We start from the raw sequence: 72,089 nt of genomic DNA on the forward strand, positions 1-72,089 counted from the left end.
ACACATCCCTATCACCGTCTGCAGTGTAAGAGTCGGTGTCCGTGTCATCCTGCATAATTGCAAGCGCACACTTATTAGAAAGTACCGCAGGGGACCCCGAGGAGGCAGGATCAGACCATACCACCATAGAGGACTGGGGGACCTGAGTGGCGTGCTCAGTCCTAGCCACCCTATCAGAAATCTGAGAAATAGTCCCCCTCAGAGAGGCTAACCATTCTGGCTCTCTAGCTGGGATCTGGGCTAAAACAGTGCAATCCTGATTACATGGAATGGAGTCCTCCTGGGAAGACAAATCCTCCGCAGCATATGAAACAGTGTCCCTAGACATGTTGACATACACACTCAACCACCCCACAAACACACAGGGTATTATGCAGACAGAGTTTCCCCCCCCAAGAATGGCAGAGAGACACAGAGATTGGAACCAACCCACACACAGCGCTTTTCAGGCAAAGGGAGTCCCTTCCCAGCGCTGACTGTGTCCCTTAATAGGTGACACAGCCTTTAAGCAACCCCCCCCCCCCCCCCCCCCCCCTTCTACAGCCCCCTGGTACCGTACAGACTGCTGGAAAAAGCTCTGGGGGGACCTGGATCCAGTGAACCGTGGCTGCAGGCAGGAAAAATGCAGCTGAACACTGCTGGGTCCGCTCTGAGAAGCTCCGCCCCCTTCAATGGCGCTGTCTTCCCGCTCACAAGACGATTATACTGGCCGGAGGAATATGCTGACCTGGGTCTGCAGACCCCGACACGCTGAAGAAAACCAGTGCAGGGTCCGGAGCTGGCCCAGGGCGCTCCCAAGCGCCACACCAAGTTACCACTGAGCTTTCCAGGAGCGCGGGAACAACCGCGCTCCTGACCCGTAGCCGCCTTCTTCACACTGTCCCCCCGCTTGCAAGGGGGGACAGTGACTGACTCGCCACACTTCAGCTTCTGAGGGGGTGGCGGCCTGCGGCGGGGCGCAATCAGACCCCTCTGGAGCCACCGTCCAGTCAGCGGGAGCAGTGGCTCAAGACCCCGCGGGGTGGACACTGCTCCCCCCCCCCCCACGCTGCAGGGAGGCTGTCACCAACAGCGTCCCTGTAAAATAAAAAAACCTGAAAGAAAAAATTACTCTTTACCAGAAGAACTCTGTAGAGCTCCCCTAGCTGTGACCAGCTCCTCCGGGCACATTTTCTAAACTGAGTGTGGTAGGAGGGGCATAGAGGGAGGAGCCAGCCCACACTATTAAACTCTTAAAGCGCCAATGGCTCCTGGTGGACCTGTCTATACCCCATGGTACTAATTTGGCCCCGAGCATCCTCTAGGACGTAAGAGAAATTGGGACGCATTGTAGCCCTAAACTTGTGTCACGTGACTCGGTGTGGCCGTGTCATGTGACCCAGCGAATAATACACAGCTGAAGATGCAATAACTGTAGTATGTTACTGCCAATGGGATCATACATAAAAAGGACTTAAAGATAAAAGAAAACTTGAAAGATTTCGTCGTTTTCCTCATGTATTATATAAGAAATTTGGTCACAGCCTGTATAGGTTGTAATATTACAATTTAATTATAAAATGTAATTATTTATTTATAGCACTAGTAAAGGGATCCAGCCCCACCGACACCTCAGTCTGCCCCCGGCTCTCTCCCCCTTTCCGCTGCTCTGTCCTGCGCCGCCAAATTGGGAATTCTGTAAAATGAGCCCCATCTGGATTTTTTTTTTTTTTTTTTTTATGTTAACCCTTTGGGCATGGCGCCCCCTCCTTTGGGACTAAGCGGCACACAGTAGTTCTAGCAAAGCATGGAGACATTTCTGTCATAGCTGTGTGTGATGCCTGGAATGTTCTGTAATTGCAGCATGTGCTTCTAATCTTAATGCTTAATCTGCGAAGCCTAGGATGAGTTCTACACAGCAGTTTATTGCCGTGTCCCCCCTCCAGCTGGAAGGATGGACCCCAGATATCTACAGGATACTGACCTTATTCACACATTTCCAGAGAAGCTTTACTGAACACTTAGCCTGTGATACTTCTGATGAAACGCAGTTCTGGAACTTTAGTGGGGGCACATAGCATAAGGGGCATTGCATAATCATTTGTAGGGACGTAGATACAAAACTTCAATGATGAGCTCCCGTAGCAAATCCCCAACCCTTCCTCGTGAGGATAAGCGATGGCTCCTGCTCCAACGACATGCCAGTCAGACGGAATATCTCTGTACACCTGCATCGCCATTTCCCAGAACCCCCAACACATTTCGGTCCTGCAACTCTGGCCCTAATTCAGAGCCTGTTGCAGGTCAGGACCCATATATTGCGCATGTACAGTACAGGTCCTACGTCATTGGTAGCAAAGTGGCTGCAGACAGTAGTTTGACAATCTGCAGCCGTTTGGGGGCAGTTGATCAAAATGGACGCGTTTCGCCTCCGTTCTGTAAGAGTGCAGAAGCCAGGATTCTCAGTCTTCCATCAGAGATTTCCTTTGCTCTCTTGAAAGTTGTTGCGGCAGCCGGCTAGCATGACGCCATGGGTCTACTTACACCAGATGTCTCCTGCTGCATTACCATATCTCATACCCCATATAGTGGGGTCCCTGCACGGCCACACTGTCCACACCAGCGGCGCGTCCCGTCTCCGGAGACCGCGTCCCGGATCGCGATTTCAGTGAGTCCCGCCTGGGGGACCCTCTAACCTCCCCCCTATGTTGCGGCCACGCGATCCTGGAGAGCGGCAGCGATGTGTGTGCCTGATGAGAAAATCCGGAGCCCTCCGCTGTATACAGCGCCGCTGGGGGAGGTGAGGGAGCTGCAGCACGATATGTCAGTGTGACATATAGCACTTCTAAGTGCCTATGCCACAGCCCTTGCAGTCTTCTTTCTTCTCAGAAAAGCTCTTTTCAGGGCTGCCTAGCGCAGCCCCACCTGTTAGCTGCCTGCACCAACTTACAAACTGAGCTCCAGTGCCTGGAGGCGGGGATGTAGAGGAGGCGGTGCAGTGCATCTTGGGAACAGTCAAAGCTTTAGCCTGTTGGTGCCTCGGATCAAGATCCAACTCTACACCCCGATGTTATTCCCTGTGGAATACCAGTGTACCCTACTGCAGAAATGGGATTTCCTATGGAGCCACTGCTCCAGGTGCGCTCTCAGACGTGACCTATCAGAAGTGTATGGAGAGATCACATGATCTGCTGGTGGCTCCTCTGCGTGTAGGGAGAGGTCACATGGTCGGCTGGTGGCTCCTCTGCATGGAGGGAGAGATCACTGATCTGCTGGTGGCTTCCGACACACCCGGCTACGCGCAGTGCATGCGACATAACCGGCTACGCGCAGTGCATGCGACATAACCGGCTACGCGCAGTGCATGCGACATAACCGGCTACGCGCAGTGCATGCGACATAACCGGCTACGCGCAGTGCATGCGACATAACCGGCTACGCGCAGTGCATGCGACATAACCGGCTACGCGCAGTGCATGCGACATAACCGGCTACACACATTGCATGCGACATAACCGGCTACACACATTGCATGCGACATAACCGGCTACACACATTGCATGCGACATAACCGGCTACACACATTGTATGCGACATAACCGGCTACACACATTGTATGTGACATAACTGGCTACACACATTGTATGTGACATAACCGGCTACACACATTGTATGTGACATAACCGGCTACACACACTGTATGTGACATAACTGGCTACACGCATTATATGTGACATAACTGGCTACACGCATTATATGTGACATAACTGGCTACACACACTGTATGTGACATAACTGGCTACACGCATTATATGTGACATAACCGGCTACACACACTGTATGTGACATAACTGGCTACACGCATTATATGTGACATAACTGGCTACACGCATTATATGTGACATAACTGGCTACACACACTGTATGTGACATAACTGGCTACACACACTGTATGTGACATAACTGGCTACACACACTGTATGTGACATAACTGGCTACACGCATTATATGCGACATAACCGGCTACACACACTGTATGTGACATAACCGTCTACACACACTGTATGTGACATAACTGGCTACACGCATTATATGTGACATAACCGGCTACACACACTGTATGTGACATAACTGGCTACACGCATTATATGTGACATAACTGGCTACACGCATTATATGTGACATAACTGGCTACACACACTGTATGTGACATAACTGGCTACACGCATTATATGTGACATAACCGGCTACACACACTGTATGTGACATAACTGGCTACACACATTGTATGTGACATAACTGGCTACACACACTGTATGTGACATAACTGGCTACACGCATTATATGTGACATAACCGGCTACACACACTGTATGTGACATAACTGGCTACACGCATTATATGTGACATAACTGGCTACACGCATTATATGTGACATAACTGGCTACACACACTGTATGTGACATAACTGGCTACACGCATTATATGTGACATAACCGGCTACACACACTGTATGTGACATAACCGTCTACACACACTGTATGTGACATAACCGGCTACACACACTGTATGTGACATAACTGGCTACACACATTATATGTGACATAACTGGCTACACACACTGTATGTGACATAACTGGCTACACGCATTATATGTGACATAACCGGCTACACACACTGTATGTGACATAACTGGCTACACACATTGTATGTGACATAACTGGCTACACGCATTATATGTGACATAACTGGCTACACACATTGTATGTGAAACCACAAATATTTATTTTTTTGTAATGAAAATATTACTGAGAGAGTTGTCAGTGTCCAGTTATTTTAGTACAAAGAGGTGCATTCTGGGAAATAAACTCAGAAAAATGTAGAAAATAAACGTGGTTCTCGGACCAAAAGAAACAAGTAGAAAAAAGTTAGTAACTGAAATAAGAAATATGAGAGGTAATATTTATCTAGAATTAGGTCACACTAGTCTGAAGCTGTCTTGGTTGGCTGTTATCTCTGGGTAAGTACAACACGCTCCTGCATAGCGCTCTATTATAATGCAGACTTGAGTGAGGTCCAACACTTCCTTACACAATCTCCAAGCCTCGTGGCGGCCTCTTCACGCAAGCACCAAAGATCACCCAAGGAGAACGTTGATGAGATTAGGCACTTGCACATCCGTACAACAGGTTATACATATCGATGTACTCTATTGCTGTAATGTACAGGGGTAAGGGAGGAGGGGTTAGAGGAGGAGGGATAAGGTCATCATCAGTGGTGCTCTCTAGGAACTAAACATCCAAACATGCCCAAGAACCAAAGCCTCCATTCCTCAGACAATCTGCATTTCCACACCAGCTACACGTCCAGTTTGATCCAGTGGTTTTCTAATGCCCCTCTACAGTTCGTCTACACCTAGTTTATCTTCTTCGTCCAGCTGGCCTTCCTTGTACAAGAAAGTCAGTAGAAAGAGGGCCACGTCCATGGATGACCAGTAGGCCGTGTGGGAAGTCATGGCTGACCAGTATCTGCTCTCCACCAGCCCCTCTCGAAGTTCAAAGTCAATCCGGTGCTCCAAATCCACTGAAAGATTTAGGAGGGAAAAAAAAAAAAGGATATATATTTAGGCAGATTTATGTAGAATAAAGGACGCATTAATAGAGACACTTTCCTATATAGACATAAAATAAATTATTGGCAGCTCCCAAGATTCACATTGACATCAGCGAAACCTGTTTGTGCCCCATGCAGAGAGTCCAAATGCAAAATTATTTTCATTTGTTTTTGCATGTTGGCCCTGCCAACATAATATACAACCATCGATGCCCCAACACCTGCCTGTGCCTACTATACCTTCATCAGTAACCCAATATAGCAGCCCTGCCAACACAATATACAACCATCGATGCCCTATACCAGCCTGTGCCTACTACACCTTCATCAGTAACCCAATATAGCAGCCCTGCCAACACAATATACAACCATCGATGCCCCTATACCAGCCTGCGCCTACTATACCTTCATCAGGAATTCTTTACCTCTCCCCTTCAGACTCTCCACCTCTCTACAGAACTTCAAACGTGCTCTTAAAACCCACTACTTTACCAAACCTAGCCAAATCTCATCCTAACCACCTGTCCCATGCTCGGTCTACCCCATCTGTGTCACCCCTGTCTGTCTGCCCCTCCCCTTTAGAATGTAAGCTCTCATGAGCAGGACCCTCAACCCTCATGTGATTATCCTTTTCTTACTTTAATAATCTTCAACTGCCCAAATCCCGCAGTTTTTTGGCCACCTTGAAACTTATCTCAGTGTCGTCTACTGGTGTAGTTATGCTTAGTTACCCTGTACTTGTCCTATATCGTCTTCAACTGTAAGTCACTGTTTTCCTGTTTTGATTATGTGCATATGTACTCTGTAATTAGACGCTGCGGAACCCTTGTGGCGCCATATAAATAAAGGATAATAATAATAATAATAATAATCAGTAACCCAATATGAAAGGCCTACCAACACAATATACAATCATCGATGCCCCTATGCCATACGGTTTTTCATAGATGTCTTAACTAACCCTAACCGCGGAATAACACTAAAATCGGACAAATGCGCTGTTGACATTCACAATGTGTAATTGTCGATATGTAGATGCTGACATTCTATTCATGTTGACATTCTGGTGTCAACATGATGAACGTACACCGTTTATACAAACTATAAGACGGACTTCGGGGGATGGTTTCAGAAGGCCCCCCAAAGCCCCCTGACACGATTATCAGTTTGTGTTATTTAGCGGCCGCAGCTACCGGTATTTGTCCAGCACTATTGCACCCTGTTCCCTGGCACCACCCCCTTAAATCTGATCCTTGTAACAATATCCACGTTGGTAAATAAAATGTAGCTCTTTAGTTTATACACTGCCCAACGCCGGCCTTGTGCGCACAGCCTTGACCAGAGGGGCCAGACCTGTAACGTCCGCCGGCTGTCGCTGTACAGTAACGGACGCCCCTCAGTAACTAGGAGGCTTTAATTCTCCAGCAGTTCCTAAACGCTCTGCTTTCTCAGAGAACACGGCTGGGAACGAGTGACTTGCATCTCTGATGAGTGTCTTAATGCAGAGACAATGCTGGTGGGCGTCCAGCGGCTGAGATCATTTCCTTCACTAGAGGAACAGGCCGGGAATAACAATAGGGGGTGATGCTGGGTGTATGTATGTAGCGGTTATCAGACAATCTGCCGGGATGGATCAGCCGATCCCTCTAATTCCTGGTGTGTGTCAGGCAGGCTTCCACCAGAATTTTTTTTTAAATAAATCAGTTTTGGGTGGAATTAGGTCAGAAATAGTAGCAAGTACAGCGTCACTTATAGAGGCACCACAGGGCTGCTTATTAGAAGGTCGGCTCCGAGTGGGGGAGATTGTCTGCCCCGTTGTGGAAGGATCGGAAACGCGCAGGTGATATTTTATCATTAATTTATCTCATCTAACCACACCCATTTAAAAAAAATTTTTTTTTAAATCAACGATCAGGAAATTTACACGACAGACACCGAACGATATAAAGAGTACAGCGCGCACAGTTTCCAAGGGGTGTGATACAGTACGTTATGCGTCCTCATACATCTAGTCTGAATACCTCATGCAGCGCGAGATACTTGGCGTGAGTATGCCACCAGGACCCCTGCAACATTGTGCATCTTTTTTTTTTTAACCAAAAATGCGTTTTAGTCACCGCTAGGACGCACGCGGAGATTGTGCTGAGCATTGCGATATATGGACTCATGCAAACAAATAAACGATAAAAAACTAGCGCTGCTGATGTTTTATAAATTATTAAAACATTAAAACAGTAGTCTCGAGTGCACTGAAAGGTTGTCTCTTCTTGACAAATGGGAGAGAATCCTTGAAACTGGTTGAAGTTTTTATGCTGTGACGACCATCCATCAGCTGGGGGACGTGTGTTGCAGTATTCGTGTGTTTTTATGCTTCATTAATAAATTTGTGTACATTTTTAAGCACTACCGTCTGCCTGTCTGCAGTGAGTGGAGAAATAAAAAGAAACCTTTCAGTGCACTCGAGACTGAACTTCAATGTAAGTGTCATTCTTATGGTTCACTGTGATTGAAAAGAGCGCCAGCTATTTCCTATAGCCACAAAGATACCTTTATAGGAACGCGAGGCTGAACATTGATGTGAGTGTCTTTCTAAATACGTGGAGCCATTTGAGGGCAGATTGTGGATGAAGCATTTCGTTTCTAAAACTCCCCCATCAGATATTTCATTGTGAAAGTTCTACTGTTTTAATGTTTTAATAATTTATAAAACATCAGCAGCGCTAGTTTTTTATCGTTTATTTGTTTGCACGAGTCCATATTTGGGAATTTTTGAAGGGTAAATTCCATTGATTTTAAACCAGCAGCTTTTCATTGCAGCGCAGGGCTACATCTAGTATATTTATTGCGATATAGGACACTTACATATTGTGCGAGACCGAGTCTATACGGAGCAAAACAGAACTTGTGTTGGAAAAACTTTGCGGCGGCTGCAATGCAGCACGTCATATACAGACTCAGAGACTCAGTCACATACAGATATACAGATGGCGCTACGCTAATCGTGGCTCCGCTTGTGCCCAGGCGCGCCTATAGCAGTGTCAGGAGCGCGCGCTCGTCCGTGACGCGCCCCATTCACTAGAAAGGGATCGTCTCTGTGTGCTCCCGGCGTGACTAGGCGGATGGATCACCTAGTCACGCCGGGAGAGCTCGTATGCGATGGAGCCGCACTAGATGTGCGCAGCTCCACCTGTGACTGTTGCGTATCACATTAATCAGCACAGTTTATGGATACCGACATGTTGCATGCTGAAATAACATGTGTAGATCGTAAGATCGTGTCGACAGTCTACCTGGATGCTGTTCCAAGGGCACAACATATAAGCAATAAAAAAAAAAAAAAAAAAACAGAGGAAAGAAACGTCAGCTCCTAAGCCATCTTAGTGGGGGTGACGGACATGAGCCCAGGGTGGACGTCTGGGAAGTGGGCAAGTGAAGAACAGCTGGGGGTTTGGTGGGAGCGCTGGAGGGACGGGGCTAATACTGCCCAATGATTGGGCGTTGCACTCAGTGTACCAAGAAGCGCACATGTTCTCGGCCTACATTCTAAGCATGAATAGAATAATTAGACTTTAATTGCAACGACATATAACTAAACCACATGAGAGGAAGACCTGACCAGGATGATCCAAGTTTATGAAGTTACTCAAACATGTCATTGCATATGTCTACCTTTGAATACCTATATATGAAGAACGCGCTTACACATACAGAAGTTCTAGGGTATCAGTACCTGCTGCAATCTCACCTGTGGCTTCCAGCAAGCCCGAAACGCTATGCGGAAGGGTCTGGGCCGCCGTACTCTGACTCTGCACTGGCTTTTTCTCTTCCCCGTCGGCTGCGTCTTTTACTTCATAACCTTGTGAAGCGGTTGCACTAGAACGTGCAAATCTTGAGAACAGCATTCCCCCCAGGCCTTTCCCGATGCTTGCGGCACCTACACGAAACAGGAACTGTGATGTAACAGAGCACGGCAAAATCCCCAAAACTAGGCTGCCATCTAGTGGCTGGAAACAGAGATTGCACTTTTAGGATTTTGGGGGAAGGACTGGATTACACACCCCAATCTTAAACATTAAAGGTGCTACCATGCTGAGACTTGTAGAAAAATGAAAAAAAGATGCACACTCTAAGGACTAAGAATATTGATAACCAAGGTAAAACCTGGATACACCTACATAATGTGTCAGTATTATTTATTTTCTAACAGTTTCTTATATAGCGCAGCATATGCCGTTGCGCTTTACAATTAGAACAACAGTAATAGAACAAAACTGGGTAAAAACAGACAGACAGAGGTAGGAAGGCCCTGCTCACAAGTATACAATCTATAGGGAAATAGGCATAGATACACAAGGATAGATGCTACCTATTGCATAATGGTCCACCAGATTGCTAGGTTCTTAATGGGTTGTATGATGATACCCCACAAAGTTATCCAAGTGTCAGGAGGGTGTGAGACTAAAGAAAGACAAGATATGTGATGTTATATGTACTGTACAGAGAGGATGTGATTAGATAGGGAAGCACTGAAGGTTATGTGGGTGGGCCTGGAATTTGATAGGCTTGTCTGAAGAGGTGAGTTTTCAGGGAACATTTAAAGGTTTGGAGACTAGAGGCGAGTATTAGGGATGTTCGAGACCCACCTGACGAGGTTCAACTTGACACGGCAGGTGGGCATGCATTTTCGGCTGAACACGTACCAAGAACCTTATGTATACTGTCCTATATACACACACAGGTCTGTAATCTACACAACAAGTGTTTTATACACACACACACACACACACACACACACACACACACACATCTGTAATTTACACAACAGGTATCCTATATACACACACAGGTCTGTAATCTACACAACAGGTGTCCTATACACACACACACACACACACACACACAGGTCTGTAATCTACACAAGTGTTTTATACACACACACACACACACACACGTCTGTAATTTACACAACAGGTATCCTATATACACACACAGGTCTGTAATCTACACAACAGGTGTCCTATACACACACACACAGGTCTGTAATCTACACAACAAGTGTTTTATACACACACACACACACGTCTGTAATTTACACAACAGGTATCCTATATACACACACAGGTCTGTAATCTACACAACAGGTGTCCTACACACACACACACACACACACGTCTGTAATCTACACAACAGGTGTCCTATATACACACACAGGTCTGTAATCTACACAACAGGTGTCCTATATACACACACAGGTCTGTAATCTACACAACAGGTGTCCTATATACACACACACAACAGGTGTCCTATACACACACACAGGTCTGTAATCTACACAACAGGTGTCCTATATACACACACAGGTCTGTAATCTACACAACAGGTCTCCTATATACACACACACACACACACACACACACACACACAGGTCTGTAAACTACATAACAGGTCTGGATGAGTACTATGGCAAAGAGAAGGAAAACAGGGGTAACTTTACTGAATGGTGATTTATGCAAGCAAATGTACTAGCGTGATCATAAGAGCAGCCTAGAACAGGTATTAATATTATAAGAAACACAGTGGCAGTCCCTTTTAATGTGTTCCTTGCAGGAATAGATCAGACTTTACCTAATATACTTGCTTTGCCTATATTCGTTATGGACTCGCCATAGTGTCTCCGAGGCAGAACCGGTGAAGTGCTTGGGCTGGGGATGCTTTCTGTATCGGACATTGAGGTAGTATCTTTGGATGGGTTGATGAGACACGGTTTCACTTGCTTGTAGGGAACGGAGTTGGTGGTGTGAGATGAGTTGATCTGGACGGGGGAGATATTACTGTAGTGCTTCAGTATTAATGGCTCCAGTCTGTAGGCCTGTAGACAAAGAGGACGAGAGGAAATCAGCCAGCCAATGAGATACAGAGGCATCAAAGTAATGGGCTAGAAAATAAAATCATTGTTATTTATTTTTATAATAAAGGCTACAAAGAGAAGATAATTGCCTCTACTGGCAACGTCTAACATAACCCCCCTCGGCCAGGATCCTGGGGTCGGTATGCTGACCACTGGGAGACCGGCGCCGGAATGCTGACCGCCGGGATCCCCGTGTAAACAGCGGGCAGTGAGCCTCTTATAGAAGAGCAATAAGTACACGGAAGTAGGATTTATTCCTATTAGGCCACAAACTGAAGATGCACTCACTGTCACTAAGGGAAAAGAGGTTTTTCCTACAGATGGAGCATGCGTTATCTTTGCTGGCTGAGGCGTTAGTCGCGATCAGGCATATGCAGCGTGCCTGGGCACAAGAAGGCGCAACCTTTGAGTGTAATACCTGCGATCATCCACCAGATGTCGCTCTTTAAAATCACCACTGCGCATGCGTGTGGCCTCCATTAAAATACAATACTGAACTACAGCATAAGAACTACATTACTGGTGCGTCTCATTACGCTACAATATGCTACAGTATGTCATACAGTATATTACAGTACAGACGCAAATAGTACAGTATATACAGATACAAACGAACGTGATAAAGCCGCAGTATAGTCCATTGACGTTAGAAATATCTGAGTGCCAAAACCCGTAGTATTAAGTATAATGGGGAGAGATAAAAGCTTCTCCCTAAGTTCCTGGATACCAAATCACTGTGCTTAGCATCTCTGTACAGTATTTTCTATTTGAGTAGTAAATAGCAAGAACAGCTTGTAACGTACTCTGCTCTAAAGGCTACAGCGGCAAGTGTTATCTTCCTAAGTATAACGGGGAGAGATAAAAGTTCCTCCCTAAGTTCCTGGATGCCAAATCACTGTGCTTAGCGTCTCTGTACAGTATTTTCTACCTAGCCAGAAACCCCGCACCCAGTGTAAACTGGGCGGACAACTGGAGGGGACACGACACACGGTTGCTTGCAGTTTCCCATTGCGATGTCACATAAACTAGTGGTTGGTCTGCCCCAAAAGCCAAGGAGTCTCCTCTTTTGTATGGCACCGGTCTCTGGGACACCCAGAACCGGAGATATCAGGACGCAAAGTGGACCCATTTTCCCATAGACTATAATGGGCCCATTAATTCAGTCCCACCATGGGTTCCGAAGCTTGCAGTTAGCCTTTTGGGGGTCACAGAAACTTGGGGTCAGTATCCTCTGGTAGCTAATGGTCTCCCCTTCCATACCAACACAGTTCTGAGCTGATTTGACCCCCAGAGCCAGAGATATTAAGCTTAAGCCCATTTTAATTGAATTTCATAGCTCACATAAACCGAATGTCAATGGACCATTGCTTTAACACGTTTGCTTGCATCTGTATACACTTTTTTTGATTTATTGATTAGTCTACAGGACTTGGATGCTCACATAACCCTAATGTCAATGGACCATTGCTTTAACACGTTTGCTTGCGTCTGTATACACTAATTTTATTGATTGATTTATTGGTTTCTTTTTTTAAATTCACTCTTTCCATCTGACTATTGGTCTGTGTGTACAGTATACAGTAACATTACAGTCATCACTGACCATTTGCCAGTGCTTTTAGAGCAATCCGCCACTATTCGCTCTATAGCACTGGATTAGTGGAGTATTAGCCACCCAGTGGTGAAGATGTGTATTGCATGCTGCGTATGAAGTCATGCCTCAACACGCCTGTCCATGCAACAACTGAACAACCCGAGCGATCGCTTAGGCGTGCCTAATCCTCAGTTTAGGCGGAGAAACAGCAACGATGAGGGAGGCTCCCTCTGTATGTGTTACAGCAGCTCCTTGTAATAACGAGACACTTACCACTGGATCCGCGGGGTGGAATATATTAAATAAACGATTACAAATAGCTCGAGGCAAAAAATGATCATGAGTTCCGCGATTCCCAGGTCGGATGCCACGCAACGCCAGAAAGACAGCTAGGGGCGACCCCATGCAGAAGAAATTCTCAACCTATAAAAGGGATCAACAGGCGTCATGCGGGTAAATGTTAAGGCAAATAAATACACTACAGAGATTACCGACAGAGCACTTTCCCAGCACATAAACTCCCTGTGCATTAAAATGACACCCTATAGGGACCACCACCAGCCACTTGCAGAGTTACCACTCCCACACAGGTCAATTATACAACATATATCATGTGATCAGAGCATGGGAAATGTCACATGACTATCCAGCAAGACTTTGTTGTCCGTCCTGTCCCCCCTGTACTCAATTTAATGCAACAATTGCTTTCAGATCCATCAAAGTGAATGCACTAAGGAATTACCACAATTTGAGATGCACAGAGAGAGAAATGCTGCTTATTATTATTTCACATCACGCAAATCAGGAATGGCCACTTGGCATTAATGGCTATTATTATAGCTCGTTACAGAGATTTTCCAGATGACTCTTAATAGCTTGTGAATGCCAGTACGCAGCTCTTGTATTGCTTGATATTGTCTGGTTTCCTTCCGTGCTCTTCAGTTAGGTCTTTACAAACAGGAAGTGATGATGTAAATTCATGACTGCAGAGCACAGTCTGGAGACAAAAAGCAGCAACAGATACAATTCCACTGACAACTAGCACTGCCACCCTGCAATCTATTTCCAGAACTGTTCCTGAAACGGACTTACCATAATATCATACATGGAGGAAGAGAGGATGGTGGTTGTGCTATTGGTAACTATAACCTGAGCCTTTGGAAGCCCGAACGTTGCTGGTGCTAAAATAGCATCAAGAACATTTCACCCCACGTTAATGGCTTTTTGTTACCGTAGTAAGTCTTTTAGTCATCTATACATATACTGTATATAGTAGCTTGTGTCTACTAGAGAGACCCCATTCCCTATAAACAGAACCCAACGAGCTAGACCTAACACTGTATCTATAGCTATGCTAGAACACTGGAAGACTGAAACGACTTCACCAATTACCATAACCCTGACATTTACTCACCTTAAATTTTAAGGCAGGGGCATTAGACATTGAATTCTTAAGTCCATGTAACCGATCTTCCAGTTCTTTTAACCTAAAAACAGACGGGCAATGTAACAAATGTAGATTTAATTCCACTTTTTGGCAACTAATTTATACTGTACAGAAAATACGGGATAGGTGGTGGCCAGGGCCGGTTCCGGGGCTTCTGGCGCCCCGGGCGGCATTAGGGGGCGTGGCTTCATACAGGGGGCGTGGTCATTTACGCCCCCTGTACAGACTGAAATGATGCCGTAATCGCGCACCACACATCAAAGGTCCTCTCCACGAAGGGAAACTAGACGCGTACGCGTCTAGTTTCCCTTCCCAGCGGCAGCAGGGGGACAGCGGGGGGCACACAGCAGCAGCGGATCTTGCCCTGAAGCGGCGCCCTCCAGATGGCGCCCTGCGCCCTCCGGAAAGGCGGCGCCCCGGGCAAAAGTCCTGCTTGCCCGTGGCAAGATCCGCTACTGGTGGTGGCACTTGGGCAGCATGGACGGTGTAGTGGTTAGCATTACTGCCTCACAGCACTGAGGTCATGGGTTCGATTCCCACCATGGCCCTAACTGTGTGTAGTTTGTACTTGCGTGTGTTTCCTCCGGGGACTCCGGTTTCCCCCCACAATCCAAAAATATACTCGTAGGTTAATTGGTTCCCAACAAAATTAACCCTAGAGTGAATGAGTCTGTGTGTACATGTGATAGGGAATATAGAGTGTAAGCTCCACTGGGGCAGGGACTGATGTGAATGGCCAAATATCTATAAAGCGCTGCGGAATATGTGTGCGCTATATAAATATCTGGTAATAAATAAATAACTTCTACTAGGCAGGCTCCAACAGCCGACGCGCAGAACAGACGGTGCCAATATCACTGTAATATCACCTTCTTATGTTTGCGGGGAGACAAGGATACATACCACAATACTAACACTATCTTCTAATATAAAATCCTTCAATTATATAATAACAGGGGTCTATTTACAGACCAAGGGGTCTATTTACTAAGCCTTAGATGGAGATAAAGTACCAGCCAATCAGCTCCTAACTGTTATTTTCAAACACAGTCTGTAACATGGCAGTTAGAAGCTGATTGGCTGCTATTTTATCTCCATCCAATGCTTAGTAAATAGACCCATATCCTCAGCCCACACTAGAACATGAACAACTACAACATATACAATATGTGGACGCTGCGACGCTTAGTACTGAGAATAAGCTGCGTTACGTGACGTCAGGAAAGAGAGCAAGTACAGAACCAACGTCCACGACGGGATGTGTGACTATAACAAATAATAATAATAATAATAATAATAACGCTTTCTCCGACACAGAAGTTATCCCCTTAACTTATCGTGACTAAGACGCAGGGAGCGAACACTGCGCCTATTGTGTGTGATTATGACGCCTCTCCCCCACTCACACAGAGTTCGTCTGTTCATTATTCCACAGGGAAAGGTCAGCTCGGGAAATGAGGCCCCAATGCTCAGTTTAGGGAAGATGTTGCGTTGCCGTCTCCAGATGACCCCCAGGCAGACGTCACACCCATCCCGCTGTCCCGGTTTCATGCATACGTGTATGGGCAAACCTGACAGAGACCAGGACTACAGTGCCTGTACTATACCCCAAACCCCTCTATTCCCTCATATTTATAATCTGCCACATCCTCATGTCTCCTCCTCTCACGGAGTACATACTGCGCCCGCTGTACGCTTGGGTTTTTCCCTGAATATAAATAACGCATACAACTATAAAGCTTGCTGACTCGCCCACTGTCGTATGTCTGCACCCCTCCCCCACTCAATATACCTCCAAGGGCCTAATTCAGGGTTGATTGCAAAAGCAAAATCTTTCTCTTATGGGCAAAACCGTGTGCACTGCAGGTGGGGCAGATGTAACATGTGCAGAGAGAGTTAGATGTGGGTGGGTTATTTTGTTTCTGTGCAGGGTAAATACTGGCGGCTTTATTTTTACACTGCAATTTAGATTTCAGTTTGAACACCCCCCACCCAAATCTAACTCTCTCTGCACATGTTACATCTGCCCCACCTGCAATACAGCATGGTTTTGCCCATTAGAGAAAGATTTTGCTTCTGCGATTAACCCTGAATGGCGTCAAATGCGGTTATTGGCATCTACGTAACACAATGAGGCACCCACGTTTCTAATACGCCCCTGAGGAACTCCCGACAGAAACAGTGTTCCGCCTTCACCCCAAACCGACATTATACTGTAGGAAGTGTGATGTTATAAACAGGGCAGCAAATAATGACATGAGTACACTAAGTGCAGAATGAGAGTATTTTTATACTCCTTTTATAAATCAATGACTCTAAGTCAATTTGGCGGGGGAGGGGGGGGGGAGGAGGAGGGGGGCTCGGGAGGCACTGCAGATTGTGGGTTTAGAGGGGGAGCTAAGTTGCAGGAACTAAATAGTTAAACCGTTGAAGCTGACCCCCCCCCCCCCCCCCCCCCCACCACCACCATCATCCAGGTTTCAGACAGTCTCCGGGACCCTAATTCACCCCCCAAACGCCCAGTGCTCCACAGTGTAGGCTGTAGCGAGGGCAAGCACTACATATGCTATAGCTTCCGGGTAAGTTACAATCTGCGCCTTTGTACGGTCAGGGAACACATTTGGACCCAGCGCACCAGCAGGTGCCTTAGGTCCTGTCCTGATGCCTGCATGGAGCAGGCTAGTGCCAATGACAGATGCCAACTAACTGCTCCAACGTGCCAGAGTCCCATAAAGGGGGCTAAGCCATGATCCCGTAGCACTGGGAGCTAGACATAAGAGAAAAGCTCTCCTACATAAATTAGGGATGACTCTCCAGGGTCAGCCACGGATAGGCTTTGGATTTGCCATCAATAGTGAAGATAGGAAGGTTCTCCGCCATCATTCGGGGGCATGGAGCTTGGTCCCCATCCCTGACGCAATACACGTAGCCCTGCCGTAAATATTAAGTGACAACTCCTCAGTCTCCCCGCTAAACCCGCAGTGTCCCCCAGCTAGGGTGAAAGAGGACGATAATTACAGTGGTGGTGGGGATCATATAGATGGAGCCCTGATGGACTTCTCCCAATCACGATCTCATTACCGTTGTTTTGTTAAGAAAAGTTCTCGAATGAGATGCTGCTCCTCATAACTAATCCAGTGTTCCTCGCCCTCCTCCTCCTCGTGCTGTTCCAGCTGCTCGTAGAGGTGAACCGGATTCCAGCCCGTCATGATGTCGTATGTGATCACGCATCCCAAGGAATGGGATACGATAGACACTTTGCCCCCTTTGTCTTCAAAGTCCGGGTTCCGAGAGCAGAACAAAGTGTAGAGGCGGTTCAGCTCCAGCTGGAGACCTTTCACTAGCTGGCAAACGAGACAGAAACTCTGTAAGGAATAGATCAGCGCTTATAAAGGGTATAACAGTACAGAGACACAAATCAGTTCCCATCACTTTATTACAAGTTCTGCCCTGTTACTGATCACTACCACCAGGCACCGAGCCCCCACACCCTTTTACTTCACTTACCGGGCCCCGAGGCCAAACGTCTGTCACCAAGTCCTACTCTCTGTCTCCAGGCCCAGGGCATGCACCATCTGCCACCAGGCCCCAAGCCCTAGCTCTCTGCCACCAAGCCCCACTCTCAGTCACCAGGCCATGAGCCCAGATCTCTGCCACCAGGCCACACCCTCCGCCACCTGACCCTGAGCTCTAACTCTCCGCCAACAGACTCCTAGCTCACCCCTCTGCCACCGGGGCTCACAAACTGTCACCAGGCCTTCGAGCCCAGCCACCAGGCCCCACCTCCGCCACCTGGCTCCGAGCTCAAGCCCCTAGCCCACTCCTCCGCCACTAGGCCTCACAAACTGTCACCAGGCCTTCGAGCCCAGCCACCAGGCCCCACCTCCGCCACCTGGCTCCGAGCTCAAGCCCCTAGCCCACTCCTCCGCCACCAGGCCTCACAAACTGTCACCAGGCCTTCGAGCCAAGCCACCAGGCCCCACCCCCCGGCACATGGCTCTGAGCTTAAGCCCCTAGCCCAGCCCTCCGCCACCAGGCCCCCCGATCCCAGCAACCAGGCCCCACCTCTGCCACCTGGCTCCGAGCTTTTAACTCTCGGCCACCAGGCCCCTCCCTCCGTCACCATGACCCTAGCCCTCGCTATCTATCCCTGGGCCCTATCCTCTAATGTACTAACTCAGCTCTCCAATCAAGCACAGAGCAAACTGAACTGGATGCTCCTCTAATGTGTCCCATTAACAAATCTTGGGCACGTTACAAATTAGTCACCTACAATAAAAATCTTAGCCTATATAATAAGAGGATCTCAAATGCTCAGATATAAAGCCATAGCTTATCTATTGTATAATGTACCCAGTCACCAAGGACTGGAGGCATCTCAGTGCCTCACGTCTCAGTAACATTTCCGGTTCTTAGTGAATTGATAGACTTTACTGCTACCATTGGGCGTAGGCGACACATTTACATGCGTACAAGGTTTCCGTGACTCCGTGAGGTCTTTCCAAGTACTTCTGGCATGAGAAGGCCGAGCGCTCAATAATTGATGTGCTACAAGGCTCGGCTGGTGACAGCGATACTCTTTAATAAGATATCGCATTGTTTCTGTCTAACTGGCAGAACGTGAACAAACATCCCTGCCACAGGCTCTCAGCGCCAGGCATTATCCCGCGCCTTGTAACCGCTGTCAGCAGTGTTGTAATAGCTGTGCAAATACAACACAAAGGGTAGAAAAAACACAGAGGCGGCCCTCCCACTTCAAGTCGCTCGTACGAGGTCTCACAGCGACGTTATTGCGAGGGCCGGATGTCCCAGCTGTAACAATAGCGGATGGAAAACAAAAAATAAAAATAGAGCGTTTAAATGTTTTTGATTCCAAACGGTAATTTTTTTTTTTTTTTTATAATTCTGGAGTTAAACCATTAAATAGGAGACTAGCGGCAGGTGGCCGCGTCTGTGCAAGTATTAACTACTTCAGCATACGGAGGTGACTTCATACGTTTAGCCTCAATAACGGCAGTAAGGACCCCCCCTTTCCTCCCCCAAACACTACCTGTTGCTGGTGCCTGCTCAGTTCTGCCAGCTGCGGTGTTCGCTATAACGTACAGGGGCCAAATGTAATAGAGCGAGAGTTTCACACAGTGAGAGATTTGGTAAGGTTTTGCAGGGTTTTATTTTTTTTAAAGTGGCAATCATTTATACAGCAAGATCAACCTGGTTTTGCAATGTAAATGATTGCCACTTTAAAAAAAACACACACTGAAAAACCCTTACCAAATCTCTCACTTTCTGAAACGCTCACTCCACGAAACGTAACTCTACGAAACAGCCAAATGATCTGCCCAATAAACCAGCACAGGTGTTCCATATAATCCGTGTCGGAGCATTTACACCCTTCTCCATAACGACAGGCAACACAGAGCCCGTATCCAGAACATTCCTTCCACTCTGACCCTGGCAGGATGGCCAGACACTTACCTCATCCCTATACAGGGGGCTGGTGTAGTACATTATGTCCATGGCACTGCTGTTCAGCATGTCCCGAATTCCACGCACCTTATCAGGAGTAATGGAATCCACAGTATCTGTCGGAGGAAACAATATTCAGGTGCAAAACGGACCCCATGTTACTGTATAGACCCCCAGTAATATACTATAAGGCAATATATATAAAGAAACACCCATGCCGCAGGTAAGTCTCGGGGGGCATTTCATACCCACAACAGGGCTGTTAGGCTTCTTATAAAAGAAAAACAACCCACAATAAAATTATTTTGAAAGCCACAGAGTGGTCGGCTTATCCGGGCGGCCCCGCCACCGGTGTCACTTACATACAGAGACAGATGGATATGAGATGATAACGGGACTTGCAGAATCCTATCCTCAGTAGTCTATTGGAGGGTTACTGGTACAGGGGTGCATGTAGGAGCTAGGGGAACTTTAAGAAACCAATAACATTCTAATATATATATATATATATATATATATATATATATATATATATATATATATATAGAGAGAGATGGGGATGGGGGCACCAGCGACCGACGGTGTCAGAGATATATATTTAAAGATATTTAAAAAGAAGTGGCTGGATACAGTTTTAAGATTAAAAATTAAAATTACATTTATTTATAATAAGAATTGGGATATCAGACAATAAAAATGTAGGGTAAAAATGACATAAAAAGAGAACTGAGAAGGATAAAATAAGAAAAAAAATGCATAAAACATAACACATAAAAATAAAATATAAAATACCGAGTATCAAGGTCTAATATAATAAAAGAATGGTGCTTATCTTTTAAAAAAATGGAGGGTCAGTTAGAGGTACTGACCCTCCATTTTTTTTAAAAGATAAGCACCATTCTTATTCTCTTTTTATGTCATTTTTACCCTACATTTTTATTGTCTGATATCCCAATTCTTATTATAAATAAATGTAATTTTAATTTTTAATCTTAAAACTGTATCCAGCCACTTCTTTTTAAATATCTTTAAATATATATCTCTGACACCGTCGGTCGCTGGTGCCCCCATCCCCATCTCTCTATCCATAAATCTGAGGCAGCTTATCACTGCCTTAATTTACTTGGGGGATAGCAGACACTTTAAATACTTTAAGGAGTGTCCACAAATTGTATACATAGCCTTACTCATTTTTCCATTCACATACACCTGTGGCGCCATACTACCACCATCCCATATATATATATATATATATATATATTATATATATATATATATATATATATATATATATATATATATATATATATATATATATATATATATATATATATATATATATATATATATATATATATATATATATAATTTTTTTTTTATTTTTTTTTTAAAAAGACACCATAAACATGGACTATGAGAAAAGGACACAATGGAAGTATAAAAATCCTGTTTTCTCCAATACCAATGGGGGGAGGGGTAACAAAGAATTCCTTGTGGGTGGGGGGAATTGTGAAATAGCTAATGGCATCCCTAGACACAAAATGGCTGAACCTATAAAACTTCCTGAGAGGGCGGGCGGATGGATAAGGCAGCTGCCGCACCACCCAGGAGACGCTCACTGACTCAGTGGGGTGCGTCGGCACATTGTCTAGAAACTGAAGGCCAACACTGAAATAAGGAAGCCGAATTACTGAGGTAACCCACTTGGCCAACGTTCTGCTCGACTGCCGGCCAACACCCTCCTCTGAGCATCATAGAGGACAAACCATGACCTCAATCTTCAGTTCTATTACGAGATAAATCACGAGCGCCCCAATGATGATAATTTTGGACAAAAAAAAAATTCCTGGTTCAAATGTAATTGTACGTGACGAGGCGGCTTCATCCTCAGAGCTGCGCCGTCAATTTGGAAAATATGGAAGAGCCTATAGGAATGAGTTCCCAATACGGAAATCCCTGTCGTAGAGGGTGTATGGTGGGGGTGGTGGAAGGGCCGGGGTGCCTGACCACTGGCTGCAACAGGGGGGGAAAAAATAGGATTTTGGTACTTACCAGGTAAATCCTTTTCTTTGAATCCATAGGGGGCACTGGAGTACTCTTGGGATATGGACGGGCTTCCGTAGGAACAGCACTGAATATTTAAATTTAGAACACCCAACCCCTCCATATCCCCGAGTACCTCAGTGTTTTTTACTGAGCCGAACAGGAACTATAGAGAGGTTTGGAGTATTACATATAACATAACGGACAATAACGAAGTTACTGACAACTAAACAGTTGACACCCTAACCAGCACTTGTAATTTGAACCAGTCGGTGAAAGTGTGTTACCATAAGATCCTCAGAACTCACCACAACTAGGTAAAACTGCTCTGGGTGGGCGTCCAGTGCCCCCTATGGATTCAAAGAAAAGGATTTACCTGGTAAGTACCAAAATCCTATTTTCTTTATCATCCACTAGGGGTCACTGGAGTACTCTTGGGACGTACCAAAGCTTCCCCCGTGGGCGGGAGAGCTGTTTGGCACTTGTAACACTAGGCGGCCAAAGCTAGATGCTGATGCCGCAAACGTATCAAACTTGTAAAAGCGCACAAACGTGTGCACTGAAGACCATGTAGCCGCACGGCAAAGCTGCGTCGTAGAAGCTCCCCGACCAGCTGCCCATGAAGTTCCCACAGAACGTGTGGAATGAGCGGTTACTGATGTAGGCGGTTGTAACCTAGCATGAAGGTAAGCCTGACGTATGGTCAGTTTTATCCATCTGGATAAGGTTTGTTTAGACGCTGGCCAACCCATCTTGGCAGCATCATAGAGTACAAACAATGTATCTGTTTTACGAACTGAAGACGTTCGGGATACATAAGTGCGTAATGCGCGTACCACATCCAGAGTTCCAGAATGTGCCGTCAACACAGGAACTACTATTGGTTGATTGATGTGAAAAGAGGACACTACCTTTGGTAAGAAAGCGGGATTCGTCCGAAGTTCCGCTCTGTCATCATGAAACACCAAATACGGTGGCTTGCATGACAAGGCACCCAAATCTGAAACACGCCTTGCCGAAGCTAAGGCTAGAAGAAAAATTGTTTTCCAAGTGAGAAACTTTATATCCACTTGCTGTAAGGGTTCAAAATATGAAGACTGTAAGAACTCTAAAACCAGATTCAAGTCCCATGGCGCTGTAGGTGGAATGAATGGAGGCTGTACTCTGAGGACACCTTGGAGAAAAGTGCGTATAGACGGCAATAGAGCCAATCGTCTTTGAAAATAAATTGACAAAGCAGATACCTGCACCTTTAGTGTAGATAAACGCAGGCCTCCATCTAACCCTGTTTGTAGAAACAACAAAAGGCGGGATAACTTGAAAGATGATGTCGGAAACTTCAGAGCTTCACACCAACCTATATAGGCACGCCATATTCTGTAATAATGAGCTGCCGTAACCGGCTTCCTAGCTCGTAACATGGTTGGTATAACCGAATCTGGAATGCCTTCTCTTCTTAAGAGGGCGGTCTCAACAGCCACCCCGTCAAACGCAGCCGCGCTAAATCGGGGTAAAGGAACGGACCCTGATGTAACAGGTCGGGACGTAGTGGGAGCGGCCAAGGATCGTCTGCGAGTAGTCCTCGGAGATCCGAGAACCAAGCTCTCCGAGGCCAATGAGGCGCCACTAGTATGACTGCGACAGACTCTCTTTTGATCCGTTTTAGCACCAGAGGGAGCAGCGGAAACGGTGGAAACAGATACACAAGACTGTACGGCCACGCGACAGTGAGAGCATCCACCGCCACTGCCTTTGGATCTCTCGTTCTGGACACATACTGGAACGTTTGGTGATTGTGTCGAGACGCCATCAGGTCCACCTGAGGATAACCCCATCGCTGAACCAACATGTGAAATACTTCTGGATTTAATGCCCATTCGCCTGGATGAAAATCCCGACGACTGAGATAATCCGCTTCCCAGTTGTCCACTCCCGGAATGAACACGGCCGACAACATCACCTGGTGGTATTCCGCCCAATTGAGGATACGAGCTACTTCCCGCATTGCCATGCGGCTTCTCGTTCCTCCTTGTTTGTTGATGTATGCGACCGCCGTCGCATTGTCTGACTGCACTTGGACAGGCTGAGAGCGAAGCATGTGCACGGCTTGTCGTAGCGCATTGTAAATTTCGCGGAGTTCCAGGACATTTATAGACAGCAATTTCTCGTGATCCGCCCAGAGACCCTGGAGCTGACAATTTTGAATTACCGCTCCCCAACCTCTGAGACTGGCGTCCGTAGTTAGAATTATCCAATTCCAGCCTCCGAACAGTCTTACTGCGGTTAAATTGTGTTCCTTGAGCCACCAGAGCAGAGATACTCTTGCCCTTGGCGACAACCTCACCCTGTGGTGAATCTGCAGATGCGAGCCCGACCACTGGGCGAGCACATTCAGTTGAAATGGACGCGAGTGAAATCTTCCGAACTGAAGCGCTTCGAAAGCTGCCACCATTGTGCCTTTCTGCTGTGGTAGGTAAATTCTTTGATTGACCGTATTGAGAATCATTCCTAGGAATTGAAGGCGTTGAGACGGAATTAGATGTGATTTCTTGAAGTTGACAATCCAACCGTGGTGAACCAGTACATCGTATGTTAGCAGCGCATGTTGGAGAAGTATCTGTTGAGACGGGGTTTTGATGAGCAAATCGTCTAAATACGGAACTATTGTCACTCCCAGGGATCTGAGATGAGCTATTATCACAGACATCACTTTGGTGAATACCCGAGGCGTTGATGACAGGCCAAACGGTAGAGCCTGAAACTGGTAATGGTTCTGGCGTATTGCAAACCGTAAGAATCTCTGATGAGGCTGCCAAATTGGAATGTGTAAGTACGCATCCTTGAGATCTAGCGCAATCATAAATTCCTTTGGCTCTAAACCCGCAATCACCGAACGCAGAGACTCCATTTTGAATCTGTAGTAAGTTACGTACTGATTGAGACCCTTTAAGTTCAATATTGGTCTGACTGAGCCATCCGGCTTCGGTACCACAAACAGACTTGAATAGTAACCCTGACCCTGTTGGTGTACAGGGACCGGAATCAAAACTGCTGAATCCAGTAGGGACTGAATGGCAATTTGCAGAACCGTCCTCTTGTCGTCCGACAGAGGCAATCCTGTCTTGAAAAACCGCAGAGGCGGGAGACAGTCGAACTCTATTTTGTAACCTTTTAACACTAAATTGCGGATCCACCCATCCGCGGATGTGTGGAACCACGCCAAATGGAACGTCTGAAGGCGTGCTCCCACAATCGGAGAACCGAGATGGGCTGGTAGCCCGTCATGCCACTGGCTTGTCGGTAACCTTAGCGTCCTGGCGAGTTGTGTTGGTTTGTTGGAAACCAAGTCCGCGACCACGTCTAGCAGGCGTGGCTGTTCCTCTGCCACGTCCTCGAAAGGACTGAGGTCTAAAGGATTTGAACGAAGGTCCAGCGTACCTCCTTCTTGATACCGGTGGAGGCAATGGTAAGAAAACAGACTTACCTCCCGTAGCCTCAGCAATCCATGCGTCCAATTCAGGACCAAACAGCTTCTTGCCATTGTAAGGCAACGCCTCTATACCTCGTTTGACCTCTGCCTCCGCATGATAAGCACGCAGCCAGAGTGCTCTTCGTGCCGTAACTAGCGACTATGAAATACGAGAAGTGAGCTGACAAACGTCAGTAGACGCTGTACAGAGATACTCTACAGCTTCACTCATTTGATTTACAAGAAGTATCAGGTTTTCGTCATGTAAAGCAGATTTGAGTTCTGTTATCCATACTATGAGCGCCTTAGTGACCCAAATGCCAACCAATCCAGGTCTCAGCAGCACTCCTGCTGCTACACACATGGACTTTAGCATAGTTTCTATCTTGCGATCTGAAGGATCTTTAAGCGTAGTAGCTGCTGGCACTGGTATGGTTAATTTCTTGGTAAGCTTGGACACTGAAGAATCCACTATTGGTGGATTCTCCCATGTACACGTTACCGAGTCTGAAAACGGGTAACTAGACTTAAATCTGCGAGGTATAGAAAACCGTTTATCTGGATTCTGTCGTGTTTCTACTAACATCTGATTAAGAGATTCCGACACAGGAAAACTTATTGGAGTTCTTTGTCGTTTAGTAAATACGACCTGATCATTTGTGAGAGGCTCCTCAGTTTCAGGAAACTTCAGAGACTGACGTACCGCTCTGATGAGATCATCAATGCCGGAACTGTTAAAATCCTCACCATCTGACTCCACTTCGCCCTCCTCACCCTCATCTTGTTCCATGAGGTCTGGCATGGAATCGTCAGAATGCAACATAGCAGAAACGGGAAAATCATAACACATATGAAAATTATCCCGTTTACCCAAAATGGATTTGGACCTTACGCAAGGCTGAGACGCCTCCGGTAGTTCTGGCGGTCTCACCCTAGACTCAGATCTTGCCGTTTCCCGCTCCTGACGAGTGGCGGTCAATTCTGATTGTAACCTATCCAGTACATTTACTAACATACCCCACGGAGGGTCCGGTGAGGACATTGGTTGTAAAACTGGAGAAGAAATGGTATTCTGAACCGAATCCACAAAACATACTGTACATGTGGTAGATCCATCCGGTAACACACTGCTACAGACTTTGCAATTATGCTTTTTAGTTTTTGCTGGTGCCTTACTCATTATGGCGACAGACAATATAATACACAAAAAACAGACACTTGCACGACTCAGTAAAATAGTAGTAAGGTGTCTCTGTATATATATATCTGGCCAAGTGCAGTACACGTGACCAGTACTATGAAATGTGATCCCAAATTCCCACTAACACCCCTGCGCCTCCGGTGGAGTAGAGATGTAGTACTGGAACGTTCTGGAATCACAGCAGGAAGACACAGGAAGCATGTTAAAATGGCTGCCATGCTTATACATATAATCACAGTGAAGTTTCATACTGATCTTATAAACAGCCTCCCTGCCAGTATAAACATTATATATCTATATAAATGTGTGCCATACTATCAACAGCCTGATGTTGCTGCTGTCCCTTCCCCCCCCCCCCCCCCCCCTCGCATCTGCTCCATTGCATGCAGTGCGGGCCGGGCAGCGGGCACCCCTGCGCCGGGACCTGGAAGACTGGGAGCGCTTGTTAGCGCTATAATTACCGGCAGCAGCGGAGTTTGTACAAGCGACGGCCGGAGCATCGGGAGAAGCGGCGGGCGGACCAGCGGCGATCCGAGACGCGGGGCCGGAGCAGTTGGGGCTGTAAGAAGCGGCGGCCGGAGCAGCGCGTTATGAGACCCGGCGGCCGGATCAGCGGGCGGCTATGATAGCCGGCGGCCGGAGCAGCTGCGGCGGCGTCAGTCAGCCGAAAGAACCCAGCGCTTTCCCCACACCTCGGGCGGCAGCGGAAGCTGACCGCCCCGTTCTCCCCTCACATACCTGCACTTTGCTGTTCTGTGATGAGGCTCCGACGGGGCTTCTCAGTAAGCGCCGGCCAGCCTGCAGGATGTGTGTGTGTGTGGCTGTGAGGGAGCTCTTTCAGAGAGGCCCGACACGCCCCTGCTGCTATCAGCAGCTGCACTATCCCTGACCCTGCCTTTTGGAAGGGGAAAAGGGATGTATAGAATATAAAAATATAAAAATAAAAATTCAAAGTAATTGTGGCCTCAGCCACAGAGCTGTTACTACTTCGAGCACAGAAAAAACACTGAGGTACTCGGGGATATGGAGGGGTGGAGTGTTCTAAATTTAAATATTCAGTGCTGTTCCTACGGAAGCCCGTCCATATCCCAAGAGTACTCCAGTGACCCCTAGTGGATGATAAAGAAAATTCCTTTACACGCTGTCAGCCTCCAGTGCATCTCTCTGGGCCTATTTTCATTGGGGGGCTTGGAGCTGCAGTTCCATCTGCCCCATTGTTAATCCGGCTCTGCATCTTAAAATATAGCAGCATTTAAGATCGCAATGCCTAATATGCACAACCACCTCAGGAGGAGACTTCCCCTCTTCCCCATCTTATACAGGAAAAGAGTAATAAGCTAAAGCCTCTGATGGGAGAGGAAAAATGAGCAGACACACAATACTGCCGAGTGCCTCAATCACCGTGCCAGAGATACAATACCAACGAGTGCCTCAATAACCGTTCCAGAGATACATTACTGCCGAGTGCCTCAATCACCGTTCCAGAGATACATTACTGCCGAGTGCCTCAATTACCGTTCCAGAGATACATTACTGCCGAGTGCCTCAATTACCGTTCCAGAGAAACATTACTGCCGAGTGCCTCAATCACCGTTCCAGAGATACAATACCAACGAGTGCCTCAATAACCGTTCCAGAGATACATTACTGCCGAGTGCCTCAATCACCGTTCCAGAGATACATTACTGCCGAGTGCCTCAATTACCGTTCCAGAGATACATTACTGCCGAGTGCCTCAATTACCGTTCCAGAGAAACATTACTGCCGAGTGCCTCAATCACCGTTCCAGAGATACATTACTGCCGAGTGCCTCAATCACCGTTCCAGAGATACATTACTGCCGAGTGCCTCAATTACCGTTCCAGAGAAACATTACTGCCGAGTGCCTCAATCACCGTTCCAGAGAAACATTACTGCCGAGTGCCTCAATCACCGTTCCAGAGATACATTACTGCTGAGTGCCTCAATCACCGTTCCAGAGATACAATACTGCCGAGTGCCTCAACCACCGTTCCAGAGATACATTACTGCCAAGTGCCTCAATCACCGTTCCAGAGGTACATTACTGCTGAGTGCCTCAATCACCATTCCAGAGGTACATTACTGCTGAGTGCCTCAATCACCGTTCCAGAGATACAATACTGCTGAGTGCCTCAACCACCGTTCCAGAGATACGTTACTGCCAAGTGCCTCAATCACCGTTCCAGAGGTACATTGCTGCTGAGTGCCTCAATCACCGTTCCAGAGGTACATTGCTGCTGAGTGCCTCAATCACCGTTCCAGAGATACATTACTGCAGAGTAAAAATGTATGAAATAGAAAAGACAATGGCGCTAGGTGGAAAAAAAGCTGCCTAAGTATTTATTGATGGAACCCGAACATTACTGTTGAGTGCCTCAATCACTGTTTCAGGAGATACATTACTGTCGAGTGCCTCAATCAATGTTCCAGAGGTACATTACTGCTGAGTGCCTCAATCACTCTTCCAGAGATACATTACTGCTGCGTGTCTCAATCACTGTTCCAGAGGCACATTGCACAGAATTGAATCCCTTACGGCTCTAACATCGGATTAACGGTCAACCTAACATGGTACTAATGGAGCGGACTGACAGAAGATGTAGCCACTCACAAGACCTCAATGCTGCAAGTGAGGCTCTGCGGAGACCTGTTTCCAGCAGTGACCGTACAACAGAGGTTATCTGGGCTTCACCGAAGGGGGAGAAGACCGTGCTATAATGCAGCTTCTGCTCTGGGTGGATATATAGCTGCCGGAGCACGGTTCCCAGTCACCACTTGCCGTAGTAGTGACCAAGTCCACATCCAGACCACAAGAAAAAAAATAAAAATAGGGCAGGCGGGATTAAGAAGTGTCTTCAGTAATTCTGCCCCAGCTATTTAACTGTACAAGAGAAGCGGACGGACAGCCTGCAACAAAGAACAAACTAATGCACCACACTCTAATAACGGATAGTACTAAGGCAGCACTAAAAATACCCTTTGCTTCTGCAGGCCCTTGGGGGGGGGAAACCTGCTGTCTCTCCAGCTGGGGGACGAGGTCAGAGTTCACTCATCGTTAAAGTGCTGGAGCTCCTACACGCTCCACTATACCCATTATTCCAGTATCCCCCAATGTACGTCAGGGAAAACCAGATACAAAACAGACAGATGTGATTTGGATTTAGCTGCAGGTGCTGAAACAGGCATGTAGTCAAAATGTCGATATTCCTGAATTTTGACATCGATGTTATGCCGACATTGTCAATGTTGACAATGTCATTTTAGTGTTAGGGTGCAGGATTAAAAGCATGCAAAAAAGCCATGTCAACGTTGAACTTCCATGTCGACATTTTGACCATGTTTGCATTCTATATCATACCGGCTAAGGGTGTGGTATGATATAGAATGGCGGCCAGCATACCGGTGCCGGGATCCTGACCGCGGGCTTGCCGATAGCAGGGCGAGCGCAAATGAGCCCCTTGCGGGCTCGCTGTGGGCACGGTGGCGGGCCACACTATCTACTCTCCCTCCAGGGGGAGAAAAGGTGTCGGTATGCCGGTTGTCGGGATCCCAACAACCGAAATACTGAATACCAACCCCGGCTGCAACAGTCACTAATACAGCTACATTCATACAGTTCCTAGGGACGGGTTTAGTCTTCCTTTAATCCGCAAGAAGATCTACATGGTCTGTCAGTGCGGTCACTGCTCCTCCCACTGCGTAGCACAGTGCCTGCGGGACATCCTCCCCCCTCTCACTCCCATAACACTGGGTAAATAGGACCTTACCTCCATCTAGAGCAAGCTTGGAACGCCATTCCACAGGAAGGAACTCAACGTGCTCTGTAGTCTGGTGGAAAAAGTGCTTTTCTTCCACCTTTCTGGCCGTCTCTCTCATCCTGCAACACAAAGCACGCACATGTAAAACACATGCGCTGGCGGGCACGCCAGGGGTTATATTCCGAATAACGCCCTTCTTCCCTCCCACAGCAGGGTCTGCATATACGGCCTGTAACAGCAGCTGTACCCTCAGAGCACAGGAAAGCTACGGAACAAAGGAGATGCAACAAAGCGGTCTCTGCAGATTACAGGGACGGTAAAGAGTGCGCAACTACTGTAACATTCAATGCCAAAGACTAGATTTCTTTTTGAACTTGGCGCTCAAAAATCAAAAAAGACTAAATATAGCTTTACTGGCACAAACATGGCAAACCGGGTGGCTTACTTTGCCGAAAACGCGTCGCAATGCGATGCACCAGGAGATTGTGATGATAAATGTGATACAACACTTGTATACTGTGTGTGACTGAGTCTGTATATGGAGCAGAACAGAACTTGTATTGGAAAGAAGCTGCGGCTGATACATTGTAGCACGTCGTGTAAAGATTCAGCCACACAGATATAACAATTGTCATATATCACATTAATCACACAGCCTCCTGGTGCACTGCGCTGTGACAAGGGCGCATTTTTGGCATGAAAGGATACTATAGAGACACCTGGCGCTAGCAGAGCCTCGCAGGACCCGGCGTGCCAAGAGGGGCTGTTTGGTGCGGCAACAGTAAAGGCATATGAGGACACATCTGTACTAGGATTCAGTAATCGGGCAGACGATGAACAATGGGGAAGGCAGGTGACATGGGAAGCTGAATTAGCGGCAGAGCGCGGGGATCCATTGCTTAGGTCACTGGGGAGACCACACCTAGGACACGGTTCTGGATATCAGATTTCCAGAAAGTGCAAGTAAGTCATTGTGCTAAGAATAATACTGCCCAGTGTACATAACAAGGTTACTGGCACAGGATAAAGGAGAAGAGCAGGATGTGTACCCGGAGACGGAAGGGGGAGGGGGAAGGACAGAAGCTTGCAATCTACAGAGTGATACAACTGGAGGCCAGTATATAGGGGGAACATCGGGAAGAATTACCGTGTTATGCAATAGGCAGAACATTTCCGAAATAGACAAAATAAGTTTCCCACAGAGCGTACATTTAAACATGCTTAGGATAGAATAAAAACAGGTGGATTTATGGGCCTTGTACATTAGTTATCATTGGAGAAGACAGGACAATGGAGGCAGCCTGTACAGAACATAGCAGGGGGTGTGTGTGTATGACGCTGTGTGGGGGACACGAGTATACAGAGGTCTACGTACGCCGGCCCACTGATGAGCGAATCTCTGCAACAAAAGTACTGTACTATAGTCACACGGAGCGATATAACTGAGCGATTTTGACTATATAGTCAAAATCGCTCAGAAAGTTAGTGCATATCTCTCCATGTGTACACAGCCAGCGATAGCGATGCGCGTCCCCGCCAGGTCGCTATCGCTGATAAAAATAGACTGTGCAGGCAAGTCAATTTTGGCTAGGTCGCTGGGAAAGAAAAAGCATCACCTTGCTTAAATGAGTTAGCCAAAATTGCCCATAGCCAAAATCGCTGGAAAAGTTAGTCAAAATCTCCTACTGCCAGTTCAAGGGAAAACGCTCAGTCAAAATCTCTCATAGTTAAAATCTCTCCGTGTGTATGCGCCTATACTCTCCTAGAGAATGTGTCCAGCCAGTGGCCTTTAGGTCTATTTTGAACATGTAACTTCCCTCTCTCACTACTTGGGAAATCTCCATTTCTTACTATGAAATAAAATGACGACGCTTCTACACCTCTATACATCACCAACATGCAACTCTGCGCCCTCTGTGCGCTTTATTCCAGTGCCGCCATTATCAGCACACACTTGCCCAGCCCTATCTTTGGTGCAAGGTATTAGTCTGACAGTGCAGTATATCCTCGTATACACACAAAGTCCGCAATACCATTAACACGACCTGATCATTGTTCTTAAATTACTACTGAATTGCTTAACAAAAAATAAATACGTCCCGAGAATAACTGCAACCATTATATACCCTCATAATACATTTCTAAGTGCAGCCCACTTATCTACTATAGACCACAGTACAGGTAGTTGTCCAATTATCCAATGCTATATCTAAGACACTATGGGTGAGATTCAATTGTTTTATCGTACCCGATCTCCCGTCTAAAGAGATGGAAGATGGCGGGCGATATTCAATTGTTTTTGTTTTCTATCGCACACAGACCGGGTTTAGAAGCGTAAAACAACTAAAGCCGATTAGACCAATGGGCGCGACGCCAAAAGTGCCATGGGCGCGACGCCAAAAGTGCCATGTGGGCGCCCAAAAAGGTCACCTTTTGCACACTTCAGCTTGCCACCCCCAGGGAGTGCGAGCTGAAATAGCGGTGCTGGCAGTTATTTGCACCCGACCAGACCAACAATTGAATTGCCCTGTCGGGTGCCCGGCAGCTGTCTGTGCCAGCGATAAATAATTGACTCTCGCCCTATAAGCCTGTTTCATAGTTCCCATTACTGTATAAACCTGTAAAACATATTCCTGTCCTAAGACTTAACCTGCTGTCTCTGAACGGGTTACCAAGTAACTCGTCTTTTACTAGCGTGGACAGTAGTTATCATTTGTTCCCGTAATCCCGTTGTCTCTTCCCAAAGCCCTCCTGTCACTCTTACTTCTATGTGATGTCCCAAATATATATATCTCAATATCTCAGGAACATAACCCAGTGACAAGGGATTTGGGAGAGGCCACTGTAGGCGTGGCCAGGTACTGGAGTCCTGAAGGTTTGGCAGACAGTAGGCAATGAGAAGACACACCGCCTACAGAATTGGTTAGCATTAAAGTATAGTACTGGAGACAATTTTAGGTTATACTGTCGGTTATTGGGAAGACAGGAATTATATCCTTGTGCCTAATTTAAAATCAGATCTTAGACAAGGTTAGTGTTCCATTATAGCAGCCTGCACCTGTCACAACCTGTGCAGTTACTCCTTTCTACCTGGAGGTGTCGCTCTCTGCTCTGGTGCTTCTAGCCTACTCTGGTCTGTATCTCAGTGCTGAGATACAGACCACAGTGTGCTAGAAGCACCAGAGCAGAGAGCCAATAGCTTTCAAACCGACCTCCAGGCACATTTTAAATAATAATGATTAAGAGTCACTGCGTCAGAAGAGAATGACTTACATGGCTGTATTTTTGATAATTCTTCCTTGGTCCATTTTCTGCCCAATACCATGGACAACAAAAACAATGTGACTTGTATCCACAGGCTTGTCCTCATACGTAGCTTCTTCAACAAAGCCTCGATGTAGCCTGGTCCCGCTGCTGGATGCTACGAGACATTAGGAACGTTATAAACGGCGCATACAGCAAGGATTCATTTACACAAATACCCCTTTCTCAAACAATCATAGCTTATATTATTTTATGAGGAGCCCCTTTACTGCATTCATTTAGGTATATTACATGTTAATACAATATGTCCAGGGAAAGATGGCTCCTGTTCTGTCATGCACCGGATAACAATTGTGGTCATATTACAGCAAATAGCACCTAAAGTCCTGCGTGTTTCAGCCTGAAAAGACCGGAAATTCCATTAATTTCACCACAGAGTGGATTTCCGGATCAGGGTGCTAAATGCAGCCACTGTGGGAGGTGCCACATGTGATCCAGCTGCTCACACGACAGCCAATCTCTAATCTTGTCCCCACCCAGAAGATTGATCATCGGACACAGATCCTTCCCCGGTGACCAGGATTAGCCTGAGGGCGGCTGCTGCGGTGCCCGGTGCGAGCATTAGCTGGGCTCCGTGTGCAAGTCTAAGAAGCAACCTCTAATTTGGTCACCATCTAGGAGATCTTCACCTGTGGGTGGGCGTCTGTAGGTTTCTCAGACTTCAGGTCTGGATCTTAGCAGCACAATAAAAGATTCAGGTGACCTGAGACCGTGGAGCTTTTCTGAAAACCTGGGAACTGGGGCAGCAGAGCCAGGGAGAGCCTTCGACATCTCTTACGTTTGTGGGATATCTTCAGGCTGACTGGACTCCATGATGACACCTGGGGTTTCGCTGTCTTTTACAAGTTACTTGGAGTTTTATGATTCTAACTAGTTAAAAGCCCATCAAAATGACAGACAACAGGACTGGGTTACACGGGGGTGGTAGCTACTTACAAAGGAGCTGCCGGTTTCTGGAAGTCCTGCTGCTGGGAGCCGGGACTCGGTCACGCTGAGGGTGTAGCATTACGCCGGGACTCTGTCATGCTGAGGGTGTAGCGTTAGCCTTTATTTATATATATATATATATATATATATATATATATATATATATATATATATATATATATATATATATATATATAGCTGCTGTATATCTGTAATGGGCAGGCTATAATGGTGTTGCACTATATACACCAGTATTGGCACGTGTAAGCTCACCAGTCCCCGCACAGCTCCCGGCCAGTCTGGGGGTAGAGGACACCAGTAGCCACCAGCAGCTGGCCGGAGGGATCTGACCGTGGCCTGTGCGGGGTGTGGGAGGGGCGAGCGCAAGAACCCGCCCATCTGCTGGCACGCAGTATATATAAAGCAGCTGAGCCAGTTATCTGGTTCCTCCTCATCCGCATCATCTGCAGACCCAGCACCGACCCCTCTGTCTGACAGTTACCGCACTGCTCACCCAACACAGGGTCTCACCCCTTCCTGCCGGACTGATTCACCTTCTCCCCCCACCGGTAAGTGGCCACACGTGTCCCCGATGCCTCCGCTCTGAGCGCTGCGGGGCCGCTGGGTGGTTTCTGCATCAGTTTCCTGGTTACTGCTGCCGAGTCCCGGGATGGTAAGTAACCTGGGGTTGCAGCTTAGTATATGGAGGACTGGGTGCAGAGTATGCAGTATATGGTGGAAGCAGTATATGGAGGAGGGGGTGCCCTGTATATAGGGGGCATTATATGGGGGGGTTATGGGGTGCAGTGTGTATATAGGGAAAGTATATGGTGGGGGTGCAGCATACATAGGGTGTGGGTGTGTGACCGTGTTCCGAACCGAGCTCCGTTGGGTGCCCTCCACTGGCCACCGGCGGCACCACAGAAGTTAGGAGCAGCGTTAGCCATATATCTGTATAGATAGTATTACATCTATCTCACTCTCCACTGCCCCTATCTGCCCCACCACTCCACTCTCTCCCCAGTCCCTATCTACCTCAACCCCTCCCACCTTTCTCTTCCCCCAGTCCCTAATCTGCCCCACCTCTCCCCAGTCTCTATCTCCCCAAACCCGCCCGCCCTTTCGCCCCCAGTCACTATCTGCCCCTACCCCATTCTCCACCCCCGCCAGTCCCTATCTACCTCTAACCCCACTCCCTCCCCAGCCCCCTCTTTCCATACGCATCAAGTGTGAAACAGTCATATCAGTAATATTAGCAGCAGCAGCAGGTTAGACGGCTGTAACATCTCCCTGCAGTATCACTTTCACCTTTGACAGCTTGCAGCACACAAATGAGTAATATGGTCCGTCGCACGCCCTCTAGTTGCTGCCAGAAAACATAACAGGGGTGAGAAGCAGCATTATCCTTTTATTATAAAGGATTTGGGGCACCAGTCTTCAGCAATCCCTCTTACCCTCACAAAATGTTTTCTTTCTTTCTTACTTATTTCCTATGTTCTACATCTAGTAATACCCAGACAATTTCGTTCCACTTCTATTTGGGGGATGGCCAGGAGAGCTCGGAAGGGAGGACAGTCCAGCACAGATTTATTACAGACCAATCCTCTTTCTGGCTACACGGATGCACTGGCTGTTAGCATGTAAACCTGTGCAGCAATATCAGAGGTGACCTCAGCTACAGATAACACTGCCGCCAGGTAGTGATGCATGAAGACAGGTGTGATAGACTTATAGTCTATCTGTGGCCGTTTTATCAGCTGAACACAATCAATTTTATCTCAGTGAATCCACTCGCTCTTATGAGCCAAAATGCTGAATGCCAAGGTTGGCCCACGCCCCATTTTTTACAATGAACTATGGAATAGTTTTCCTATATGTCGGCAGTTTGTCTTAGAACGCCAGATGCGAGCGCTCGTCGTTCACGTTCCAATAACTCAGAGCAGTTACAGTCACCTACATCATCATCATCGGTAACATGTGAGCTTACCCTTTGAGAACCCCAACTTCTGTGTAACCGTCCTGGCTATTTTGGAAGTAGTTGCATCGCTGTAGAGATAGACTTCGTCCACGCCGTGCCAGTCCACGTGGCTGCGACTTAACTTTAAACTGTGGACAGCTGCGGGGGGGAAACACGACCGTTAGAGGAGGAAGACAAGAAACAGGGGCAATAATTCCTGCAGACGTAAATGGGGATAATTACACTCCGCAATACATTATCACTAGTGTTACACGTCACACACTATTGCTGCTGATTCTGCTTATTACGTAGCGGTCGGTAACCTGCTGCTCTCTAGAAGCGGAATATTGGGTAGCAATTATCGGAGTACCACTTACAGGTTATATGCAGGTCCTTCAGAAACACGAATGACGGTTGTTTCAATCAATACCACTTCCCTAAAGTGATTGTAAAACTTCATACAGCCACACATGAACCACATTCATATAGGACTATTGCAGCCAGCATCAGACAACTGTTGCTGCCTCAAGTGACGGCCGAAGGAGGAAACGTTCCAACCAGCTCTCTGGGATACATCCTATCTACTACTCAGTGCTGTGACTGGAGCTTCAGAATGGACAGACGAAGCAGTGGAACCTTTCAGGAGCCCAGCTCACTAGATGTCCCCATAGCAGCCGCGTTAAGGGCTTGTGTCCCACAGCGCTGACAGCGTGGAGCAAATAACGCGTACCAGGGAGAGATAATGGATCACCGAGAAGAACATATGGACACAGAGCGGGACTGACTAGCAGGGTGGCAGAAAGGTGTACCAGGTTTTGCAATCACTTTGAACAGAGATAAGTCACAAGTAAAGTTGGCACCAAACTATGGTAAAAAGCAAAATCCTAAAGATGGATAAATGTTTCAAGCTTAGGGTGGTTGCGATCACATTACCAATTGTTCCCAGGTTTGTAGTACATGTTTTATGATGACTATCTGTAATTAGCACATTAAAATAAGCATTACAAAGCCCAAAGCGTGTGGATTAAGACAGAGCGCTATTTATGCGACTAACGAAGACAAATCGCAGCTTTTATTGCGCAGAGGGCGACACCAGTGGTCGCGGCAGAATCCACCAGCAAGCCTCCGCAGTGCGACAGAGAATGGCCGGGTTACACGAACAATGAATTACACAGGCCCGGTCAGCACGCTTCATGGTCAAAACAATCTCATTGTCAATAAATGAAACACATACCCAGATGATATGAAGGATTTAGTGAAAAACACTGAACCAAGAAATATGAAGCAACTATTTTGTAAGAGCTGCTGTAGTGCCCGTGTGAAATGAAAGATTAGTCGTCCGAGAGTGGATCCCCCCTGTAAAAGTTGTTCCGTCTGTATATTTGGGGTCTAGTATCAAATACTGCACTTGTACAGACTGAACGGGAATATATCTACGTCCATTTACAGCAGACGGCAGTTCCTCTGCGGCCTGGCCCCGAAATCACACACAAGTTGTCCAGAGCAGGAATAAATGAAAGGCCACCGTAACCCCAGCAATGGTAATTCTAGAGGAAGAGTCAGTGGCGCTCTAGCTAGTGACAGCATCTAAAGCCAGAGAGTCATCTATAAGGCAGCTAAGTTACTGTACCTTCGTAACGCTTTCTTTTAGCACACGGGGCCCCTGTGCTCTCGTTATATCCTCTCCAATTGAACAGGAAAGGGAGGGAGAAGGGAGCAAGGTGGTAGATAACTAGCAAAGTGAAGACAGTTAACTTTATTTTGGCTTTGCAGCAAAATCTTCTGAGAATCACAATATCAGTACGGTGAGAGCACAGCAGTCATTGCAGAAGCATCATGCAAGTATCATTAGCAGAACATCCGTTAATTCCATCTATCATCCACTGGGAGCGCTAGCTCTGCTTCTGGAGGGAGTTACCGCCTCTTGCCACGCAAGGTTTGTCTGATGGGACACCAGTTTTATTACACAAAAGGGCTAATAACAACATTCACAGATATACTGTAGACGGGTTCAGTATGATTTACCGACGGAGACAATACCGATGGCAATTAACCTACAGTCAAAATACCGGCGTGATCAAAATACAGACAATTATGCCAACATGTTCAAATGCCGACATAGTCAGAATACCACCATTTGAAATGCCGACATGTTGTTGTTGTTGTTGTTTTTTGGGGGGGGGGGGGGTTGTGTGTCAATGATGAAATAGGTCGACATGGGCACCGTCTAAGTGTACCGCTGCGCTCGCCATGCTTCGGGCACACTATTATATTCCCCCCTCAAGGTCCACTGGGATGGTAAGGTATGAACAAGTCTGTTTTGAGGCAAAAAGTCCTTAAAAACGCATGTCGGCATTTCAGATGTTGGTATTCTGGCTATGTCGGCATTTTGAACATGTAAGCATAATGAATGTCTGTATTTTGACTGTCGGTCAATGGCTGTTGGGATTGTATCCGTCAGTAAATCAACTGCCACCCCTGTATACAGCAGTAGGCAGACCTTGCTTGGCAGAAGGACGCGAGTAGCTCCGTGCAGACAAGAGTTTTGGCTCGGACGATATTTTAGATCTGTAAGAATAAGAAATTGCTAATAATACGGCGGAAGGTAATGGGAGTCCGAGATCGCCAGAGGTGCGGGACGCCGGAGCGATATCGAATTATTATTTTTAAAGGGGCAATCACTTACAAGGAATGTTTTTACTTTGTGATTGCCCCTTTAAAAGAAAAAAAAAGTGTGGGATTGTCCAGCATCCCACCCCTCCGACCGTCTCGGACCCCATTACAGCCCGCCGATAGTAATGAAAAAATAAAAACACTTTACTTTTATAACAATAACAAATAAACGAGCGAGACTAGCCGGCTAATCATAGGTCTACAGGACAAATCATTCCCCTCTCATCGAGTCAGAAAGCGGACAATTACAGGAGTAGCAGATGCAGTCACATGTGATTGATCTCCTGTGTTATAGGAGCGGAACATTGTAGACATTTTAATATTCAAATTAATTAATAACGACCAAACAACCAAAAAAAACTAAGCTGAAAGCAGTTTTAAGAAAATGGGAAGGCCAGAAAAATAACAAACACAAAAAGATGAAAAAAATAAATAAAAATAATTACATATATATATATATATATATATATATATATATATATATATATATATATATATATATATATATATATATATATAAAAAATTTATTTTTTTGCATTCTCTATTACAAAAAACATCCATTTATTAATTTATAAAACTACATAACAGAGAGAGAGAAGAAGAAAAAAGTTGCCGATTGCTCTAAAAAGAAGACGAATGAAGTAAAAAAAAACGGATTTCAGCCAAGTTCTTTTTGGAAACAAGGGGGCAGATGTATTAAGCCTGAGACGGCATAAGGAAGTGATAAAGCGGTGATAAGTGCAAGGCGATAAACGCGACAGCCAATCAGCTCTTACCTGTCAATTTGCATATTGGAGTTGATTGGCTGGTGCATTTATCACCTTGCACTTATTATCACTCCCTTAGGCATTCTCCAGGTTAATACAACTGCCCCATAATTAGAATATAACCAAACGAATCTCACCATCCTTGTGGTCTACAGGCTTTGCCACTTCAAGGTCAAAATTGTCGTGCATCTTATGACCCCTAAAGCACGACAGGTGCTCCTGTTCTATCAGGTTACTCTCGTCCTCTTCCAGGGGTTGCCAGGTGCCGTCAATGAACCACTGCCCTCGCATCACCGGGATTTTATCCGTCTCTTGAAATAAAACAAGAAACATGATAACTGGAAAGAAAACCAAATAAGAGATCGGAAGTTCCCCCGACAGACCCTGGGTTTTTTTTAGTAATGATTATATCAGAGCAGTTTTTATATCTATATATATATGGCAGTGCGGACGGTGTCATGGTTAGCATTACTCCCTCACAGCACTGAGGTCATGGGTTCACTTCCCACCATGGCCCTAACTGTGTGGAGTTTGTATATTCTCCCCAAGCTTTCGTAGATTTACCCTGGGTACTTCGGTTTCCTCCCACAACCCAAATATATACTGGTAGGTTACTTGGCTCCCAACAAAAAAAATGAACCCTAGTGTGTAAGTGTGCGCGCACGTGTTTAGGGCGGACTAGATGTGCCAAGGGGTTCTTATCTGCCGTCACATGCTGCAGCCCAAGTCAGAATTAAAATTAACATGCATAAGAAATAAATTCCAGAATATATAAAGTTTAGTTTTATTATATATTATTTTTGGAATAAAAGGTCACCAGTGCAGAAGTTTCCCCTCTATGATGCTTCAACACCCAGGGCCTATCCCACTAACATGGAATGCTATAGGCTGGACTACACAGCAAATGGAGACAAAAACAAACCACCTGTTCAAGGCAGAGGGGTTTTCCTTACATGCATCACTATTTGTTCTCACTTGTCAGCTCATCACTAACATCTTTCCTTTCCCTTCTCTCGCAATGGAACAAACCACACTTATTACATGAGCTTATATGTTAGGTAACTGCAGAGCTGAGTACTACTCCTGCTTAGCTTATACAAATGGATTTGTGACCACACTATATAACGGTCTGTCGCTTATTGCTCCCTTCATTCCCCTCCTCAACTGTCACATGCAGCCCTGTCCCCAATAACACATCACTCATCTCCTGATATACTCTGTGCTGCTGGGGACCGTGCTCCTCTCACTATATAACTCTCAGTCTGTGTCTTCCTGCTGCCTCCATTCCCCTCCTCACATCATGTCACTGCCCCTGTCACATGCAGCCCTGTCCTCACTGACACATCACTCATCTCCTGATATACTCTGTGCTGCTGGGGACCCGGCTCCTCCCACTATACAACTCTCAGTCTGTGGCTTCCTGCTGCCTCCATTTCCCTCCTCACATCATGTCACTGCCCCTGTCACATGCAGCCCTGTCCTCACTGACACATCACTCATCTCCTGATATACTCTGTGCTGCTGTGATCACTCAGATGATCTGGTTGACTGTTCTATCCAAACACAAATCAGAACTGAAGCCACGTCATGCAGAAGGCGCTGAATGCAGATTATAATAAGGTGCGCAGGTCCTGGTCATTTCATAGCCAGTAAACAAATAAAGTGGTTGTTACACAAAACTCATTTGAATGGCAAATTCTGCAAATCACCTCAAGCTGGAGGATGTATTCCACAATCCGCCCTGAATTACCCCCTGCCCTATCCTTTCACTTACCCTCAAGGCCTGTACCTATGGGGGCACTAGTCACTTCTAACTTTGCATTTAACTTCAAAAAGGTGACCTGGAGCAAACTATAAAGTTTTACTTACGGTGCCCAATGGATCACGTGATCCGGGAGGTCTAATCAGAAGATCCTAATGACACGGACCCTGTCCTGTGGCCTTCTGACCTGTACCAGTGGGCCATCATAATCGCTGGGAGACTGGTCGGATCGATCAGCCACAATGGTCACCTACAGGTTTAGTCTGCAGGTGAATCAGCTCGGACGCTGTACGGTGCTGTCCAGGTTTTATCCTGCTGCACAGACTGTCACACCACAATGTGAAGCTCCGACAATACATTCATTTTACCAGCAAAAGTAATCCACTGATAAGACCTATACGGAGACAATCTCCATACGAAGGCTTCCTCCATGATCTCAGGAGGGTAAAACTGGTAGACTGTGCAAATATTTAGAAATTACATTGGAAGCCCAGTGGCAAATTATATATATATATATACACACACACATACATACATATACACACACACACACACACACGCACGCACGCATATATTTCTAAAGCATGACATTAGTCAGAGCATGTGCGGCTAAAGGGATAAGGCTTAGAGAGCCTAATGCAGCTCAGAGAACTGACGGAGCAGGACAAGGCCTAAAGCCATTGATCTGTTGCTCTGTGTCACCGTCCTATCACTCGATCATCAAATCACAGGGTTCCCTCCGTCAGTGCAGGGGACAGGGAACCCGCAGCTCAGGAATAAGACCGGCACGTAACTCTGTCAGAGACTGGGAGCCGTGCGTGAGACAAGGAACGCTTTGTGCGATCGCTATGGCTCAGCGATGCCAAACATTCACTGTATTCCTATGAACTGGCCCACGCCGCGCATAATGCCTTGTATATCAGCGGGCAAATCAGGAGAGTAACCAGGCACTGGGGGATAGATGTATGAAGCAGTGAAAAGAGAGGAGAAGTGAGCGAGTGAAGTTGCCCGTGGCAACCAATCAGCAGCTATGTATAATTTTATAGAATGCACTTGGTAAATGTCACTTCAAAACTAATTGGTTGCCATGGGCAACTTCTCCACTGCTTCATACATCTACCCCTCGGTGCAAAAGAACTGTCCCAGTTTCAGCCACAAAGCAGACATGGTCTCACTTTATTATCAGTTATGTATATAACGCACACATATTCCGCAACGCTTTAAGTCACTCACATCAGTCCCTGTCCCAGTGAGCTGACAATCACATACTGCACACACACTAGGGTTCATGTTTTGTCAGACTCCAACTAACCTAACAATATATTTTTGGATTGTGGGAGGAAACCCATGCAAACATTGGGTAGGGGGGGGGGGGTGCATATAAACTCCACACAGATAAGACTAGGTCAGGAATTGTATTTGTGACCTCAGGACTGTGAGGCAGTAATACTTACCACTACACCAGCCATGCTGCCCACTTGTTATGTAATCACAGCTGTGGGGGTTGCCCGCTATGAAGTACTGCAGTCATTGGGCAAATGTCTTCTCTGCCTACTTGGCCCTTTAGAGATTCATAACCTCACCACAGATACCTGCATTCACCCCCATGTACACACAGCAAGTAGAGTCCATGATGCCAAATGGAGCCTTCCTAGGCTGTGGGTCGTGCCCAATAAAATGCCACTTAACGGGCATGCCTTCAAAGCTGAAAGTGAGACTCTTCCACTCAGCAGCTGGTGACATTACCTGCCACCACAAGGTATGTGGTCAACGTCACGGTTTTGGGGTTAAGCTATGGTTAGGGCTCCAACAGTAGAAACATTTTGTACCAGCCCACTGCACACTGGAGTCGATTCAATTCTCCGACAGTTGAATAGCGCCGGGAATTAGCTCCCAGCGCTATTCAATACAGCGCCAAGTGACACTCAATTGTCGGGAATTCTTCTCTCACCCCCAGGGGATGCGAGAGGAAATCCGACAAAAGTGCTGTCGCGCGGACGGTGCGAGGCTGATTCTGTCTGGAATCAGCATCGCGGCGGAGAGTTAAGTCGGAGAACGCCCGTTCTCCCAACAAATGAGCCTGTTAAGTCCGGGAGACCGGGCATTCGCCGACTTAACTTGCACTGAATTGAATAGCGATGGGAGCTAATTCTCAACGCTATTCAACTGTCTGAGAATTGAATCGACCCCAATGAGTAAGGCTGGCTGCTCAGGAGCCAAATGCAGGTAATATTAGGGTTCCTCCCCAGTACTACATAGGGACTAGCCAAAAAGTGGACAGCTTCTTAAATCGTCTGAAATACCTGTTCTCATCTATACAGTCTAATTCAGCGATAGGCAACCAGACACGGCTACGCGAGTAGCTCACCTTCTTCCGAAGGTCGCGCATTTATCTTAATCTCAACTGCAAGTTACGCCAATACATTTAATGAAAAGAGACACCGTTCTGTAATAACGTAAGCAGGTATTTATAAAGAAAAGGTGTTACATGCTATAACTAACACACCTGAACTAAAGCAGGAAGGAACTGGGGGCCGCTGCTGCAGGCTTGGAGGGCTGCCTGTTCCCCATCGCTGCCCGGATATCTTTACCATCCCAGCTCTAAGGTACTGAGCCAGTTTCTACTCATCACCTATGCAAATATTTATCACACGGGTGGACCACAAGATTAGGAATACAGGGGGACATTTACTAAGCAGTGATAAGAGCGGAGAAGTGAGCCAGTGGAGAAGTTTCCCCATCAACCAATCAGCAGCTCTGTATCATTTTATAGCATGCAAATTAGAGATGTTACTTCAGTGCTTATTGGTTGCCATGGGCAACTTCTCCACTGGCTCACTTCTCCACTCTTATCACTGCTTAGTAAATATACCCCTTAGTAGCCAATCTGTCAAATCTAGGAGCCAGCATACGGTTTTGAGGAGTCAAGGAAATCAGCATTCACTAATATCAATAGAACATTACACTGACGATGACCCTCCCTACAGTATATGGATTTTTTGTAGCCTAAAGCTGACCGTTCTTATAGCCGCCCCATCTATACCCCCATGAAAATCTCGGGTTTTTACACGACCGCCCATCAACAGGGACATTTGTATGTCTGAAAGCAAACTACCGGTGGCGTAGTCCCCAGTTCCGGACCCTGCTCTTTACCTGGTTCAGGCTGAGATCCGGGAATCTGACGGCTAAGAGACATGGCAATTTCCTGGGTCGTTAGTCTGACAGGGGTATTAATGATTCATTATTTCCTGGACAGTAACTGCTGCCTTAGGAGCTCCAGACTCCCACTGACCAGGAGGGACAGAAAGTACCTAGAACATGAAAAACCAGCATCCTCCCAACTCACTGCAGAACTCAAACACCCGAACGCTCCTCTGGCAGCTTCCATCTGAGCCGTGCCCTCCACTTGGCGACTGCAGCTCTGTGGCAGAACGCAACACAGGTAACCAACCCAAATCTAAGGCTCCAATCTATTTTTATGAATGTTATTAGGCAGCGGTGAGCTGCGTTTGTATGACAGGTGCAACGCTGCGTGGTTTTTATAAACGGTCCCATCCACGTCAGGTTCGCACTCTCTTGCTATAGCGTACACACCCGCAATGGTAATAATAGGCTGGCGCCGGCGATTCACCAGGTGTAACGATGTAACGGAGGGGGCAGGAGAAGGGTGAATGGTACACACCGCACAGACATCAGGCATTTAAAGTTCTCCTGCCCATTCTAACAGCAGAACCGTCCCTTACGATGGAACAAAGGAAAAAGTGAATATTTAATATGTACTTCTGTGGTGGTAGGCGCCCTGGAAACTCGCTGGCTTACGGACAGCATATGTTCTGTATTTCTACATCTCATCTCAGCAACATCAGCTACCGACAAAGGTCACGCTGCGTTTCCACATACATACAGTAGAATCCTTCCTAATCAGATGGTCTGCTCAGAAGCAACGTCCCAGGAGGATGGGGACATATATAGAGGTCAAGGGTCACACAAATGCGTCACAGAAGAAAAAAAAATCAAACAATAATAAGAATTTACTTACCGATAATTCTATTTCTCGGAGTCCGTAGTGGATGCTGGGGTTCCTGAAAGGACCATGGGGAATAGCGGCTCCGCAGGAGACAGGGCACAAAAAGTAAAGCTTTTACAGGTCAGGTGGTGTGCACTGGCTCCTCCCCCTATGACCCTCCTCCAGACTCCAGTTAGGTACTGTGCCCGGACGAGCGTACACAATAAGGGAGGATTTTGAATCCCGGGTAAGACTCATACCAGCCACACCAATCACACCGTACAACTTGTGATCTAAACCCAGTTAACAGTATGATAACAGAGGAGCCTCTGAAAGATGGCTCCCTAAACAAAATAACCCGAAATAGTTAACAATAACTATGTACAAGTCTTGCAGATAATCCGCACTTGGGATGGGCGCCCAGCATCCACTACGGACTCCGAGAAATAGAATTATCGGTAAGTAAATTCTTATTTTCTCTATCGTCCTAAGTGGATGCTGGGGTTCCTGAAAGGACCATGGGGATTATACCAAAGCTCCCAAACGGGCGGGAGAGTGCGGATGACTCTGCAGCACCGAATGAGAGAACTCCAGGTCCTCTTTTGCCAGGGTATCAAATTTGTAAAATTTTACAAACGTGTTCTCCCCTGACCACGTAGCTGCTCGGCAGAGTTGTAATGCCGAGACCCCTCGGGCAGCCGCCCAGGATGAGCCCACCTTCCTTGTGGAATGGGCCTTAACAGAATTAGGCTGTGGTAGGCCTGCCACAGAATGTGCAAGTTGAATCGTGTTACAAATCCAACGAGCAATCGACTGCTTAGAAGCAGGTGCACCCAACTTGTTGGGTGCATACAGTATAAACAGCGAGTCAGATTTTCTGACTCCAGCCGTCCTTGAAATGTATATCTTTAAAGCTCTGACAACGTCCAACAATTTGGAGTCTTCCAAGTCGTTTGTAGCCGCAGGCACTACAATAGGCTGGTTCAGGTGAAACGCTGACACCACCTTCGGGAGAAAATGCGGACGCGTCCGCAGCTCTGCCCTATCTGAATGGAAAATGAAATAAGGACTTTTATAAGATAAAGCCGCCAGTTCTGATACTCTCCTGGCCGAAGCCAGGGCCAGTAACATAGTCACTTTCCATGTGAGATATTTCAAATCCACCTTCTTAAGTGGTTCAAACCAATGGGATTTGAGGAAATCTAAAACTACATTTAGATCCCACGGTGCCACCGGAGGCACCACAGGAGGCTGTATATGCAGTACTCCTTTGACAAAAGTCTGGACCTCAGGAACTGAGGCCAATTCTTTTTGGAAGAATATAGACAGGGCCGAAATTTGAACCTTAATAGATCCCAATTTGAGACCCATAGACAATCCTGATTGCAGGAAATGTAGGAAACGACCCAGTTGAAATTCCTCCGTCGGAGCATTCCGACCCTCGCACCATGCCACATATTTCCGCCAAATGCGGTGATAATGCTTTGCGGTGACTTCTTTCCTTGCCTTAATCAAGGTAGGAATGACTTCTTCAGGAATGCCTTTTTCTTTTAGAATCTGGCGTTCAACCGCCATGCCGTCAAACGCAGCCGCGGTAAGTCTTGAAAAAGACAAGGACCCTGCTGAGGCAGGTCCCTTCTCAGAGGTAGAGGCCACGGATCGTCCGTGACCATCTCTTGAAGTTCCGGGTACCAAGTCCTTCTTGGCCAATCCGGAGCCACTAGTATCGTTCTTACTCCTCTTTGCCGTATAATCCTCAATACCTTTGGTATGAGAGGCAGAGGAGGAAACACATATACCGACTGGTACACCCAAGGTGTTACCAGCGCATCCACAGCTATTGCCTGCGGATCTCTTGACCTGGCGCAATACCTGTCCAGTTTTTTGTTGAGGCGAGACGCCATCATGTCCACCATTGGTTTTTCCCAACGGTTTATTATCATGAGGAAAACTTCTGAATGAAGTCCCCACTCTCCCGGGTGAAGATCGTGTCTGCTGAGGAAGTCTGCTTCCCAGTTGTCCACGCCCGGGATGAATACTGCTATCACGTGATTCTCCGCCCAGCGAAGGATCCTGGCAGCTTCTGCCATTGCACTCCTGCTTCTTGTGCCGCCCTGTCTGTTTACATGGGCGACTGCCGTGATGTTGTCCGACTGGATCAACACCGGTCTTCCTTGAAGCAGAGGTTCCGCCTGGTTTAGAGCATTGTAGATTGCTCTTAGTTCCAGAATGTTTATGTGAAGAGACTTTTCCAGGCTCGTCCACACTCCCTGGAAGTTTCTTCCCTGTGTGACTGCTCCCCAGCCTCTCAGGCTGGCGTCCGTGGTCACCAGGATCCAATCCTGTATGCCGAATCTGCGGCCCTCCAGTAGATGAGCCTCCTGCAACCACCACAGAAGAGATACCCTTGTCCTTGGAGACAGGGTTATCCGCTGATACATCTGAAGATGCGATCCGGACCATTCGTCCAGCAAATCTCCCTGAAAATGTTTTGCGTGAGATCTGCCCAATGGAATCGCTTCGTAAGAAGCCACCATTTTTCCCAGGCCTCCTGTGCATTAATGCACTGATACTTGGCCTGGTTTTAGGAGGTTTCTGACTAGGTCGGATAACTCCCTGGCTTTCCCCTCCAGGAGAAATACCTTTTTCTGGACTATGCCCAGAATCATTCCTGGGAACAGCAGACGTATCATCGGAAAAAACAGCTGCGATTTTTGGAATATTTAGAATCCACTCGTGCTATCGTAGAACTACTTTAGATAGTTCTTTTCCGACCTCCAACTGTTCTCTGGAACTTGCCCCTTTCAGGATATCGTCCAAGTAAGGGATAATTAAGATGCCCTTTTCTTTGAAGAGAGTCATCTTTTCGGCCATTACCTTGGTAAAGGCCCGGGGTGCCGTGGATAATTCAACGGCAACTTTTGAAACTGATATTGACAGTTCTGTATCACGAACCCGATGTACCCTTGTTGAGAAGGGCAAATTTGGACATGGAGGTAATCCTTGATGTCCAGGGACACCATATAGTCCCCTTCTTTCCGGTTCGCTATCACTGCTCTGAGTGACTCCATCTTGATTTGAACCTTTATGTAAGTGTTCAAAGATTTCAGATTTAGACTATGTCTCACCAAGCCGTCTGGCTTCAGTACCACCATATAGTGTGGAAGACTAATACCCTTTTCCTTGTTGTAGGAGGGGTACTTTGATTATCACCTGCTGGAAATACAGCTTGTGAATTTTTCCCAATACTGCCTCCCTGTTGGAGGGAGCCGTTGGTAACGCAGACTTCAGGAACCTGCGAGGAAAAGATGTCTCGACTCTCCAATCTGTACCCCTGGGATAATACTAGTACGATCCAGGGGTCAACTTGCGAGTGATCCCACTGCGCGTTGAGACTCTTGAGACTACACCCCCACCTAACCTGAGTCCGCTTACACGGCCCCAGCGTCATGCTGGGGACTTGGCAGACGCGGTGGAAGGCTTCCTTTCCTGGGAAGGAGCTGTCTGCTGCAGTCTACTTCCCTTTCCTCTATGTCTGGGCAGATATGACTGGCCTTTTGCCCGCTTGCCCTCATGGGAACGGAAGGATTGAGGCTGAAAAGACGGTGTCTGTTTCTGCTGAGATGTAACTTGGGGTAAAAAGGTTGGATTTCCAGCTGTTGCCGAGACCCCCAGGTCCGTTGGACCGACCCCAAATAACTCTTTCCCTTTATACGGCCATACTTCCATGTGTCGTATGGGATATGTATCACCTGACCACTGTCGTGTCCATGACATCTTCTGGGAGATATGGATCACGCACTTATTTTGATGCCAGAGTGCACATATCCCTCTGTGCATCTCGCATACATAAATATATAATGCATCCTATTAAATGCTCTATATCAATCAAATATTTTCAGTCAGGGAAACCGACCAAGCCAACCCAGCACTGCATCTCCAGGCTGATGGCGATCGCTGGTCGCAGTATAACCACCTTATGTGTGTATATACTTTTTAGGATATTTTTCCAGCTGCCTATCAGCTGGCTCCTTGAGGGCGGCCGTATCTGGAGACGGTAACGCCACTTGATAAGCGTGTGAGCGCCTTATTCATTCCCAACGCGCCCTAACTTCTGGCGGGAAAGGGTATAACGCCAATATTTGCTATCGGGGTAAACCCACGCATCATCACACACTTTATTTTATTTTATCTGATTCAGGAAAAACTACAGGTAGTTTTTTCACTCCCACATAATACCCTTTTTTGTGGTACTTGTAGTATCAGAAATATGTAACACCTCCTTCATTGCCCTTAACGTGTGGCCCTAATAAGGAATACGTTTGTTTATTCACCGTCGACACTGGATTCAGTGTCGGTGTCTGTGTCTGTGTCGACCGACTGAGGTAAATGGGCGTTATTAAAAACCCCTGACGGTGTTTCTGAGACGCCTGGACCGGTACTAATTGTTTGTCGGCCGTCTCATGTCGTCAACCGACCTTGCAGCGTGTTGACATTCTCACGTAATTCCCTAAATAAGCCATCCATACCGGTGTCGACTCCCTAGAGAGTGACATCACCATCATAGGCAATTGCTCCGCCTCCTCCAACATCGTCCTCATACATGTCGACACACACGTACCGACACACAGCACACACACCGGGAATGCTCTGACAGAGGACAGGACCCCACTAGCCCTTTGGAGAGACAGAGGGAGAGTTTGCCAGCACACACCAAAAAAACGCTATAATTACATAGGGACAACCTTATATAAGTGTTTCTCCCTTATAGCATCTTTAATATATTTATATCGCCAATTTAGTGCCCCCCCTCTCTGTTTAAACCCTGTTTCTGTAGTGCAGTGCAGGGGAGAGCCTGGGAGCCTTCTCTCCAGCCTTTCTGTGAGAGAAAATGGCGCTGTGTGCTGAGGAGATAGGCCCCGCCCCTTTTTCGGCGGGCTCGTCTCCCGCTATTTATTGTATTTAGGCAGGGGTTAAATATCTCCATATAGCCTCTGGGGGCTATATGTGAGGTATTTTTAGCCTTATATAGGTTTACATTTGCCTCCCAGGGCGCCCCCCCCCAGCGCCCTGCACCCTCAGTGACTGCCGTGTGAAGTGTGCTGAGAGGAAAATGGCGCACAGCTGCAGTGCTGTGCGCTACCTTTAGAAGACTGCAGGAGTCTTCAGCCGCCGATTCTGGACCTCTTCTTGCTTCAGCATCTGCGAGGGGGCCGGCGGCGAGGCTCCGGTGACCATCCAGGCTGTACCTGTGATCGTCCCTCTGGAGCTTCATGTCCAGTAGCCAAGAAGCCAATCCATCCTGCACGCAGGTGAGTTCACTTCTTCTCCCCTCTGTCCCTCGTTGCAGTGATCCTGTTGCCAGCAGGAATCACTGTAAAATAAAAAACCTAAGCTAAACTTCTCTAAGCAGCTCTTTATGAGAGCCACCTAGAATTGCACCCTTCTCGGCCGGGCACAAAAATCTAACTGGAGTCTGGAGGAGGGTCATAGGGGGAGGAGCCAGTGCACACCACCTGACCTGTAAAAGCTTTACTTTTTGTGCCCTGTCTCCTGCGGAGCCGCTATTCCCCATGGTCCTTTCAGGAACCCCAGCATCCACTTAGGACGATAGAGAAAATAGAATTGGCCTCACGGTCGCTTATGTGCAAAACTAAAGGACAATTGCAGCTAAAAACGCGTCCATTTGTTTTCCAGCCGATATGCCTGCTCCTGGAACCTGCGGTACTTTGGGGGGGTCCAATGAGAGAACGTCAACCAGAGAAATGTCGACACTGAAATGTTATTTCAAGCATTTTAACTGTGTTGGTATTATAACATGAAACAATATTTGGAAAGTATTATATGAAAAGTTATAATGCTAACACAGTTAAAATGCTTCATGGTCAACATCACAGTCGCCAAATTAACTACCTCCCCAGTGATGTGCATAAGGCAGCGCCATGGGCCTCCCAGGGGTCACATTTGTTCCACTGGAAATTTGAGTTTCTCCCGTTTGACAATGTTCCTAGTGATTCTGCCGTCACCATGTGACCGCAGCGCTTTCCGTCTACCAGGTGACTACCATAGGACTGGATGGCGATATCTCCTCTCCTGACTCAGGATAACCAGCGGCTTAGATGTGAAGATTTTACATTGACGCTGGAGTGATTCTCCGGTAGGATATGAAGCCCCCCCTGTAGGACAAAAGCTGGCAATACAATGGCAAGCGTAAGCAACATACAGAACTTCAGGTGCTGTGGAACTATACTTCCCAGCATGTCCTGCCACAGTTTTAGCATACCGTAACAGCAAAACAGGACATTCTGGGATGTGTAGTGCACAGCAGCTGGAGCGCCGTATGTTGTCTACACCCACACTAGCCAATGTGCGGCTGGATTCCCTCCAGATTTGGCCACACGTGTGCAGGGGTAAATATGTACGGCAAATACCCAGACCTCATGGGCCCACATCTGCGAGTCTGAACAACGACCACACATGCGGTCAGGGGCAGTCACTGCTCAAGCGCAATTACCATCTATCACCGTCTGTGACTGCTCCCCATAGATGTAGACTGGGACTGACATATGCCCTAGATGGTGTGCCTCTGTATGGGGGGTATGTGTGCCTGTACTCCCTACACTACCAGAGATAGGGCGGGAAGACCCTGAAGGATAGAGAAGAAAGATGGCACATGGGGGGAGATTAGAGGCTTTACAGATTCGGATTCTAGACATGAAGGATGACAGGTAACAGAAGTAAAAGAATAATCACTGGAAGTGACCAGAGGAATGGGAAAATGGTGCTGTAAAAGGCAGGAAGGTTAGGGAAAAGACCCCGGGGAGAGGGAGACGACCGCTGGAGATACAGGGGTTGGGGGATCCACGAACAGCAGAACATGCAGGGATGACAGCTGGAGTGCTGGGGGTCAGGGAAGGGGGGTGACGGCAGGGACAGGGGTACACAGGGCCCCAGAGGTGACAACTAGGACAAGGAAATACGGGGTCAAGGGGGAGGACGGCTGGGATAGGTGGATTACAGGGCCCCCCCCAGGGGGGTAACGAGAGAAGGGATAGGGGAATACAGGGGTCCAGGGGTGGAAGGGGGGGTGTAGACAGCTGGAACTAGGGGAATACAAGCTCACTCTGGGAGGGAGGCAGCTGGAAATACGGGAAAACAGGGCTCCCAAGTGGGTGACAGCTGGGATTGGGGGAATAAACGACCCTCCGAATGGGGTGACAGCTGGAATAAGGGGAGTACAGGGTGCCCGTTAGTGGGGTGACAGCTGCAATAGGGGGAATACAGGAATATAGGGGTCCTGGGGGGTGACAGCTGGTGTGTGTGGTGACAGCTGTGATAGGGGTAATACAGGATCCACGGGGGTGGGGTGACAACTGGGAAGGGGGGGGGGGTGAGTACAGAGTTCACAGGGGTGGGGTGAATGATGGGATAGGGGGAGTACAAGCCCCCCGGGGGTGGGGTTGCAGTTGGGGTAGGGGGGAGTACAGGGTGCCCGTCAGTGGGGTGACAGCAGCGATAGGGGGAATACAAGAGTACAGGGGTCCTGGGGGGTGACAGCTGGTGTGTGTGTAAATGGGGTGATAGCTGGGATGGAGGTACATAGGTGCCCCGATGGTGTGTGTATGGGGGTGACAGCTGGGATGGGGGTAGATAGGTGACCCGATGGTGTGTGTATGGGGGTGACAGCTGGGATGGGGGTAGATAGGTGACCCGATGGTGTGTGTATGGGGGTGACAGCTGGGATGGGGGTAGATAGGTGACCCGATGGTGTGTGTATGGGGGTGACAGGTGGGATGGGGGTAGATAGGTGACCTGTTGGTGTGTGTATGGGGGTGACAGGTGGGATGGGGGTAGATAGGTGCCCTGATGGTGTGTGTATGGGGTGACAGGTGGGTTGGGGGTACACGGGTGCCCCGATGCCACGATAGTGTGTGTATGGAGGTGACAGCTAGGATGGGGATACGTAGGTGCCTCGATGGAGTGTGTATGGGGGGGGGGGGGGGACAGCTGGGATATGTGGGATACAGGAATATAGCTGCCTCGACAGTGTGTGTATGGGGGTGACAGGTGGGATGGGGGTAGATAGGTGACCCGATGATGTGTGTATGGGGGCGACAGGTGGGATGGGGGTAGATAAGTGACCCGATGGTGTGTGTATGGGGGTGACAAGTGGGTTGGGGGTACACGGGTGCCCCGATGCCACGATGGTGTGTGTATGGGGGTGACAGCTGGGATGGGGGTAGATAGGTGACCCGATGGTGTGTGTATGGGGGTGACAGGTGGGATGGGGGTAGATAGGTGACCCGATGGTGTGTGTATGGGGGTGACAAGTGGGTTGGGGGTACACGGGTGCCCCGATGGTGTGTGTATGGGGGTGACAGCTGGGATGGGGGTAGATAGGTGCCCCGATGGTGTGTGTATGGGGGTGACAGCTGGGATGGGGGAACATAGGTGACCCAATGATGTGTGTATGGGGGCGACAGCCGGGATGGGGGAACACATGGGTCCCCGGGGTGCGGCACTTACGGTTCCAGTACACGGGGTAGCACTCGCCCTCGGCCACGTCCACCTCGTACAGGCCGCTCCGCACACACACCGGCTCTATCTTCACCACCTCCCCGATGACCACCACGTCCAGCTCCGCCCCCGGCTCCTCAGGCCCCTCCCCCGCCGGCTCCTCCTCCGCGGGGGCGGTGCTCAGCTCCACCAGGCGGCGGAAGGCCAGCTCGATGCGCAGGGAGTCGTAGCCGATGAACGGCTTCCAGGTCTTCTTGTCCTCCCGGTAGAACCAGCGCACCTCCTCCGGGCCCAGCTCCGCCACGATCTCATAGCGGTGCCGGGAGCTGCTGGAGCGGGTCCGCCTCCTCTCCGGGATCCGCAGGCTGCCGCCGGCCTCGTACTCGCCGTCCTCGCCCTCGGAGGGGGACCCGGCCAGGCCGGGCTCGGGGGGGAAGCTGTGGCCGCTCAGGTGCAGCTCCAGGCCCAGGTGCTTCTTGCCGGGGGGCGACATGGGCGAGTGGCGGCGGCGGTGCCGGTGGTGGTGCCGGGCCGCTGCCTCACCCCCGGCCTCCCCGTCCTCCTCTTCCTCCTCCTCGCAGCACCCGCCGGGCTCCCAGTCGCACTGGCCGTTCTTCTCCGGGCTGAGCGGTGACCTGTAACCGGAGTGATTCATACCGCGGCCGGCGACAGCTGCCTGCGTCTCTCGGGGCACATGTGGCCTCCGGCCCCCGGCATTGGACGGCTCGCCTCTGATCGCTGTCACCGCCGCCCCCGGTGTGTGGATAGCTCCAACTACGCTGCCGGTACCCGAGCGCGCCCCCGCTTCCCTGTCTCCGCTCGCCGGCGCGCTCCCGCTGCCGTCACATGACAGCCGGACAGTGACACACTGACATCACGTGACACGTGGCAACCTGCGTCTCTGGCGCTGTGTGCTGCTGTGAGGGTCACCACAGACTGGCAGCTACACACAGGGATGTCCCCTAACCTGTGCTGGGGGCTCCTAATATACACTGGTCATTATATAACCCCCCCAATACACACCTGCTACCCTCTATACACAGGTCACTGTATAACCCCCCAATACACACCTGCTACCCTCTATACACAGGTCACTATATCACCCCCCCCCCCCCAATACACACTGCTACCCTCTATACACAGGTCACTATATCCCCCCCCCCCCCCCAATACACACTGCTACCCTCTATACACAGGTCACTGTATAACCCCCCCCAATACACACCTGCTACCCTCTATACACAGGTCACTGTATAACCCCCCCAATACACACCTGCTACCCTCTATATACAGGTCACTATATCACCCCCCCCCCCCCAATACACACTGCTACCCTCTATACACAGGTCACTATATCCCCCCCCCCCCCCCAATACACACTGCTACCCTCTATACACAGGTCACTGTATAACCCCCCCAATACACACCTGCTACCCTCTATACACAGGTCACTGTATAACCCCCCCAATACACACCTGCTACCCTCTATATACAGGTCACTGTATAATCCCCTAATACACACTGCTACCCTCTATACACAGGTCACTGTATAACCCCCCAATACACACTGCTACCCTCTATACACAGGTCACTGTATAACTCCCCAATACACACCTGCTACCCTCTATACACAGGTCACTATATAACCCCCCAATACACACTGTATAACCCCCCCCCCCCCCCAATACACACCTGCTACCCTCTATACACAGGTCACTGTATAACCCCCCCAATACACACCTGCTACCCTCTATACACAGGTCACTGTATAACCCCCCAATACACACCTGCTACCCTCTATACACAGGTCACTGTATAACCCCCCCAATACACACCTGCTACCCTCTCTACACAGGTCACTATATAACCCCCCAATACACACTGCTACCCTCTATACACAGGTCACTGTATAACCCCCCAATACACACTGCTACCCTCTATACACAGGTCACTGTATAACCCCCCCCCCCAATACACACCTGCTACCCTCTCTACACAGGTCACTATATAACCCCCCCAATACACACTGCTACCCTCTATACACAGGTCACTGTATAACCCCCCAATACACACTGCTACCCTCTATACACAGGTCACTGTATAACCCCCCAATACACACCTGCTACCCTCTATACACAGGTCACTGTATAACCCCCCCAATACACACCTGCTACCCTCTATACACAGGTCACTGTATAACCCCCCAATACACACCTGCTACCCTCTATACACAGGTCACTGTATAATCCCCCCAATACACACCTGCTACCCTCTATACACAGGTCACTGTATAACCCCCCAATACACACCTGCTACCCTCTATACACAGGTCACTGTATAACCCCCCCCCCCCTCCCCAATACACACCTGCTACCCTCTCTACACAGGTCACTATATAACCCCCCCAATACACACTGCTACCCTCTATACACAGGTCACTGTATAACCCCCCAATACACACTGCTACCCTCTATACACAGACCACTGTATAACCCCCCAATACACACCTGCTACCCTCTATACACAGGTCACTGTATAACACCCCAATACACACCTGCTACCCTTTATACACGGGTCACTGTATAACCCCCAATACACACCTGCTACCCTCTATATACAGGTCACTGTATAACCCCCCAGTACGCACCTGCTACCCTCTATATACAGGTCACTGTATAACCCCCCAATACACACCTGCTACCCTCTATACACAGGTCACTATATAACCCCCAATACACACTGCTACCCTCTATACACAGGTCACTGTATAACCTCCCAATACACACCTGCTACCCTCTATACACAGGTCACTATATAACCTCCCAATACACACCTGCTACCCTCTATACGCTGGTCACTATATAACCCCCCAATACACACCTGCTACCCTCTATACACTGGTCACTATATAATCCCCCAATACACACCTGCTACCCTCTATACACAGGTCACTGTATAACCTCCCAATACACACTGCTACCCTCTATACACAGGTCACTGTATAACCCCCCAATACACACCTGCTACCCTCTATATACACAGGTCACTGTATAAACCCCCAATACATATCTGCTACCCTCTATACACAGGTCACTGGTTGACCCCCCAATACACATCTGCTACCCTCTATACACTGGTCACTGTATAACCCCCCAATACACACCTGCTACCCTCTATATACACAGGTCACTGTATAAACCCCCAATACACATCTGCTACCCTCTATACACAGGTCACTATATAGCTCCCCCAATACACACCTGCTACCCTCTATACACAGGTCACTGTATAACACCCCAATACACACCTGCTACCCTCTATATACAGGTCACTGTATAATCCCCCAGTACACACCTGCTACCCTCTATATACAGGTCACTGTATAACCCCCCAATACACACCTGCTACCCTCTATACACAGGTCACTATATAACCCCCCAATACACACTGCTACCCTCTATACACAGGTCACTGTATAACCTCCCAATACACACCTGCTACCCTCTATACACAGGTCACTATATAACCTCCCAATACACACCTGCTACCCTCTATACGCTGGTCACTATATAACCCCCCAATACACACCTGCTACCCTCTATACACTGGTCACTATATAATCCCCCAATACACACCTGCTACCCTCTATACACAGGTCACTGTATAACCTCCCAATACACACTGCTACCCTCTATACACAGGTCACTGTATAACCTCCCAGTACACACCTGCTACCCTCTATACACAGGTCACTGGTTGACCCCCCAATACACACCTGCTACCCTCTATATACACAGGTCACTGTATAAACCGCCAATACACATCTGCTACCCTCTATACACAGGTCACTATATAACTCCCCCAATACACACCTGCTACCCTCTATCTGTATTATATGTTGCCATCAGGAAATGGGCTCTGTATTATATACTGTTACCAGGAAATGGGCTCTGTATTATATACTGTTACCAGGAAATGGGCTCTGTGTTATACAATGTCACCAAGAAATGGACTCTGTATTATATGCTGTTACCAGAAAATGGGCTCTGTATTATATTCTGCCACTAGGAAATGGGTTTTACCAGGAAATTAGCTCTGTGTTATATACTGTCAGCAGGAAATGGGCTCTGTATTATATACTGTCACCAGGAAATGGGCTTTCTATTGTATACTGTCACCAGGAAATGGGCTCAGACTGTCACTAGGAAACTGTCTCTGTATTATACACTGTCACCAGGAAATGAGCTCTGTAGTATATAATGTCACCAGGAAATGGGCTCTGTATTATATGCTGCTACCAGGAAATGGGCTTTGTATTATACACTGTCACCAGGAAATGGGCTCTGTATTATACACTGTCACCAGGAAATGGGCTCTGTATTATATGCTGCTACCAGGAAATGGGCTCTGTATTATATACTGTCACTAGGAAACTGGCTCTGTATTATATGCTGCTACCAGGAAATGGGCTCTGTATTATATACTGTCACCAGGAAATGGGCTCCGTGTTATTTACTGTCACCAGGAAATGGGCTCTATATTATATGCAGCTACCAGAAAATGGGCTCTGTATTATACGCTGTCACTAGGAACCGGAAATCGTCCCTGTGTTATATACTGTTACTAGGAAACAGGTTCTGTATTTCTCTTACGTCCTAGAGGATACTGGGGTCCATTTAGTACCATGGGGTATAGACGGGTCCACTAGGAGCCATGAGCACTTTAAGAATTTGATAGTGTGGGCTGGCTCCTCCCTCTATGCCCCTCCTACCAGACTCAGTTTAGAAATTGTGCCCGGAGGAGCCGGTCACGCTCAGGGAAGTTTTCTGCATTTATTTTCTGTTTGTTATTTTACAGGCATTGCTGGGTGGCACCAGCCTGTCTGCTTCGTGGGACGTAGGGGGGAGAACGGCCCAACTTCCTAAAGCGTTAATGGTCCCGTTTCTCCGCTGACCGGACACTGAGCTCCTGAGGGAGTCATTCGTAAGCCCCACCACGACAAAAGTACCCTCCCGCAGCACGCCGCCACCCCTAACAGAGCCAGAAGAAAGAAGAAGTGGTGAGTAGGACGCCGGCGTCCCAGTTAGCGGGTCGCCTGCGGGAATGGTGGCATAAGGGTAGGAGCGCAGCGCTGACATGCAGGCTGCGCTCCCGGAGGTTCAGAAGGACATGCGGCAATGATTACCCACACTGGCTAAATAGCTTAACAGGGGTTCTAACCCTCTGTTAAGCAAACAAGACCTCAGGCCAGGATAAAAAAAACGGGAAGCCGTGTGCCATTACGGGGGCGTGGGGCTTCACTATGAGCGGATCCAGCAGCTCACTAGCGCCATTTTCCCTCTGCAGCTTACACTGAGAGGAATCACAGGGAAGCGCAGCCCCTCCACAAAGACTCCACATCTCCTCAGCTGTACCAGGGAGTCTTATAAGGGGGTGGGGAGTGTTGTAGAATACTAAGCCCTACTAAGGGACTTAGGGGTCAGTACTGGCCGCCCGTCGCTGCGCTACGATCGCCTCTGCCTGATTGACAGCCAGAGGCGGTCAATGGGCGGGAGGGGGCGAAACGGCAGCGTTTGGCCACCGTTTCGTAGGCGCAGTCCGGCCAACGCAGGCGTGGCCGGACCGCGCTTACGTCACACGCAGCCACTGCGGGCCGGGGAGCGAAGACTAGCTCCCGGCCAGCACGCTAAAGCTGCGCTGGCCGGGAGTTACTCTTGAAGTGCAAAGGCACTGACATGCGGGGCGGACTAGCCCTGTGCTGAGCGTCCCCCCGCATATCTGAGTTCATGATCGTAGCTGTGCTAAATTTAGCTGCAGTCAGGTGTGGCTGTGGGCCTACGTTTGGGCTCCTTAAAAATTAAAATTGGGTGTCCTGCTTCAAAGCAGACCATTGCACCCTGGATCAGGCTTACTATCCAGCATGCTTACTCCACGTCAGGCGTGCCGTCTCCAAGATCTGTAAAGGCCCACTCTACTAGGTCGGTGGGTTCTTCCTGGGCGGCTGCCCGGGGTGTGTCGGCTTTACAGCTCTGCCGAGCAGCTACTTGGTCAGGTTCGAACACGTTTGCTAAGTTCTACAAGTTCGATACATTGGCCTCTGAGGACCTTCAGTTTGGTCAATCAGTTCTGCAGAAACCTCAGCACTCTCCCATCCGGTTTGGGAGCTTTGGTACATCCCCATGGTACTAAATATCCTCTAGGACGTAGGAGAAAATAGGATTTTAATTACCTACCGGTAAATCCATTTCTCGTAGTCCGTAGACCAGGCATTCCCAACCACGGTCCTCAAGGCACACCAAACAGTGCAGGTTTTAGTGATATCCAGGCTGCAGCACAGATGGTTAAGTCAAAATAACTGAGCTACTAATTAAGTCACCTGTGCTGAAGCCTGGATATCACTACAACCTGCACTGTTGGGGGTGTGTGGCCTGGACGGGCATGGAGTAGCACTTGTACTGTGCAGCTCTCCAGCCACTACATCCTGTTTTATTATCCTATACTTCCCCCCCCCCCCCCCCGGGTCTGATATTGGGGCCATCGCTTTATGAGTGTCTCCTGCCCCCCCTGGAGTGGGTTTGATCCGGCTGCCGCTGTCTCCCGTGCTCCTGGAGCCCTGTTTGCCTAGAGGGCCCTGCTCTGCGCTGGGCCGGCTCGTGAAGCTGCTGCCCTGCGCTCACCTCTATCCGGAAGTTCGGCTCCTGCTACCCGCCGCCGCCCGCTACAGCCGGCCGTGTCCCTGGTGAAGGGGAGTGAGGGGCTCTCATCTGCCGCCCCGTCTGCCTGCTGGAGTGCCCGGGGGGTGACCTGTTTGGGGCTGCCTGGACCACCCTGTACTGCCGCGGACCCGCGCTGCCCGGGGAACCGGAAGTGCGGCTCCCGCGATCTATCACCGCCCGCTGCAGCCGACTGAGACGCTGACGAGCGGGAGTGGGGAACTACACCAACCGGCCCCTCTAGCTGTGAGCGAGCCTGGAAGGCTCACAGCGTGGCCATCCTGCTCATCCTCTGCTGCCCGCCATTGCGGCCATTTGCTGGATCTCCTGCTGCTGCATGCTCCCATTCTGACTGGGACCCAGGTACACGGCGCGCGGGCCCACTGCTGCGGGGAGGATTATTATTTGGGGCTTTAACTGAGCTGGCTGGGAGGCCATTGGGCTGCATATTCCCTTTCCCCCCTCCTCCTGCTATACTCCTCTGGCTCGCTGACCTTGCCCTCACCCTATGTGACGCGAGCTCCCCTGCTGTGCCTGGAAGTTAGTGCTGGGGGACCGCTCATCTGTACCTCACGGCTTTGATTGAGGGTGATATTGCCTATTCTCCTGCTCCATTAGGCGGACACTTTGCATTATAACCGGAGACTTTGGTCCTGTTGTCTATCTATACATATCTATATACTCCCTCGCGCCCGCTGGCCTTTCCATAGGGCGTTGGTGCGGACGCCCCCCTCTTGCCTGTATTTGCTTTGATATACCCTGTTGGCTGGACGGAGCGACACCGTGTTGTCCAAAATGGTGCGAGGCCGCCAAAATAGTGTGGCGGCGGGCGCGATGGATAAGTTTGTCCGTAATCCTGGCCCTCAACAGCAAAGTGGAGAGACTGTAAGATCTGAGGCATCGCCCCCATCTTCTGCGTATAGTTCCGGCTCCTCTGATCCTCCAGATGCTGCGCTGCAGAGAGTATTGGATGCGGTGACTGCCAGTGAGACGCGTCTGGCTGATAAAATCGGGCAAGTGCAGTCTGATCTCTCCATTATCCATCAGGACCTTCAGCGGGTGAGAGAGAGAGTGGGAGAGGCTGAGACCCGTATATCCAATGTTGAGGACTCTGTCGGCCCGCTGGGTCGTCGTACTGATGCTTTGGAATCTCAAATGACTGAGGTGCGCAAAAAGCTGACGGATATGGAGGGACGTCTGCGGCGCAATAACGTCCGCTTTGTTGGCCTGCCAGAGAAGAAGGAGGGCTCAGCTCCTGAAGAGTTTCTTGTAAAATGGCTCCGGGATGCCTTTGGAACTGAGGAATTTTCGCCTTACTTCACCGTTGAACGGGCCCATAGAGTTCCGCTGCGCCCGCTGCCTCCAGGGGCTCCACCTCGCACCTTTATTGCTAAGTTCCTCCACTTCCGTGACCGCGACACAGTTCTGAGGCTGGCTCGTACCAAAGGCCCTTTAAAATGGAATGGGTCGCCCATATCGGTTTTCCCGGATTTCGCGGTGGATGTACAAAAAGATAGGGCTCAATTCTTGCCTGTTAAGAGGAGACTCCGTGAACTTGACCTGTCATATGCCATGCTCTTCCCATCAAGACTGAGGGTGGTGGCTGATGGAGAAACAAAGTTTTTCGCAACTCCTCGTGAGGCCATGGTGTGGCTGGACAGACTATTCCCGGCGAGGCGTGCCCTTGCGGATCCTTGACTTTCCAGTATAGCTCTGGAGACAGAACTCTTCTTTTTTTGTTTTCCTTGTTATGTATTCTGTTAGCTGTGATTATATAAGTCATTTATTGCGAGGCGACAAGATGCGGGTGTGTTTGATTGTTTCTTTATCCCCCGCTGTTTTGCCTCCGCGGTCTAGATATAGTATATGGTTATTCGCTAGACTGCTCTGATATCTCTTTTATGTTTTTGCTTTCTGGGGGGGGTTATATGTATGGTTTGATGTATAAGGTTCTATGATATCCATGTATGTTTTATTATGTGTATTGGATAGACCCGGGGGGTGGATCTCTATGATTTCCCCTCAATTTTTTTGGAGGGGGGCTGTGGTTGGTGGCTGGAGGCTACCTCCTTTTTTTTTTTTTTTTTTCCCCGAGAGTCATTATATTCTTTGCCCCGATTAAGGTGTGTTTGCACTAGTCAATGGTGCTACGAAGTTCTGTTTATTTTTGTTTTTAGGTATTTGCACTTAGTTTTGGGATCCAAGTATGCTGCAAGTTGGGGGTGGTATACAGGGTGGGGGGGCAAGGGAAGGTTTTGGGCTGTGCTTATTTTTTTGTGCGGAAGTTTATGTTTTAAATGTATGTGGTTTGCTGCTGTACTACTTAAGCAATGGTATCTGGTGACTGCGCTTATGCATGGCGGATTTGGCTGGCCGCGGGGTGTTGTGCTTATTATACTTCTGACGTCCTATGGCTGGGCTTAAAGTGTTATCGTGGAATGTGAGAGGGCTCAATGATAAAGTTAAGAGGTCTCTGGTACTCCGGCAGATTAGACACTATGCCGCTGATATTGTCTGTCTTATGGAAACTCACTTGGTGGGTGGTAGGATTCTCTCTTTGAAAAGACCCTGGGTGGGATGGGCGTACCACTCCATGCACACTTCTGCCTCTCGTGGAGTTTCGGTCCTTATTAGGAGGACCGTCCCCTTTGTGCTGGAGTCTGTACAAACGGATCCCTGGGGGAAATATGTGTTTTTGAAATGTAGATTATTTTATGTTCCTGTTCTCCTTCTAGCTGTTTATGTGCCCCCTCCTTACTCTCCTGATGTCCTTAAGAAGGCTGCTGGGTTCATGGCCTCATTTCCCGGGAAATCTGTTATATGCCTTGGGGACTTCAATAATGTGCTAGATGCGGCGAAGGACAGGCTCTCTATATCTCCATCTGCTGCGTATCCTGGGAAGTCCACCTTTGCAGATGTGGTGTCGGGGTTGGGCCTGGTCGATCCTTGGAGGTTGAGACATCCGTCTCTTAAACAATACTCTTGTTTCTCTCACTCTCATTCTTCGTTCTCCAGAATTGACCTGGCCCTCCTCTCGAGCGACATGGTTCCCCGGGTTAGTGGTATCAGATATGAGACATGGGGTATATCGGATCACTCCCCCTTGACCTTTACCTTACACTGCAACTGCTCTAGGGCCAGGCCGTATGGAAATTTAATCCATTTTGGCTCGTCCACATGGGGGACGGCTCTGATTTGGTGGCTGCATGGCGGGAAATCTTTGTACTGAACAGTGCAGAAAAAGCTATCTCTAATTTATGGGACACATTGAAGGCGTTTCTGAGGGGGAGCTTAATTAAACGGGTGTCTAATTTGAAGTCCTTTTATAGGCGCCGGGAGGCTGAGTTGGAGGCCCAGAGTGTCGCTGCAGAATTACAATATTTACAGGATTCTTTGAACAGTTCTAAACTAGCCTGGTTATCGGCTCAGAGAGAATGGAAAGATTACTTAATGGAAAAGACTCAGCATAGACTCCTTTTCTCTTCCCATACCTTTTACGCTACTGGTGATAGGCCGGGGACATACCTGGCCTCCCTGGCTCGGGGTGATAGACCTACTAATGTTGTGGTTGAAATTGTGACCCCTGATGGTGTTCCCCTGACACAGACCCCACAGATTGCATCTGAATTTGTATCCTATTACAGACCCTTGTACGATTCCAAACTGGACTGTACTTCGTCGCAACTGAACGATTATTTAGACAGCGTTTGTTTCCCCGCTCTATCCAGTGAGGCCTGCAACCTTTTGGAGGCACCTATCTCACCTGAGGAAATTATGGCCGCTGTTAAGGCCTCCCCTAGTGGTAAAGCCTCGGGTTTGGATGGCATACCCTCTGAGGTCTATAAGCAGCACTTGGATTTCTTCGTCCCTCACCTACTTGAGTTGTATGGCCAAATCTTTGCACAGGAGTCTCTCCCCCCCGTCTATGGCGGAGGCAGTGATTGTGATTCTCCCTAAACCTGACAAGGATCTTAGGAAAGTTGAGTCCTATCGCCCTATATCCCTTTGACCCACTGATATTAAAATTTTGGCTAAGGTGTTGGCTGGTAGATTAAATGCAGTTATTTCTCACATAATACACCCGGATCAGACGGGATTTATGCTCAATAAATCGACTTCCATTAATCTCAGATGTCTGTTTACTCACCTCCAAATCCCTCGCGAGGATCCCTCCTCCTCCATAGTTGTTTCATTGGATGCCGCTAAGGCTTTTGATTCTGTGGAGTGGGATTATTTGTGGGAAGTTATGCGTAGATTCGGTATAGGCCCAAACTTTATTAAATATGTTCGCTTGATGTATTCTTCTCCTTCGGCTAGGGTGGCGGTAAATGGTTTCGTGTCTCACTCCTTTCCCCTCTCTCGGGGCACGCGCCAGGGATGCCCACTGTCTCCTACTTTGTTTGCTATGGCCATTGAGCCCCTTGCATGTCTCCTGAGGGCGGACGGGGAGATCTCTGATTTTAAGGTGGGTGCCCGAGAGGATAGGGTGGCCTTATATGCCGATGTCGTTTTGTTGTTTGTGGATCGCTATGCTGAGTCTATGCCTAGGATTTTGGAAATTATTAATGAGTTTGGGCGATACTCTGGGCTCCTGATTAATTGGGAGAAATCCTTTATTACCCCACTCCGGGGCGAGGTTCCTGCCTCCCCGTTGGTAGCTCTCCCATTGCGGTGGGTGGACTCCTTCAAATATCTGGGCATTTGGGTGTCTAATGATCCTCAGAAATTTTCCTCCCTGAATATCACTCCACAAATAACATATCTTCGTAGTAGGGTGAAGGCCTGGGGGAAGCTACCTTTAACGGTCACAGGGAGAGTTAATATGGTAAAAATGTTTTTTCAGCCCAAGCTTCTATATGTTCTGCAGCACTCTCCCGTTATATTCCTCAGAAGATTTTTAAACAAATAAATGGGTTGCTTTCCTCCCTGGTGTGGGCTAGTAAGCGGGCACGTTTGAGACTGGATACCCTGACCCGGTCACGGGAGCTGGGGGGTTTGGCTCTCCCCAACTTCCGCTTTTATTACTATGCGGCACAACTGACACATGTCTGGGAGTGGGTTAACGACCTCGATGCCCTGGCTTTGCATTCGCTGATGATTCACCATGACTATCCCGGTGGCTCCCCGTTACAGCTACTCCTTTGCAGTAGCGTCAAAATGTCCACACTGCCACTGATTAAACAGTCCATCCTGAGATGGAAATTGGTGCACTCTGTGATGCGTGGTCACAGTGTTGATCCTGATACCCCACTGGATAATGCTTACGGGTTGCCGGAACTGTGTCAACTTCAAGTCCGGGAAGTCTGGGGAAATTGGGGAGTGTACTCTTTGGGCCATTTATATAGTGGTGGGACCCTTAACTCATTCCAGCAACTTCAACGGGCGCATAATGTCCCCTCAGGGTTCTTCTTTCGGTTCCTTCAGCTGAGACACGCTTTGGCTGCCCAGTTCCCGAATGGCCCTCCGGTCCTCGCTGATTCCCCGGTCAAATTAATGTTGCGGACATTGGACTCAGGACACCTGGTTTCTAAGATATATGGTCGCATTCTCCAGATGCACCATATTGACCCTCTAGCTTCTCTTCGGGGTAGGTGGGAGTTGGATGTGGATCAGTTATCGGATGATGCATGGAACACTGCTTTGGGATCCCATCGGATCTCCACTTCCTCTGTTAGGTACCAGCAGATACAATTATACATACTGCATAGGGTGTATATGACCCCGGTGAGGTTAGTGCATATTGGGGGGTCTCATAGCTCACAGTGCCCTAAGTGTGGAGCCATGGGTGCCGACTTTTGGCATCTACTTTGGTTGTGCCCTAGTATATCCTTGTTTTGGAAGGCAGTTATACGTACCATAATTGATACAGGTATTCCCTCTCCCATATTTACGCCTGTGCTGTGTGCACTGCTGGTTGTGGATGAGGAGGCTCTAGATCCGCCCAGCAGGCGATATGTCATCAGTCTATGTGCCCTGGCTAGGGTTTGCATAGCCCGGCTGTGGTTGGCTGGGGAGGCCGCGGCACCTAAGGCCTGGATATCTCTGGTTAACGAAACTATTGCACACAAAAAATTTGTGTTCCTGGCTAGGAGGGTGGAAAGGAAATTATTTACAATATGGGGGAGGTGGATAGACGCTAGATATTTTAGGGATAAATAAAGTTCAGATTTGTATTTATTTCCTTAATTTTTTCCTGGGATGTTGTGGAGGTGGATACCCCGCTGCTGGCCTTGCTATGTTGTATTTCGATATACTGTGCTCACTCTGCTATGCTTGTGCTTATATTGGAAGTGGCTTGTTTGGGTTGTTTTACTCTCGGACGCCGATGCTTTGCGAATGTATAACTTATGAGACATCTTATCAGCTTGTTATACCATGGATCTTATGTATGTACAGCTGTTTTTATGTTCTTTGTGTATGTTTGTAGTTTTAAGTTTACTTTTTGTGTAAGTTGTTAATGAAAAATCAAAAACTCAATTAAAAAATATTGAATTAAAAAAACAAAAACCCTGCACTGTTGATGTGCATTGAGGACTGTGGTTGGAATGCCTGCCGTAGAGGATACTGGGTGCCCGCCCAGTGCTTCGTGTTTTCCTGCTCTGTTACTTAAGTATTGTTGTTGGTTCAGCTGTTGCTGTTCAAGTTTGGTTAGCTTGGCTTTCCTCTTGTTTTGAGTTCTGGTTCGGAATCTCACCACTATCCTTTTATATCCTTCTCTCAAAGTATGTCCGTCTCCTCGGGCACAGTTTCCTAGACTGAGTCTGGTAGGAGGGGCATAATGGGAGGAGCCAGCCCACATTATCAATTTCTTAAAGTGCCCGTGGCACCTAGTGGACCCGTTTATACCCCATGGTACGAAATGGACACCAGTATCCTCTACGGACTGCGAGAAAAGGATTTACCGGTAGGTAATTAAAATTACACAAAAAAAAAAAATACCCACATTTGTTTTTAAGAAAATGTCATGGGAATCGAACCTATGAGGTTGATCTGTCTAGATTGGTGCTCTCCAGCATTAGCCCACAAGACTATCAGAGCTCTTGGATCAAAATGACCATATTAGGTTGCCTTTGAAGTATATTGCGCAATGTTCCGGATCGATGCCATATATAGAATATTAATATATATTTTTATGCTCTTAATATCTTAAACATTCTTTCTTTAATCTAATGGAGCTCCTTATAAGGAGACTTTTTGATTGATGATAAAAAAGTTTGTTTTATTTCTATTCACTCTGATTGTGTTTCAAAATCCTGGATAAGGCACCAAAGTAATTACCTGTTTATTCTACACCTGATATTTAATGGACAATGCCTTTTGATTGGATGGCCACTGTATAAATATCTTCCAAAGTGGACACTGAGTATACCTTCTGATGAAACTGCTACTCTACCTATAGCAGAGAAACGCGTCAAGGAACCTACAATTTCTCTGTGGAAATCAACTTATATCTATCCGTCACCACTTTGCTCCATGCTGCCTGCATCCAGCTCTCTCCCCTAGTCTGCAAATCAGGCTCCACATCACTGCCGGAGACGTCCGGCTGTGCGGCCACGGTTCATCAGCGCACACTGGTAAGCCTGCAGGGGAGACGGGGACACCGCTGAACAGCAATAGATGGGAGTTTGGAAACACTTCCAACAGCGGTGAGCTTAAATTTAAGTGGCATTGGACTGCTACAGTACATCTTTTAACAGTTAAAAGCTACTTGCTGGTGACATTAATGATACACTAGGATTCTGGACTTGCTCAGCAATTATTGGCTAAATAGCCTATTCTGGACCCTTTAACACCAGCAACTGAGTTGTTTATTTCCACGAGAGATGTCCATTTGATATGGTTTTTAATTTTTTAATTGATATATCTTATTATTATTAAATTGTGCATTGTCATTCTATTTTTTATTGTCTAAATAAATTAGATAATTATGAATATTTAGCGCTCCCTGTGTACACATGTATGTATACATTATTGTAATTTCTTGTTTGGTTTGAATAATTGCAGATTATTCATTGGGAGCAGCATTGTAGATCTTCCTTATCCAGGTTATTTAAAGTTGGTAATAAGTGCGCCTGATTGCCTCTGTCTAAGTAAAATTAGTGTGAGTTTTATAATTTATATATTATACGCTGTCACCAGGAAATGGGCTTTGTATTATATACTGTCATCAGGAAATGGGCTCTGTATTATATACTGTCATCAGGAAATGGGCTCTGTATTATACACTGTCACTGGGAAACAGGCTCTGTATTATACGCTGTCACCGGGAAACAAGCTCTGTATTATACACTGTCACTGGGAAACAGGCTCTGTATTGTATGTACACTGTCACTAGGAAACAGGTTCTGTATTATACGCTGTCACCGGGAAACAAGCTCTGTATTGTATGTACACTGTCACTAGGAAACAGGTTCTGTATTATACGCTGTCACCAGGAAATAGGTTCTGTATTATACGCTGTCACCAGGAAATAGGTTCTGTATTATACGCTGTCACCAGGAAACAGGCTCTGTATTATACGTTGTCATCAGGAAATGTGCTCTGTATTATATATTGTAACACTGTAGGGGTGCAAGGCACCTTTTCCTGGGGAATATGGCGGCACGCAGCAGCTGAGGAACAACACAAGTCCAGTTTCTGGTACAACTGACCCCGGCCAGTTTTATTGAAACAGAAAATAAAACAAACCCCAAAATAAAAATACCTTGCCTGTCCGGCACTAACTAAACATAAGATATTCCTAACTGTCACTAAACAAAACACAGAGTTCTTCAGTACATACTGTATAGCTCACTTGCATCAGAAAGCGTGTCTCTCACACACAGATCCTGCAGCCTTCCCAGGCAGTCTGCCCATACTAATCTGGTTAGCAGCACTATAACACACTTACACAGCTGAAACCCTGATTAGCCCTCTGTGAGGCCAAAGACCCGAACTGGGCCCAATGTCTAGAACTCGCCTTATCTCTCTCTCAGAGCCTTTACCCAGCTTTTACAGCAAACTGAAAAGGTTCAGACAAAACAAAAAGCATTTTTCCTAGAAGTTAACATTTTCTAAAACATGTAAGACAAGAACCTGGGACAAATATACCTGCCCTCAAACACTATCCCAGTGTTCTTGTCACATATCCCCCTCCCCTGTTTCGACCTAGGGGCCGGAACACTTGTAGCCCCCAAACAGAAGATGCGAGACAATGCATCTGCGTTGGCCAATTGTGTTCCCGGTCTATGTTCGACAGTAAACTTAAAGTCCTGCAACGCTAGAAACCATCTAGTTACACGAGCATTCTTGCCTCTATTTACATACATCCATTTTAAAGGGGCATGGTCTGTCACTAGTCTGAATTGTCTACCCAAGAGGTAATATCTCAAGGTATCTAGTGCCCACTTAATGGCCAAAGCCTCCTTTTCCACAATGGCATACCTTTTTTCATGCTCATTGAGTTTCCTACTCAAATAAATGATAGGGTGTTCGTCCCCATCTCTGGTTTGGGACAGCACAGCCCCTATCCCTACCTCTGAGGCATCTGTCTGTACCACAAATTCTTTTGAAAAATCTGGCGTTATCAATACCGGTTGTGAACATAAAGCCACTTTTAACGCTTGGAACGCTTTTTCTGCATCAGGGTTCCATTTCACCATATTTGACTGCTTCCCTTTGGTAAGGTCTGACAACGGCACCGCTGTGGTCGCAAAATTGGGAATAAACCGTCTATAGTACCCAGTAATTCCCAAAAAAGCCCTTACCTGTTTTTTATTCACTGGACGAGGCCAGTTTTGAATAGCATCAACTTTATTCAATTGGGGCCTAATCAGACCTCTGCCTATGGTGAAGCCCAAGTATTTGACCTCCTCCATTGCGAGGCAGCACTTCTTTGGGTTAGCAGTTAACCCTGCCTCTCTGATTGAGTCCAGTACTGCTTGTACTTTAACCAAATGGGACCCCCAGTCTGTACTGTGAATTACCACATCATCCAAATAGGCAGCTGCATATTTTCTATGGGGCCTCAAAATTGTATCCATCGCCCGTTGAAAGGTTGCTGGAGCCCCATGCAACCCAAAGGGTAACATCTTATACTGGTACAGCCCCTCCGGAACCGAAAAGGCTGTTTTTTCTTTGGCGCTATCAGATAAAGGTATTTGCCAGTAACCTTTGGTCAGGTCCAATGTGGTGAGAAACCTGGCTGTTCCCAGCCTTTCTACAAGCTCATCTACACGGGGCATGGGGTATGCGTCAAACTTGGACACCTCATTTAACTTACGAAAGTCATTACAGAAGCGTATGCTACCGTCGGGCTTCGGGATGAGCACTATGGGACTGGACCACTCACTGTTAGACTCCTCTATGACTCCAAGTTCTAACATGGTTTTAACTTCTTTAGAAATAGCTTCTCGCTGAGCTTCAGGAATCCTATATGGCTTTAAATGAACCCTGACCCCTGGTTCTGTGACAATGTCATGTTTTATTATGGTCGTTCGGCCAGGCAGCTCTGAAAATACCTCCCTATTTTGGATGAGAAATTCTTTAACCTGATGGTTCTGATCAGCTGATAATGTCTCTGACACCTTCACTGCGGGAAGCAACCGGGGTGAAGACACCGAAGGGCAAGGCTCCGCTGACAGAGACAACCTATCTTTCCAGGGTTTGATTAAGTTAACATGGTAGATCTGTTCGGGTTTTCTCTTTCCCGGCTGGTATACTTTGTAATTAACCTCATTCACTTTTTCCCTAATCTCAAATGGACCCTGCCATTTAGCTAGGAATTTGCTTTCCACAGTGGGTACCAAAACAAGAACTCTATCTCCAGGAGCAAATTCCCGTATCTTGGCACTCCGGTTGTATACCCTCTGTTGAGCACTTTGGGCCTGTTCCATGTGCTCTCTGACAATAGGTACCACAGCTGCAATCCTATCCTGCATTTGTGATACATGTTCAATAACGCTT

General features: G+C 47.8%; 1 protein-coding gene across 4 annotated transcripts; it reads right to left on the reverse strand.

Moving 5' to 3' along the window:
- Window positions 1-4,739: 4,739 nt before the first annotated feature.
- Window positions 4,740-55,384, reverse strand: DDHD1 (DDHD domain containing 1). Of its 4 annotated transcripts, none has more exons than XM_063948371.1 (13): window positions 54,442-55,384; window positions 40,285-40,458; window positions 38,337-38,438; window positions 36,737-36,865; window positions 33,772-33,919; window positions 30,508-30,617; window positions 20,016-20,122; window positions 17,622-17,884; window positions 14,508-14,580; window positions 13,367-13,516; window positions 11,217-11,460; window positions 9,322-9,525; window positions 4,740-5,561 (listed from the first exon to the last, which is right to left on the reverse strand). In XM_063948371.1, exons 1-13 carry the CDS (start codon window positions 55,085-55,087, stop codon window positions 5,377-5,379), a joined length of 2,535 nt encoding a protein of 844 aa, XP_063804441.1. In that variant the 5' UTR covers window positions 55,088-55,384; the 3' UTR covers window positions 4,740-5,376. The 4 variants fall into 4 exon arrangements, with proteins under 4 accessions (XP_063804441.1, XP_063804442.1, XP_063804443.1 ...); XM_063948372.1 differs by having other exon boundaries at window positions 9,337-9,525; window positions 54,442-55,383; XM_063948373.1 differs by lacking the exon at window positions 38,337-38,438.
- Window positions 55,385-72,089: the final 16,705 nt, after the last annotated feature.

The sequence above is a fragment of the Pseudophryne corroboree genome, chromosome 12 (genome assembly GCF_028390025.1).
Source record: "Pseudophryne corroboree isolate aPseCor3 chromosome 12, aPseCor3.hap2, whole genome shotgun sequence".
Lineage (NCBI taxonomy): Eukaryota > Metazoa > Chordata > Amphibia > Anura > Myobatrachidae > Pseudophryne > Pseudophryne corroboree.

Excerpts from the sequence above, each read along its gene's own strand:
- DDHD1 (XM_063948371.1), bottom strand. The coding sequence starts at position 55,087 with ATGAATCACTCCGGTTACAGGTCACCGCTCAGCCCGGAGAAGAACGGC. Across the intron at positions 38,439-40,284 it reads GCCTGTAGACCACAAGGATG|TTATCTACCACCTTGCTCCC; the intron begins GTGAGATTCGTT and ends TCACTTTGCTAG. Across the intron at positions 17,885-20,015 it reads GCCCCCTGTATAGGGATGAG|CTAGTGAAAGGTCTCCAGCT; the intron begins GTAAGTGTCTGG and ends CTCGTTTGCCAG.